Here is a 70,734-nt window from a genome sequence, read left to right as displayed (position 1 = left end):
CAGCAGATCTGATGCCCTCTTCTGTCCATGCCTCCACCCCAAGCACCAGACATGTTTATGTGTGTAAACACACACGCAGCCAAAACAACTATACACATAAAGTTATAATTAAAAAAACAAAAAAGAACTAGTATAAAGTCTCAGGCTGGTACATCCTTGAAAGGTCATTTCTACCATCGTGAGATGGAGACGCATCACCATCAACTCCTCTTGAGCACTGCCTTTACACATATGCCAGGCCATGGGGTTTTCTCAGTCAATTTTTTCAGTTGGCCCTGGTTCTGCCCTAGGTTCACCAGGAACTCTCCAAGCCCGTTCTACAGTTGTCAAGTGTCTCTGGGGTGTCAGAAGTCCTGTCCTGTACTCCCAGGGCCTGAGTTTGAGTGTGTCATCTCAATAGGTCTGTCTGAGAGGGCTCCTGGTTTATTGTTATAGCTGTTGTACTACGAGGAACACATTTAAGTTCTTAGGGGTGTTTGAAAGGAGCGAAGCAACTCAAATCATGGGTTACAAGCTGGAGGCTTGTGTTCTGCTTGAGATGGCTTTCCAGACTGCTTGTGCTGGCTCGTGTGTGTGTGTGTGTGTGTGTGTGTGTGTGTGTGTGTGTGTGTTCTGCTCGAGACAGTTCTCCAAGCAGCTCTCTTTCATTTCTACAAAGCCAAGTCATGGTATCAGCTTTCTGGTTCTAGGCATGGGTAGCAGTGTATGTGTGACATTGGCTGTGACAGCGCTGCAGTACACTGCCAAGTTATTCTCAGTCTGAGAAATGACTTTTTAAAAGTTCTTTTTAAATGCTATTATCTTTATTTTATGTGCATTGGTGTTTTGCCTGCATGTATGCCTATGTGAAAGTGTCAGATCTTGGAGTTAACAGTTGTGAGCTGCCATGTGGTTGCTGGGATTTGTACCCCAGTCCTCTGGAAGAGCAGTCAGTGTCCTTAATTGTTGAGCCATCTCTCCAGCCCCATGACTGTATTTCTTGATCCTCCTCCTAAGATTACTATGCTGTGCCTTTCTATACCCGACTAGCTGGCAAACACGCGCTCAAATGAGCCCTGAAGCTGACTTCATTCACTGTCATCGTGTTAGTTCAGTCTGTCACACTGCCTTGGTAAAGCTGCTTTTACCTTTTTGATCTGACATCAGACAGACAGACAGACAGAATGTTCCTTCTAGCTTTAGATTCCCAAGAAACTGACACCGCAGTTGATGTTGTACCTTCAGTCAAGACTTACAAAACATAAGTTACATGGAGACTGGAGAGGTGCTCAGTTGCAAAGAGCTCAGAACTCCAAATCCAGCCTCAACGCCCTCTTCTAGTCCCCGCAGACACCTGTGCACACACAGGGCATATCTCTGCAAAGTCTAGTTAGGAGAGCAGTCTACAACCCTAAAGTCCTTCAGTCCCGGGTTCCCACTACTCACACTTCCTGGTATACCTGTCTATCATAAGCACTCGAGGGAAGGAAGTGAGGTTCTTCTGAGATCCCAGTCTTAGTTTCTTCTGTGCTTAAGCGATCTTTTGACTGACCTATACGGTGACCTCAGCAGAAAACAGCCAATGTTACAGTTTTCTCTTTTCCTGTTTGAGACAGGGTCTCGCTATGTAGCTGTCACTGGTCTGAACTCTCTGTGTAGACCAGGGTGGCCTGGAACTCAAAAGAACCCCCTGCCTCTGCCTCCTGAATCCTGGGACTAAAGGCGTGAACGAATGGCCTGTGGTTTTCTATAAAGCGCGCCTTCACCCCCTTTTGTAAATCCTTTGGAACCACCTATCTTCCGGCTCCTTAAAGACCAGCAACAACACTAGACTCTGGCCTAGTTTACTAGTTGCTTATAAACTCTTAGTAATGGACACGAGCATCAAGACAGACCTCACCTTGACTGAGAACACAGAAGCCACCTTTGTTCCATGTCCTTCCTTCATTCCCAAGTCCTAACTGTACCTAATCCTAGTCTTGTGGTCATTTCTGCCCTGGGTCTCTCCACTGCAGTCTTTCAGCCTTTCACTGGGTCTCTCACTGTCTCTCAGTCCACCTAGCCCCGGGCTTCAAGCACCCAGTCTTTCTCTTCCCATAGCAGCTGAAGAGGGAATACAAAAAAAAGGTCAGATCGCCCCTCTTCTTCAAAACTGGCATTCAAAACCTAAAGCTGTCCACACTCCAGTCGACACAAGGGCCTTTGCATATGTACTGCACTCTCTGCTTAGAATGTTTTTTCCTCAGAACCTTACATTCCTCTTCCCAGGCTCACCCCTCAGGGCCTACACTAATTATACTCACCTAAAAGTGGTGAGGCACAGTTCCTGTTATTAGCATATGTTTAGCACAGTCATAAAGTGCCTCATTCCCAGCCACCCTCACTCCTTCCTAGAGTACCAATCTCATCTGCGACTGCACTCTGACACTGCACAGCAGATGCTTGAGAACCACAGGGGTATTGGCCAACCCTGTGTGGTGAGAAACCCCAACAATAGCACTTAGGAGGTGGGGCTGGGCCAGGCGAGGGTGGCACACACCTTTAATCCCATCACTCAGGAGGCAGAAGCAGGAAGATTTCTGAGTTCCAGGACAGACAGGGCTACAAAGGGAAACCTGTCTTGGCAAAAAAAAAAAAAAAAAATCAAACAAAAAAAGGTGGGGATGGGGAGAGGACGCCTGCCTATACGATAGGCCCAGATCCCAAAATGGGTGATATCTGAGTCTTGTTTTATATTAGAAGCTGGAAACTGGCAGGAGACACCATGATAGCTCAGTAAATAAAGGCACTTGCTACCAAGCCTGACAGCCTGAATTCAACATCTTGGCCCACATAGTAGGAGAGAAGGGACTCCTGGAAGTTGTCCTCTGACCTGTACCCATACACCACAGCGTGCAGACAACCACACTTACATACACACACACAAGTTTTTCAAATGGGGAATGCCTCGGTCTGAGGACTAGCGGGGTGGGGGTGGGGTTCACTAACAACTGCCATCTCCGGTGGCTGTTTTAGAGGATGCATTCCATATTCCATTTGACACGGAGGGAGACAGCATGACTGCCATCAGGGAGAGCAGCACAGAGGAGCGTGAAAGCACCCTGTCATGAAAGGGACTTAGCATCCAGAGAGAGAGAGGTGTCCTTCCTCGGCCCCCTGCGCTGTCCTGGGCTCCCCTCAGGAGCTGCTCCACCTCCAGCCTTTAGCAGACAGGAATCTAGACACACCCTTGTTCCTGACCACCTCTGCCAGCCATCCTCCTCCACAGGGCTCTGATGCCGAGATGCAGTGAACACTCACGAGCCATCCCATGCTTTCCCCTTCCCCACTCACTCGGAGACACAGACACGGAGACCAAACACAAGACAAGCAGGGCAGCCGGCAGCTGCTGTTCCCCGCAGGTCTGCGAGCAGCTCACCTGCAATCAATCCCTGCTCATTCGTGCTTACACCAAACTCTCCAGATTGGTTCAGGAAGCTTAAAGACAGATAATTAAAGAATTTCCTTCGGTGTGATATGAAGATCCATCTATGTTTAAATTTTTATCTGCATAAGGAAGCTTTGAAGGAAACCAGAAAGGCAGAAACTAACCCTCCTTAGCTGTTATGATTGGCTGATACCAGACACATCTCTCTAAAACCTTATGCAAACCCACCTGGGCTATCATGTGAGAGCCACAGTCAGGTCTCATCCTCTGCAGGCTATCCCCCAAATGCTGCCAGCAACCTGACTTTGCCGGTCACTAGGCAGGCCTCCCTTACACAGAGGCCCCCACGGTGGGTCAGTCCTCACAGTCCTCAGCTTTCTCTTTGTTTGTCTGGTTCTTGCCCCACAGATGTAATTCCACACAGATCGATGAACACTGTAGAACATGCCCAGTAGTACTCTACACTCGGTCCTCTTGCTCTTGTCACTCCTGGGCTGCCAAGCTATTCAGGAGCAGTAGATTAGCCCACAGAATGGAGTCTCAACGAATAAGTCAACACATCATCAATTGAGTTTCCCTACAGGGTTGTGAGAGACTAGTAAATGCTCAGGCATCAGATTAAGTAATGCAGATGAAAAAAACAACTTATAGGCAAAAATAAGCAGCCCTCTAAAGCCTAATTTAAAGCAGGACCTGCTCTAGAGTATTACCAAATAAGCCACACCTCGGCCCACCAGGCATTCTCAGGCTCCTTCATGGTGTAACTCTCCCCGGTTCAAACCATTAATTTCTGTTTGTTTCCCAACTGAGAATATACGGCTTATCAGAAAAATCTAACCTTACCAATTCATTGACTTAACTTATATGATGTCTTAAGGTTACTATTCTTGCAAGGAAACACCATGACCCAAAAGCAAGTTGGGGAAGAAAGGGTTTATTCAGCTTACACTTCTGAATTGCAGTACCTCATCAAAGGGAAGTCAGGACAGGAACTCACACAGGCAGGAACCTGGAGGCAGGAGCCGATGCAGAGGCCATGGAGGGGGTGCGGACTGGCTTGCTCAACCTGCTTTCTTATAAAACCCAGGTGCACCAGCCCAGGGATGGCCCTACTCACGATGGGTTGGGCCCTCCCCCATCAATCACTAATTAAGAAAATGCTTTAAAGCCCGATCTTCTGGAGGCATTTTCTCAATTAAGGTTCTCTCCTTTCAGATGACTCTAGTTTGTGTGCCAAGCTGACATAAGACCAGCCGGCACACAATGACTAACATTCAGAACTGTACAGACTTTCCAAAACCTCAAGGCTTCTACAGTGCAAGCTCAATGCTGACCCAGTTCTGCTTCCAGAGCTGACTGCAAGGACGCAGCCGGCCCCAGCACCTCTCCCCCACTTTTAACTGTGCCTCCCCTTTTGTCTTTGTTTCTAATTTTGCGTTTGTGGAGCTGAAGCTACAGCTCATTTAGTAGAGTGCTCGCCTTCCAAGTACGAGGCTCTGGGTTCAATCCTTAGCACCTGCCCTTTAAGTCTGCATTATCAAGTCTTGTGAGCAGTCTCTGGATAGAAGAAGACTGTCTCGGACCCACTTCAGGAATGCAACCGTGCCCACCCCGATGCTCCAATTCCCCTCGGAGATGGAATGGAAGACTTTATTTTTCTTTTTTACATTACAGTTCGAGGGTTTTAGGAAAGCTACCCTGTAACTCGCGATCACACTTAAAATCAACTCCAGAGAGTCCACACCCTCCGCAGCCTTCCGGGCGTCATCTTCAGACTCCCAGGGCAGGTTCGTCATTCGTAGGAGTCAGAGGGGACGCCTCTGCCTCAGTTTCCCCGTCTCAGCTGGGTCACCGAAAGGCTCTGAAAGACCCTTAACCGGGACCGTGCCTGCTCTCGACCCCATCCTTCTCCTCGCTGGGAGGCCCGCGTCCGTTACGGCGGCTCCGGCACGGGCTCCGCTCCCGCGCAGCCACCCTCCAGGCCGGGCCTCAAGCCGCGGCCTCGCCTGGCCTCGCGGCCGGGTCCCTCCGGGCCCTGAGGCGGCCGGAGTCCGCTGCCGCCCCGGCGCCTCCCCGCAGACCGGGTGTGCGCGGCGCCGCTCCTCAGCCTCCCGGCTCCCGCAGCCCGCCATGCCACTCGCCCTCACCTCACTCCCAGCCTCCAGCTGCAGCCACTCGCGGTCCATCCCCAGCCGCCGCAAGCACCAGCTCCGGCCGGCCGCGAGCTGCCCCGAGACCAAGGGGTCGGGCTCGCCCATAGCCCGCTCGGCACCGGGGCAGCGCTCAGTAACCAGCCAAACTCCAGCTTGGGCTCCGGCCGCCTCAGAGGCTCCTCTCGCGCACCATACCCAAACACCAGACAGAAGCAATCGCCCGGGAATCGGCGACGCAGCGAGCGCGGACCCGCCCCTCGGCTTGGAAGGCGGGCAGTACGCGTGCGCAGTGGGAAGCGGGCGGCGGGCGGGCGGGAAGTGCGCGAGTACGAGACAGAAAGAATGAACCTAACAGCCTCCGCGGACGGAGGCCAGCCCCGGCTGCCTCTAAAACCCAATAAAAAGTAAAACGTAAATTATAGGACTTGGGGGGTGGCTCAACGAGTTGATTCGGTCTATTCCTATTTAGCATATTTTTTTGCATGACCCCATTTTTGTTACTGGATTTTTAAAAATTATACCAGGCAAATCTGTAGAAATGGATCTCATCATCTGGGGCTCATACGGGGAGGTACAGAATGAATGGAAATGGGTTGAAGGGGCTGGGGAGAGGGTGAAACTCTCCCTTCTCTCTCTGCCCTGAAGTTTGGTGAAGTTTTTTTTTTTTTTTTTTGGATTTGGTTGTATCGAGACAGGGTTTCTCTGTGTAGCCATGGCTGTCCTGGAGCTCACTCTGTAGACCAGGCTGGCCTCGAACTCAGAAATCCACCTGCCTCTGCCTCCCAGAGTGCTGGGATTACAGGTGTGCGCCACCACCGCCCGGCAAAAATGTGTAGCCCAGGCTAGCCTCGAACTTATGATCCTCCTGCCTCTACCTCCTTCAGCAAATCCTACCAGCATGCACCACCACAACCAGCTGGTGAAGTTTTAAAGTTGATTCAAGGTATACAGACTGCAGAACCAGGCTGCATGACTTCAAATCCGTTGGAGGGTGGCTCAACGAGGATGACTTGCACCAAGCCGAGACAAGAGTTCGAAGCTCAGGCTTCATCTATATGGTGGCTGGGAAAACGGACCCTTCCAATTGGCCTCTGACCTCCACATGCGCACCCTAGCAGGTTTGAACGAATGAACACTTACATCTTTAAAAATTATTGTAAATAACATAAATACTCTCTTTCCTTGGGTTCATGAGTATAATAATGACTATTTCCCAATACCTTCTTTCCTCTCCACGCCACTACCCCAGATCCAGCAGCGATGAACTGGAAACTCTTATTTCTACCCCACTGCTTTTTTCTTTGGCAGAGTGTGGTAGAGGATGAGGAATTCAAGGGCATCCACCAGTATACAATGAGTTAGAGGCCAGCCTGGGATATGAGACCAGGTCTACAAAACAAAAATAGCTTTATAACTACATTCTGATGATGGCCATAACCATTTTATTTAAAACTATAGCCTACTTTGGGTTGGGGGTGGGACATTCTGAACATTGAATACACAGCCAAGGATGTACTCTGTAGCTAAAATATACCTCCACCCGATTATAGCCCACTTTTGGTTTTTGGTTTTGTTTTGTGTTTTGGTTTTTCAAGACTGGGTTTCTCTGTGTAGCCCTGGATGTCCTCGAACTTACTCTGTAGACCAGGCTGGCCTCGAATTCAGAAATCCACCTGCCTCTGCCTCCCAAGTGCTGGGATTAAAGGCATGTGCCACCACTGCCTGGCTATATAGCCCACTTTTGAGTGATTTATAAAACTCTGATCATTTTAAAGTTGATTCGGTCTATTCCTATTTAGCATTTTTCCCCCGCATGACCTCATTTGTTGCTGAATTTTTAAAAATTATACCAGGCATACCTGTAGAGAGGGATCACATTACCTGGGGCTCATATGGAGAGGTACAGAATGAATGGAAATGAGTTGAAGGGGCTGGGGGAGAGGGTGAAACTCTCCCTTCTCTCTCCACCCTGAAGTTTGGTTGTCTGTTATTGTTTAATGTGTGCGTATAGATGTTTTGCCTGCATGTATGTCTCTGAGCCAAGTTCGGACCTGCTGCCTGCAGAAGCCAGACAAGGTCACTGGATCCCTGGAACTGGAGTTCAAGGCTTGTGAGCCACCATGTGGGTGCTGGGAACCAAACCCACGTCCTCTCAAAGAGCAGCTTATCGATATGCCGTTTCTCATGCCTGTTGATGTTGGTTTTTTTGTTTGCTTGGTTGGTTTGCTTTTTTTTTTGTTTTGTTTTGTTTTTTGAGACAGGGTTTCTTTGTGTAGCCTTGGCTGTCCTGGAACTCACTCTGTAGACCAGGCTGGCCTAGAACTCAGAAATCCACCTGCCTCTGCCTCCCAAGTGCTGGGATTACAGGCATGCGCCACCATGCCCGGCTAGTTTGCTTATTTTTATGTCTGTGGAGGTATGGGGGTGGTTTGTGTGTGACCAGCTCCCTGGACTTGAGAGTAGACTGGAGACTACTGCAGCATAGTGAGGCATACAGACTGCAGAACCAGGCTGCAAGACTTCAGATCCCCACCCTACTATCTACTGTAGGAGCTGAGGAAGCTATTTGACTGCTTCAAGCCTGACTTCTAAACTTGAAAGATGAAAGCTGTACCTGGCATGTGCTACTTTTTGAGTTCTTCTTCCTTCCACATTTCTCTACCCTTTCATCTCCCTAACACTGGAGAGGAGAAGGGTCAGAAAGGAAGGGGGGCAATGCTATTTCTAGACACTTCCTGCTGATAAAGGGCATTGAATTCCTTGGGGCAAGTTTGATCTTTGTCATCAGGATAGATAATTTCTTCTTTCTTCCTTTCTCTCTTTCTTCTTTTCTTCCTTCTTCTTTGTACACATCTACTTAACAAACCAAGACCAACTATGCACCCTGCCTCTCAGGGCCCTAGCATTTATACACCCTCTGAAAAGTCCCCAGAATTCCAAATGTCACACAATCACAGAAACTCTCTGCCTCTGGCAAAATCACACCCCTGCCAGAGCACGAGGCAAATCCTAGTCAGCTGCTGTGGACGATCTGAAGCAGCCCCACATCCCGCACCTGGGACTAAAACAAAAACATATTCTTACCATATTTCTGTTTCCTATTTAAAGAAACCAAAACTCCAAAATTGTCACCACACAGAGCGATGCTAACCACAGCACTCACATATGGAGTTGTTTGGAGGATAAATTCTGGTCAGATATTGCTGGTCCTTGGTAAATACCTGATCGCTGTTGGCAACCATTGTAGGACACTGTAGTCTCAGCTTCTGCAGTAGGCACCCACTATCCCTGTGCTGTACCTTCACTTTTTATATTCTATATTATTATTACTTAATATTCTATATTATTATTATTATTAGTGCTGAAGATAAGCCCAGAGTTTTGTGCATTCTAGACAAGACTTAGCCAAGACCCAAGACGCCACCTGTGGCATTTCCACTCTCTGTCACCCAAGAGACATAAAAATAAGGTTTCTCTCTTTTTTTTTCGGGGGGGGGGGGTTTCTGAGACAGGGTTTCTCTGTGTAGCCCTGGCTGTTCTGGAACTCACTCTGTAGACCAGGCTGGCCTCGGACTCAGAAATCTGCCTGCCTCTGCCTCCCAAGTGCTGGGATTACAGGCGTGCACCACCACACCTGGCTGGTTTTTCTCTCTTTAAGCTGGTAATAATTATAAAGAGATTCCTTCAGCTTTAGACTTTTATCTGTAAGTCATGTCCAAGCAAGACATGTCTTTGAAAAACCTGAAGCAAACAGTTCCCTTTGTGAGTAGCTGTGGGTCACTGGGCTGCAGCTTCACCAATGATGTGAATCGGGTTTCCCTGTATGGGGTTCTGGGGAGTTTAGACAGAGGCTTTTTCATTTTGAAAGACTGAGCTGGACAAAAAAGGAATCTTGATGTGCGTGTGTCGAGTCCTACCGTCGCTCCTCTGCTCTCATGAGCCAGCTTTATAAGGGAAGCCTGCATTTACCTATCCTAGAGCTGGGGTGAGGGAGGGTGCAGGCCAAGTCCTGAGGTTTGTGGACACTGGAGGGTGACCTCAGGGTGAGGTCCTCCTACCTCCCCCAGGGTGAGCCAACCTATGTGCATCTGGTGGGAGCAGGGAGCTAGGACTGAGGGCTCGGCATTCTGGTTGGTCTATCTTTATCAGACTCCTTTACTCTACACGCCTCTGCACCCCACCCCCAAGTACAAGACTCAAGCTGAAATGTAAGGAACCTTTCAAAGGTTCCCTCCGGCCCCCAACAGTTACAGTCAACCCCCTGCTGACGGCTGCTAGTGCAGCTGTTCCTCTGCCTAAACTCTGCTAAGCTAGACACTCCTACTCCACCCAAACTGGAAGCGTGGAGTGGAAAATTTCTAACAGCCGAGCTTGCCCACAGGGTCACGTTTCCGATGAGATTGAAAATGAACAGGAGCCGGAACACGGAGAGGAACCCACTCACGATTACTGTTGAGAAAAAGACAAATGTAAGTGATGGAAAGTCAGACCCTAGATGGCACAAAGGAGTGACTGTCAGTTATGAGGGAGGGGGGAGGGAGGGTCAGGGGGAGGGGCTCGCCCTCAGCACACCACCAGTGCGCCTCTTACTCTGTGCTGACACCCTGCAAAGGCACTGACTAAACTAGTTGCTCTGTCTATACTCAATGTTCTTACTCTGAGGTGAGTATCACTGCTTCTCTGGCGAAGGGAGAAGCCTTTGGTTTCAAAAGGGAACTGTTTTATTTACTGACTGACTGACTGACAGACCAAGAGCAGAGTCAGGCTTGCCTTCAATTTCCATACGTAGCTGAGGATAGCCTTGAACCTGTGACCCTCCAACCTCCTGCTCTAAGTGCTAGGATCACAGGTGTGTGTGCACCACCATCTCTGGTTTATACAGTACTGGGGTTCAATAACTAGTGCTTCACACATGGTAGGTAGGCATTTTACTGACTGAGCCTTGGGAAGAAAATGTCTTAGAAAACCATAGGGGTACATGTATGTGTGTCTGTGTATGTGCGCGTGCACATACATTGGGATGTGGAATCTGCTTCAGACAACTGTGTACTAAATGCTGTTTTATGTAAACAAAGCTGTATAATATTTCTGATTCCTTGCATCACGCTCATTTTGTAAGTACTTATAATGAGCCATCGAGAATCTTCCATTCTGGAGGTATCTGTAATCAATAGTTAGGGTGGCTATTTTAGAACAAGCTCAGTTCGGTATATAACCACGCCGTTCCTTTTCTGGCTGGCATCCATCAGCTTCTCAAGGGTCAGCTTCAAGTTCAAATATTTATTGCACAGTAGGATTTTATTGGGGGGGCAGGGCAGTGGGAACCGAAGTCAGTGATGAGGGCCTTGTCTGCCCTCCCTCAGTGCGAGCTTGGGGCTGTTTATGCTGCAGGTGATAGTTACCAATGCCAACGTCAAATGTAGGCAGATCTATAGCTGGACTAGATCTCCCTGAGCTGACTATCTGGAGAAACCGTGTAAGGTGTTTATATTGTACATGAAAAACCTTAGGTTTGATCCTTGGTACTAATGGCAAAGGCAGAGATGAGGAAAGAAGGAGAAAATAGAGGAAAAGGGGAAAGGAAGGGAGGGAGGGAGGAAGGGAAAGAAGGAAGGAAGGAAGGAAGAAAAGAACGAGAGAGAGAGAGAGAGAGAGAGAGAGAGAGAGAGAGAGAGAGAGAGACAGACAGACAGAAAGGTATAGTTATGGCTGTCTTAAGGAAAGGGCCTGGAGGCTGGAGAAGGGCCTGGCCAACCCTGCTCAAGAGTGGAAGAAAGGAGAAAAGTGTAAAGAACAGAGGGCTTGGGGCTGGAGAGATGGCTCAGTGGTTAAGAGCACTGACTGCTCTTCCGAAGGTCCTGAGTTCAAATCCCAGCAACCACATGGTGGCTCACAGCCATCCGTAATGAGATCTGACACCCTCTTCTGGTGTGTCTAAAGACAGCTACAGTGTACTTATTTATAATAATAAATAAATCTTAAAAAACAAAAACAACAACAACAAAAAAAAAAAACCCAGAGGGCTCAGGGCAGAGAACCTGCAGACCTTGGCCGCCAGAAGAGTTCCAGAGCCTTCAGCCCTCAAGGCCAAGGGTTCCAGAGTCTGGGGCGTGAGTGTGACAGTGGCTTCTGCTATCCCAATACCTGAGGCCTACAAGGGACTGTAGTGTTAGAGGGTGTTCTCAGAGAGCTAAAAAGGGGTGCCAGGTCCCCTGGAGCTAAACTGCAAGCAGTCGTGAGCCACCACGTGGGTGCTGGGAACTGAATCCAGGCCTTCCGCAAGAACAGGAAATGCTCATAACCCCCGAGCCAGCTCTTTAGCCCAGCTTTTAACCAATTTTCTAGTCAGAGTCAAAGATATTCAGAAGATATTTAATTCTCTCCAAAAATGAAAACTTATGAGATTTTTGAATACATACTAGTTAAAAAAGTACTTATTTTAAATCCCTGGATTGCTCGTTTAAATTATATCAACCAGAGAAAATGCCCTTGGTGTATAATAAAAGTTAAAAACTCTAATTTTAATTTTGAGGTCAACTGAATCTTGAGGTCAAATTATCTTCAGGAGGTTCTGATAAAGTCTATTTGTAAACATTCTTTTTGCTGTTGTTTTTGGGTGTTTTTCTGTTTGGCGGTTTGGTTTGGTTTTCCAAGACAGAGACAGGGCTTCTCTGTGTAGCTATGGCCATCCTGGAACTCACTCCGTAGACCAGGCAGGTGGAACTCAGAGGTCTGAGGTGTGTGCCACCGCCCGCCCAGCACGAGCATTCCTACTGAACCCTAAGGCTTGGGTTTTTGTTTGCTTCCCCATCCTCCACACCCGTTAGCTAGGCATAGGCTGCCTCTAGAAGGCTAATCCTCCAGCCTCCCTGTAACTTGGTGTGGGTATTGTAGGCTCCAATCTGCCTCGTGCGCTAGAGGAGGTAATACTTACTGCACTACGGCTTTCTGGAAGCTTCCTTAAGACGCAACTGGCATGCTTCTTTCTCATTTTAGCCCGATCTGTTGCTTGAAAAAGAGAGCGTTAGCTACCATGCTTCTGTTTTGTGCACCACCTGTGTGCAGTGCCAGTGGAGACTGACTGGAAGAGAGAGACGGATCCCTTGCAGCTATGGGCGGGTATGAGCTGCACGGTGTGGGCCCAGCCATCCACCAAGACAAACAAGCACTCTCAACTGCTCAGGCAGCCCTCGGCCCTGATTACCTGCCGTCTAGGCTGAAGATGAAGGCGTACTTCTTCCTGTGGACTCCAAAACAGAGTGCCACAGGCCCTGAGCTACCAACTTGGGGGATGCCAAGGAGCAGATGTTTCTCATTCTGGTCCTGTCCACACAGAGACACATTTACTCTAAACGCACGGCTCCTCGTGACAGCAAGAAACACTCTTTTGTTTTTTGGATTTGGTTTTTTCGAGACAGAGTCTGTGTAGCCCTGGCTGTCCTGGAACTCACTCTGTAGACCAGGCTGGCCTTGAAATCAGAAATCCGCCTGCCTCTGCCTACCAGAGTGCTGGGATTAAAGGTGTGTGCCACCGGCAGCAAGAAACACTCTTATGCAGAGTCTAGGCGTGTCTGTTTATGCCTGCTGTTTCTATCCAGAGACTAACAGGTCTGACTCCGATTAGCTTCGCAAGACATGTGGGATATGGTAGATTCCAGTGGCGGGGCTGTAGGCTCACCAGGCTATCCCAAGCCTTTCCTCTAGGAAGAAGTCCAAGTTCACCCTCGTATCTCCTTTGGGTTTGAGAGTAATCAGAGTAGGAAGCAGGGCACTCACTCCGCAGTCTTCTGCCCAGCGCAGGGACTCAGCCTTCGCTCTCAGCCCCTCGAAATGCTGCTGTCCTATACGAGGCTAGATCCATTTCTTTCTGAAGATTTTATTTATGTGTACGCATCCGTGTGTGTGTGTGTGTGTGTGTGTGTGTGTGTATGTCTGATGTCTGTCTGTCTATGAATATACACCACATGAGTGCATTGCTTGCACAAGTCAGAAGAGGGCACCAGACCCCTGGGTGCTGGGAAGTACAGTAGGCACTCGAAACTCCTGAGCCGTTTCTCTAGCCCTTGACAACACCCCTCAATACTTACAAGTACCAGCAAACAAAACAAAACACCCCTGAACTCAGGAGAGGACGCTCGCGATGGAGGAGAAACACCATTTATTTACAGTCCATTCACTTTATCCACAATTTCCCTACAGACGTAAAACTAAAAAATAAAACCACCACTTGGGAACAAAGTCTCTGTCTTTACTCAAGTTTGTTGGAGGGAGGGTCACGAGTCCTCGCCTCTGTGAAGGAGGCTACTGCAGCACAGGAGGGGAGGGTGGGGGATTGTGAAGATTGCCTGAGAAACAGCCTGGCTGAGGGAGCTAACTCAAGGGGTGAGGTGTGGCCAGAGGTGGAGTGACACAAGACGTGAGCTCCAGGGTGTCACCCTGGGAACATTGCCTGGCACTCCAAGGGGGTGATGGCCGCTGGCTTCCATCCTCCCTTCTCCACTACCAACACAAAGCTCTAGTGTGGGTCCTCTGTCTCCTGAGCTGCAGGGCATGCCGGTGAAGAGCTCCTGGTCTTGGGGACACACAGGGACCCTTCTCTTGGCACTGACTTGTCAGCCAGCTCCCATCCTGACCACAGTGCTGACTTACACTGAGGAGACAAAGGCTGGGCTTGCAAAACCTGAGGGAGGCCTTCTGCTTGTCCAGTCCTTCCTGGGGCGAGGACGGGGATGAGGAGAGGGGTGAGGAGAGCGGAGCTCTGCATGGAGAAGGGATGGACAGAGCAGGGCTTCCACAGAGGCCATGGAGGGATGGGAAGAAAGGGGAGGGAGAAGGGGTGGAGGCACTGACTGTGGACCCTCTGCAGGCCACGCCCTCCAGCCACCTCCACCAGGCCCCTCCCTTAAGCAACCTCATCTGTGCTGATGGCCTAGCTCTCTTTCACATGTCAATGCACGCTATAAATATAAAATCATATCTGCTACAAAGAGGACATAGATTTGTACACCTTTACCCATATACATAATAACACAATTTATACATAATATCTTGGAGTGCTTCACCCTGGAAAAGGGTTCCAAGAGGTGGTTAAAACTGAACTAAACAACCCTCTTTCTCCCTCCCCTGCCCTGGTCCCTCTCAAGGGACTCTCAGATGCTTGGTCCCTGGGGTCCTTCCCAACCAGTTCTGATGGGGTTAGTCTGGACACAAATTCAGACATGTGACAAAATGCTGATGGGCTTGCATACACACACACACACACAGTTATACGTGTACACGCACACATACATACAAACTTATGTGCGCATACACACGCACACTTGAGCATACACACACTCGAGCACACATATGCATATACACACACACACACACACACACACACACACACACAAGCACACATGCATAGGCACACGCACACACGCAGACCCTACCCACAGGGGAACAGATAATCCTTGAGGAAAGGACGGACATACTTCTCAGCCCTTGAGTGCAGGCCTCTCCTCTGGGTGATGAACGTGGTGTCTCCTCCGCCTGAGAGGGAAGGGCTCACTCACTGTGTCACTGGCTCAGGTGGGACAGGAGGAGGGGAAATGAGGGGAAGGAATGGGGTAGGGAGTGTCCTGAAAACAAAGTATCTCAGACCAGTTACCGGATCAAACTGAGTCACAGAAGCATACAGCCTAATGTCCTATGCCTTGGGCATATTAGAAAATGTGTGTTTTCCTTGTTTAAAAAAAGAAAGTAAAAGAAAACATCACCAGCAGGGTCCTGGGCGGAGCTGGCGGGTGTATGTATGGACAATGGGGGCAGACCCGGGGTCTCCCCTTCTTTTGTCCAGTGTCTTCCAGGGAAAGACAACTCTCACCTCCCCTTGGCCCACTCCTTAGCCAGGCCCATCCACACGGCACAGAATACTGACAGTCATCCCAGACACACATCCAGAGACAAAGTGACGGATGCTGGGAAGTTAAGACCTGGGTGGCGGCGACGGTGGTGGTGGCTGTGGCGATGGCGGCAGGGGGACGAGCTTTGTACAGCAGGAGTGGTTCCTGGCCGGGGTCCACGGCTTGCACGGTGGCCACAGTGATGAAGTTGCCATCAGAGGTGGGGCAGTCCGGTCCCCAGGGGAGACAGCACCTATCGGCGGTAGTGGTTAGGGGCGTCTGCAAACATATACTTGAGTCTGTAGGCCTCTGCCAGCAGCAGCCCGATCTCCTCGTTGCCCCAGTGGATGGTGGGCAGGTTCTGCAGCAGCATGAGGAGGCCCTGCAAGGCGAGGAAGGGAAGGCCTCGTCTCTCTCTGCAGCCTGGGCCAGCGGGGCACCGCCTCTGGACCACGGGAGCCCCGCAGCCCAGCCTGCTGCCTCCCAGCAATCAGGCAGCCCCCATAGCAAGCTGTCTTTCCCCTCTATCTGCTTCTCAGCTGGACTCTGTTGTTTTGGTTTTTAGAGTTCATTCATTCATTCATTCATTCATTTTGGTTATTCAGAACTGGGATATTTGTCCTTTTTTCTTTTCTTTTTTTTTTTCTTTTTCATTTTTTTTTAATTATAAAAAGATTCATCCTAGGGTGAGGGAGGGCTTGGTTGGTAAAGTGCTCCTGTCAGGAGCAGAAGTCCCTGAGTTTGATCCCAGTATTGTGGGAGGTGGAGACAGGATTCCTGGGGCTTGCTGGCCAATCAGCTTCACCTAATTGGTGATCCCCACTTCTCAGTGGAAGAGCCTGCCTCAAGATTCAGGGTGACCTGCAGACATGCTCAGAAACCCTTGCTAGTCTCCCAGATCAGGGTTCAACTGCCAGTACCCCCCAGTACCCACATAACTCCAGTTCCTGGGGATCAACGCCCTCTTCTGGCCTCCAACGGGTTCCAGGCACACATGTGGTGCACAGGCGTACATGCAGGCAAAACACTTATCCACATAAAATAATAAATTTTTAAAAGAGTTAAGCCAAGTGTCGCAGTGTATGCCTTTAATCACGCCCCACGGCCAGGCAGTTCTCGGTGAGTTCTAAGCCAGCCTGTGCGCAGATCACACTCACATTCATCAGGGAGTGAAGAGGCCCAGTATCAGCAACTTTCTTTAGCTTTGCTTATTCTCGGTGTGATGTATGCTTGTGCGCAGTGTGCGGAGGTCGGAGGACACCCTGCAGGAGTAGTTCTCTCCGCCTTCCACGTGGACACCAGAGTCTGAGCTCAGGTCATAAGGCACCTTCACCCGCTGGGCCATCTCACCGGCCCTTTTCCACAGCCCCTCTTACTGGAAAATTCTACTATTTCTAAAATGATTCCATGTTTTTGTGTAACTTGTAAACAAAACCACCCAAGAGTAGCCCAGCTCCAGAGAAGAGCACTGCTTCTGGGGCCGCTTCTGACTTCTAAGCCCTAGCGTTAGTAGGAGCTTTCTAGAAGCTTCTGACTAAACTCTATCCCTAGTCAAGCGCTTCTTCCTTTTCCCTCTTCACACATGGGAAGATTAGCTGTGTGGAGCTGCCACCTGGTGGCAGAGACTGGAACTGCAGTTCTCTGCCTCTCCCAGCTCCCCATTCCACCACAGTTTAGCAAGGCAAAAAGTAGAAAATAGCCAGGCAGTGGTGGTGCATGCCTTTAATCCCAGCACTCAGGAGGCAGAGACAGGAGGATTTCTGAGTTCAAGGCCAGCCTGGTCTACAGAGTGAGTTCCAGGACAGCCAGGGGTACACAGAGAAACCCTGTCTCGAAAAACAAAAACAAAACAAAACAAAAAAAAGGAAAAGTCTTCAGATAAGGATGGAGAACGGAATGACCAGGGCCAAGGGGCAGAGGTGCTGGTCAAGTCAGGTGTGAAAAGCCAGATGACAGAAAGAGACACTGCCAGAACGGCACTGAAGATGTTCTACAAAGCGGTCCCTCAGGGAGTGTGTGCAGTCAGGTGAAAAATCACAGGATTCTGTAGGGCAAGCACTGGAGGAAAGCCTGCATTGCCTTTTAGAGTCGAGCACTAGGGGCCCAGGATACAGAACAGGGCCAGACTCGGGCACATGCTGGAACCCAACGATCTCCAAGGAAAAGGAACCGGGCCGAGAAGGCACTGCGTCAAAGGAACAAATGAGGGCCAGGAGAAAGCCACGAGACCGGAGGCCAAAGGAGGGAGACTGGCTGCTCTTACAGAGGATCCTGGCCTGGATCCCAGCACACACATGGTGGCTCACCGCCTGTAACTGCAGCTCCAGAGGATCTGACACCCTCCTCTGGACATCGCAGGCACTAACTAGGCACACACGTGGTACATACATACGTGTCGGCAAGACACATACATAAAAACAAACCAAACAAAAAGCTTAAAAATAACAAATCTTGCCGGGTGGTGGCACCTCGCACCTTTAATCCCAGTACTCAGGAGGCAGGATCTCTTGAGTTCGAGGCCAGCCTGGTCTACAGAGTGTGTTCCAGGACAGCCAGGGCTGCACAGAGAAACTCTGTCTCAAACAACAACATCATTTTAAAAAAAGGAATTAATGGCGAATGGACTTAAAACTGTATCTGTAACTAGGAGCAGACTCCTTCTGCAATGCCCCTGCGTTCTCTGTGGACATCAGGTGGACTCAGTTGTACCCCATACCTTCTAACCAGGAATGTATGTCCTAAGGAGGGCATCCACTGACAATGGCCCAGTGCGGTCTTTCAAAGCGCCATCCTTGCCTGTGACTTTCTAAGAGTCAAACAACCCAATGGTTCCTCCTACTGCATTCGGGGATCTCCTAGGGGATTTGGGTTCCCTTACTGGCTGCTTCTATTTACAGTCTGAGAGTTTCAGCCTTTCTTATGAGGATCCTCTGATCCCAGGGCTCCCTAACCTGTTGGCGCCTCACCGAATGTCTGCATAGGACCTGCACTTAAGCAACGGTCCACAACTGTACCCTTGAGTGAAGGATGGATTTATTAACCCAAACTCTACGGCTGAGGCCTAAGACACCTGTGGCCTTGAGCTATCGTACTTTAAGAACTCTGTCCAAGCCTGCCGGTGCACACCTACAGTTCTGCACTCTGGGAGTTTTGGGGGTGAGAGGGGGAAGGAGGAGAATTAAAAAGTTCAGGGTTGGGCTGAAGAGATGGCTCAGCGGTTAAGAGCACTGGCTGCTCTTCCAGAGGTCCTGAGTACAAATCCCAGCAACCACATGGTGGCTCACAACCATCTGTAATGGAACCTGATGCCCTCTTCTGGAGTGTCTGAAGACAGCTACAGTGTACTTACATATAATAAATAAATAAATAAATAAATAAATAAATCTTTAAAAAAAAGTTCAGGGTCTTCCTCGACTACACACAGATAGTTTGAGGCCGGACTGGGCAAGGAGAGACCAGACAGACAGACAAACAGATAACAAAGCTTCAACTCTCCTTCCTATAAGAGCTACACTGTCGAGTGGGCATCTACAAAGCTCTGAAATCCCATCGACTCCCTTGTTCAATTTCTTACATGCATTTAAAGGGCCTTCCATCCCCAGGCCTTGGGCCCCTTGCTCCTGCTTCTCCAAATCAGCTCTGAGCACCTGAGGCCTGGTGAGTCCAGAGTTGACAAGATGGTTTCCTGGAGCCCAGAGCCAATAGCCTCTGCCTGGTGCAGGACAGAGCTGCTCAGTGGGGGAGCTGTCAGCATGCCCACGGTCTGGCACAGTTAGTACACTTCTGGATTTCTGGATTTTGGAGATGTTCCCCCTGTGTCTCAGTAGCTGGCACATGTCCAGCTGCGCTGAGGTGACACATCACTGCCCACAGGAGGCTTGTCAGTATTCCAGGGGCACAGAATTCAGGGCTTCTGTTCAGGTTTGATATCAACTACCTTTGGGACATCTTCTCTCAAGTCCCACTCCACGGCCTGCCTTGATGGTGCACTCTGCCACAGGATCAGGACAGAAACCATGGGCTACAGTGAGTTACTCTCTTAGCTTTCCCAGCCTTGGCTCTGGAGAGCTGGAATCCATCTTAACACCGTGGGCTTGGTGCCTCAGGGGAGTCTGACTCCCGGATGGGCTGGGACCAAAAGTTGACGCCCCTTCCATTCCCAAAGAGCGAGCAGTGCGGTCAGGGCTGGGACACGACGTGTTGAAGAAGGAACAAACATTCACCTGTCGTAGATAAACCCAAAGGTCTCCCCCAGCTCCCGGACAGCACGACTGCCTATCCAGTGAGGCCTAACGCCCAGCGCTACAATAAACAGATTCTTTTTTAAAAAAGCAGTTCTGCTCTGTGTGATCCATGCTCCTGCCTCAGCCATGACAAGGCTTCTCTCCGACAGCCTTCCCTGAGCTACACTCTCAGCAGGAACTCAGTGCCTTCCCTCTGACTGCGTCCTGCTGCTGATGTCTGCGTGGCTGGCTGGGGCTATACTGACTGTTCCTCTGTTGGCAAAGTTCAGTCTGGGGCCAAGTTCGGGGCAGGGCCTGCTGTCAGGAGGCCTTACATCAGCAGGAAGTGGACATTTCAGTTCTCACGGACTCTTGCATAATCCCTCCCCCTAAGAGTCCTGCTTGCTTACCTGCTTCTTCTAGGACCTAGACACGTAGCCAGGAAACTTCCCACGCCTCCAGCTGCCAACACAGATACCCGGTACTCCAAGGGCTCAGACCTGGCAAGCCAGGCCACATCTGCTTTTGCATACGGAATCTTAACTGTTGAGCCATGTCCTCTGCCCCCTAAACCAAAGGCTTCTAAGTTCATGTGTCTAGTCCACCGTGTCTCCTAGAAGTTGGGCCACAGCATCTGCACACTTCTTGGCCTACTCATCTCCATTTGTACGCATAAAGTTCTTTCTCTTCTTTTGTAACAGAGCCTCATGTAGCCCAGGCTGGCCTCAAGCTTGCACCATAACGAAAGATATCCTTGAACCCCAACCTCTCCCTCTAGCTCCCCGAATGCTGGGATTAGTGTGTGCCACCACGCCTAGCTGACATTTCAAATTCAACATTCCCAACACCTAAGCCCTGATCTCTCTACTTCCCTGCCCCTCAGCCTCCATCCAGAAGTCATTCTGGTCCATCTCTCTGTCACAGTCCAAACCAGCCCATCAAAGAGCCTGAGCGCTGGATAAAGAAGACCCCAAACATGATCACATACACCTCTATTGTCACTACCCATGACCGCGCCCCTGGGAGAATTACAGCTGTGTCCTGGGTGGCTGCTGTGCCCACCCTCCCCACCTTCAGACGCTGCACAAAAGCAGAGTGGTCTTTAAGACCACACCCGAGACCTGCCAGGAAGAGTCAGGGCGCTTGCAGCAACTTCCTGCCCTCCATGCCATCTGACTTAGCTCCCTCTGCTCTTCTACTGGCCGCCTGCTCAGGCCTCACTTCACAGCCCCTCAAACAGCCAGGCGTGCGCTTAGAGCCCCTCTGCCAGGCAGCCCCCTGCCCCAGTGGCTACACGGCTGCCAGGCAGTCCCCTGCCCCAGTGGCCACACGGCTTGCTCCCCACCCTCCTCAGGCCTTTGCTTAAATGTCACCTTCCTGGTGAGCTTCTCCTGACTGCTTTGTTTGAAAGTGCAGCCTCCCCTCCAGCGCTAAGGACCCACACAGGCTGCTGGGCCTTGGGCAGTGTGTGCTTATCCCCAGCATCTCTGAAGCCCCCTGCGCCTTTGTCTACTGCCTGTCTTCCCTCAGCACGCGGGCTGTGAGAATGGCCCTCTGCCTGCCTCACTTCCCAGGATGCCCTGGGCCTCCATGGTGACTCACAGTGCATAGATGAGGGGTCTCTCAGCCTGTGCAGCCCTTCTGGCACAGAGGTCCTTCTCCTTGGGAAGACCCGAGGGCCCCAGGCGGGCATCCACAGCAGGACTTTCTGCCCACTCACCTGAAAGTCTTCCTCATCCAAAATCTCCTTCCTCCACTTGATCAGGAAGGCGGCGCAGACATAGAGATGGAAGTGTGAAAAGCCTTCTGGCTCAGACTGGGAAAGGAGACAAGAGTCAGGCAGGCCTCCAGGCCCCAGGGGAGCCTCTCCCTTCCAAGCCACAGCAGGACGTAGGGGGTGGGGGTGGGGTGGGGAGACCCAGCCTGAAACCTCTTGTGTGACAGAATATGGGCTCACAGCAAACACGGACAAAGGTAGGTGGTAGAGAGGCTTCACAGTGTGTTGGGCCCAGCACGGAGAGCTGGGGAGGAGAGCAGGGGTCCCTCCGTACCTGGTAGGTGTCCCACAGGCGGATGGTGCAGCGCAGGGGAAGCTCCCGCATCAGCAGATTGTTCATCCACCGGAAGGCAAACTGCAGGTACTCCACCTCGTACCTCCTGAAGTGACTGTGAACCTGCTCTGAAAGCAGCTCGAGGTCAGCGGCCACCAGCAGGCCTCAGGAACCAGGAGCAGGCCTCAGGAGCCAGAAGCAGGTTCTCTTTCTAACCAGACCCCCTCCCCCCCATGCTGTGGGCTGACCTTTGACCCCCAATGCTGCTCACAGGCTGACATCAGCATGCGGCACGCTGCCATCCCACCAAGCATCTCCCAGGTGCCCGCAGCCATCCTGGGGCTGCGCTGGCCATGAAGCAAGAGACATGAGATCAACTTGGCTGCTGAGCCTAAGTACTGCTCAGGGCAAGGCAGGATGGACTGGACCCTGAGGGCCACCTCGGCCAGCTCCCTTCAGTATCCCTGACAGATGGCCAGCAGAGGTGGCTTCTCTCTCACAGAAGGAGACTCACCAGGAGATTATTCTGCAAATTCAGTAGAAACTAGCTGCCACCTGCCACTTGGCTCCTGCCCTGGCGCCTGCGTAGTATCCTGAGCAAGTTAAACAGGCCTGGTCCCCTGTCCTGTAAGCTGGCTTCGAGACTAACGCTCGATGGGTGGGCTTTTTGTCCCTGCTGTTTTTAAGATGCATTTGTGTGTCTGCATGTGGGCGTGTGTACCTGAGTACAGTCAGAGGCCTCAGAGCCCCAGGAGTTACAGACAGCTGTGCGCCACTGCATGTGGTGCCCAGAACTGAGCGTGGGTCCTCTGGAAGAGCGGCGAGCGCCTGGGACCCACGAGCCACCTCGCCAGCCCCGCCCGCCGATGGGAAGGTTTTAAATCTTCTCATTTATGAAATGGGGAAACCGGAGGCCCCCAAGATGACTCAACAAATAAAGGCATCCGCCACCAAGCCTGACCCCTGACCCCTGGGACCCACCTGACGGAAGGAGGTAACAGACTCCTGGACCTTGTCCTGACCCCTACCCCACCCCTTTCCATGAGGTGGCATGTGTGTACCCCTCCCCACTAAGCGCTGGGTTTTTGTTTTGTTTTTTCAGTTTTAATGAGGCTAGTGGCTCCCATTTCAGAGGACTCTGGGGAGGAAAATGAGGTGAGTCTGTACACTAGAGCTGGCTGCTCAGTCCAGGGCTCCAAGGGGAGCAGTGACAAATGTCGCTTAGGGGGCTGGAATTTAAGGCCTGGGGGCTTGTGAACAGCTTGTGGGGTTGTTGTTGTTGTTGTTGCTGCTGCAGTCTTTGTAATAAGAAAGTGCATAAGATACTTTCTCACATTTATTTAGTGTGTGTGTGTGTGTATGTGTTTGGGGTGTGTGTATGTGTATGTGTATGTTTGGTGTGTGTCTGGTGTGGGGGGAATATGTGTGTGTATGTGTCTGACGTGGGGGGAATTTATGTGTGTGTGGGGGAGGAATGTGTGTGTGTGTGTGTGTGTGTGTGTCTGTCTGGTGTGGAGGGAATGTGTGTGTATGTGTGTGTTTGGTGTGTGTCTGGTGTGGGGGGGAATGTGTGTGTGTGTGTGTCTGATGTGGGGGGAATTTGTGTGGGGGGGTGGGAGGAGTGTGTGTGTGTGTGTGTGTGTGTGTCTGGTGTGGAGGGAATGTGTGTCTGGTGTGGGGGGAATTTTTGGGGGTGGGAGGAGTGTGTGTGTCTGGTGTGGAGGGAATGTGTGTGTGTGGCTGGTGTGGGGGGAGTGTGTGAGGTGTGTGCATGTGCGTGTGGACTTGTGGAGGTCAGAGGATAGCTTGCGGTGGTCCAATCGGGTTGTCAGGCTTGGCAGCGAGTGTCCTTAGCCCCGTGAGTCGGCTCCACGGACCAGTGTACACATCTTAAAAACCCCACAGTTTTTAATTTCAGGCCTTTATTTACCTAGGCCAGAAAAAAAAAGGAGATAGACAGCAGAAGAAATCACTACTGTGCCATCTGGATTCTAACTGATGACCACCCCCGGGGGCCAGTTAGTTCTCCAAAGAGGACAGCACACACCCTATGCAAGGTCAGGGGAAAGATGGCCCAGTATGGAGACCAGCGGATGGGCAGAGGCACCGGTGAGGCCCAGGGGGAGAGAGCGCCATTTACCACGCCCAGAACTATTGTGAGGGGCGCAGAGGGTGTCACCAAGGTCCCAGGCCGTGGGGGACACAGAGGGTGGACAGCAAGGTTCCAGGCCGTGGGGGGCGCAGAGGGTGGCACCAAGGTCCCAGGCCGTGGAAGGATGAGGAGCAAGACAGAGCAAGGCTGCTGCTATGGCTGGGAGAACCGGAAGGAGCGGAGAGCTAATGTTGCGGTGGGGAAGCAGGCATGGCAGGAAGTCCTGCAGCAGAGGGGGCCTGAGATTCTCCAGCCTAAGCAGGTCCCACTAGGGGGCCAGCCAGACTTGGGGAGCCTGTGTCAAGCCTGGGGTCCTTATGTTACCATGTGACGGGCAAGGCCAACCCACAGACTGCATGAAAAGGGCAGCGGGAAGCCGCTGGTGCCCTGGAACAGAAGAAGGGCACAACAGATGCTGCTGGAAAAACTCTCACAGGTTTGAAAGAGAAGCAAGCAAGAGAACGCAAGTCCTTCTGAGAGGAAGGCCTCAGAGGAAATGGCTGGACCAGGGCTGCGGACTGGGAAGGGGAGGGAAGGGATGGGCCAGAGCTGTGGGGGGAACTGAGACCTCGGTGACAGGATAAAGTGGAGAGCTCAGAGCCTTCCTGCTGAGCTGTGAAGCCACCTGTGCTGCCAAGGCAGAGGGTCACTACAAGGACAGGCTGGGAGAGGAGGTTGGGAGGGGACCCGGGGAGGACCAAGTGTCACAGCTCAGGTGGGGACCACACTGGGCTACTGCTGGGGACATCCTGTCCCCTCAACCTACCATCGATCCTGCTGACGAGCTCTTCCAGTGCCTTGACCTTCTTCTGAATCCCTGGTTGTGCGAACGTGTAATTATCCTGTGAAGGGCACAGAGCTTGGGGTGAGCAGTGTCCAAACCAGCCGCCTTCCACACCCAGATAGAGCTCACAGAGACACGGGCTGCTCTGTCAATATTGCTGGTGTGTGTGTGTGTGTGTGTGTTACACAGGCCAGGGAGATGTCAGGTATGATTCTTCACAAACATCTATCTTGCTTCTTGAGACAGGGTCTCACTGAGGCTGGAGCTCAAGGTTAGGCTAGGCGCCTCCCTCTCCAGTGCCATCTCCGCCATCCCGGAAGCATATTTAAAAATACACCGGGGCTAGAGAGATGGCTCAGTGGTCAAGAGTGTCTCTTCCAGAGGACCCACGGCAGCTCCTAGTAACTACCTGATACTCAGACCCCAGTGATCCAACACCCCCAGCCTCTGTGAACACCTGCACGCACTCATGTGCACACACCACACCCAGGATTGAAAAAACACAAACGGGTGAAAAGATGGCTCGGTGGTTAAGAGCACTGGCTACTCTTCTAAAAGGATCCAGGTTCAGTTCCTAGCATCCACATGGCAGCTCACAACTGTTTGTAACTCCATTTCCAGGGAATTCAGTACCTTCACATAGACTGATGTGTGTGTGTGTGTGTGTGTGTGTGTGTGCGCGCGCGTTGTTTGTGTATGCAAATACCAATGCACATAAAATAAAAATAAGTAAAATACTTAAAAAAATATATATATACATATATATGTATAAAAAAATAAACATGTTTTAAAAGTCCACCAATGCTAGCAGCTGGTAACAGTGTTTGGAAGCAAAGGGGATCCTAAAACTGTAGCATGTGGTGAAAGGCTGGAGGAGCCCCGGCTTGGGCGTGGCCCACAGGATCCCCACAGCAGGGAGGATCCTGACACAGTGCTGACACAGTGCAGCACAGTGATTTTCTCAGACCCAGAGGGATGCTAGACCACTGTCTAGTGAAGCTAATAGCAGAGGCAGAGGTGAACTGGCAGGGTGGGGGTGGGGGTGGGACACAGAAGAGCCTGGGGAAGTAGGTGCGGAAGTGGCAGTGGGAGCGGGAGCCCCGGAGCGGCTAGCGCGCTCACCTGGATCCCGTCCAGCAGTTTGCTCATGCACCAAAAGCTGTCCGCTTCAATGCTTCGCAGCATGTCCTGAGACAAGGTGGTCACATCAAAGTTCTCCACGTCCTCTTCTGCAAAACAAAAGGCGAAGCAAATCCAGAGGCCTCATCTAAAAACAGAGAGGGGAGCAGAGCTGTCTGCCACCACAGGGTTCTTCAGAGCAGAGAGAAGCAGGGGCCCTGATGTGGGGAACAAACCTCAGAATTCCCAGGGATCCCATAACAGTGACTGGGCCATTTCTCACGCCAAGCCAGCAAACCCCACTCCCCCTGGCATTCATCATTATATATATTTTTTTAAGTGACCACTCAGGGCTGCTGCTCAATAAGCTAGACCCAGCTCAACCCAGGAATGGTCTACAGAAGCTCTTTGATTATAGACACTCCGTGAGCTGTCTATCATATTCATAGGATGACTGGGTCAGACAGAGCCTCCTGCTCAGCCTAAGGGTGGACGGACTCCCTGAGTGCTGGCATCAGACATGTATGAATGAGGTGCGCCAAGCGTGTGGGTGCCTCCGGGCCTTCCTTCCCACTGGAGGATACCCGCACACACATGCACACGGTTCTGTTGACAAATGCCCTTGAGAGACACCCTTATCTTTCTATCACCATCTTAGAGACTCTGCAAGATCACGCATATGTCCACAGCACACGGAAGGATAACAGGAGTTAGATAAAGTGTCCATTAAGCTTGAGCACGGAGCCTTTTTCGGAGAGGAACACTAACTTAAAAGTGCGTGGGTGTCTGTGTGTGTCTGGTGGGACCTGCAGAGCCAGAAGAGGGCGTCAGATCCCCTGGTGGAGTTTAGGTGGTTGTGGGTACTGGGAACTAAACTCAGGTCCTCTGGAAGAGCAGGAAGCTGTCTTAACCACTGAGCCATCTCTCCAGCCCAACTGTCTCCTAACTCCTCATGGAAGTTCCTGGCAGTAGCAGGGACGAGGGGCTGTCTGCTCCAAGGCCTGAGCACATGAGACAAGAAACTCGAAGGAGAAGGCCATGGGCGCCCCTCTGCGATGCTTCTGTACCTACTCCTTCTGCCCAGAGAGGGGCCCAGTAAGATAGGCTCTAATGGGGCAGCCGCACGCCTATGCGAGGTCCTGCAGCTCTGCACACAAGCCAGCTTCTCTCCTTAGACCTATGGGCACTGTTTAGGAGACAAAAATGTTCACTACATGCAGTTCCTTGCTTGTGTGAGGCAAGAGGGGCACAGTCGGCTGACAACATACACTCAGAACCCCAACATCTAACAGTTCCTGGATTCCTGTTCTGCTTGAAGAATGGTATTTTTTCAATCATATTTTATTTTGGCGTGCGCATGGATGTGTGTGTGTGTGTGTGTGTATGTGTGTAAGTCAGTGGAAAACTTGTGGAACCCTCCCTCCTCGGACTTGGTGGCAGGCACCTTACCCACTGGGCCGTCTCACCTGCCCGAGCACTGATTTTGTTGTAGCATATACGAACACCAAGGGCTATTTAGAGACAGACAAGAGACAGAGAGACAGAGGCTGAGAGAGACCGTGGAGTACTGGGTCAGAGAAGCTAGGCTGTGAAGGAGAGACAGCCAGAGTTAGCATATATAACATAATACCTCGCGCACAGTAGGCATGCAAATTATTTTAGGTGAGGCTTATCAGGAATGATAAGCTTTTATTAACGATGCAGAAAGCTTGCCAAAGCTTTGACAGAAAAGAGCGAGGAGTAGCAGTATTCCCAGCACTCTCAACTGCAGCCATGCTTACACGGATGGGGGCATGAACACAGCACATCGCTGCTCTCGCTGTGTCTTTAATAAGGGGAGAATGAAGGATTTGTTTTTCTTTAAGTTTTGCTGTACTTTTAAAGATTGCCACAAGAAGCATCATTTTTTACAGCATTCCCCAAACGTGCACAGTTTCTGAGGGGGAGCCCCACGGACTGCGGCTGCTTGTTATCACCAAAAATGAATAAAGACTTTGTAAAACAATAGCAACCTTGCGGAAATGAAGAAGTCTGGTACCACATAAAAATCCAATTGGGAGATCACATATAAAAACAACAACAAAAACAACAAAAATCAACTTCCAAGAAATAGGATTTCTCTAACTTAAGATTTATGCAGTGGTTTGGGGGTGGCCATATGCATTATTTAAATTAAGTCGGGCCCTGAGACTCCATTCAGAGGCCTCCTTTTGTGTCGGTTACACTTCTAGGCTCTTCCCAGGTTACAGTACAGACCTCCAGCTCAGCCCTGCCCAGGTGGCCGCCACTACTCTTGGTCCTCCAGGGACAAGTGCACAGTTTGCCTACAAAGCTTCCAGTGGCAAATTCTGTCCTGTCGAACAATACTGTCCTATGTCCTAGGCTTGGTGACAGCTCTTCTCTACCGCTCTACTAACCCACCCTTGGCAACAGCTCCCTCAGTGTGAGACTGAGCCTGGGTTATTTGGATGAGACCACACCCAATCTCATGCATTTCCCAAAGAGAAACACAGAGCTCCATAATTTTTTAACCTTTATTTTATTAAAAAACATGTGGTGGGTTTTTTTTTTTTGGTTTTTTTTGTTTGTTTGTTTTTTGTTTGTTTGTTTTTTTGGATTTTGGGTTTTTTGAGACAGGGTTTCTCTGTGTAGCCCTGGCTGTGCTGGAAAACTCACTCTGTACACCAGGCTGGCCTCGAACTCAGAAATCCGCCTGCTTCTGCCTCCCAGAGTGCTGGGATCACAGGCGTGCGTGGGCCAACACGGCCTGGCAAAAAACATTTTTTAATGTATCTTTTTATTTAGATTTTATTTTATATACATGAGTGTTTTGCTTGTGTGCATACAGGTGCACCATGTGTGTGCCTAGTGCCCACAGGAGCCAAAAACAAAAACAAAAACAAAACAAAAACAAACAAAAAGAGGCATAGAATCCTTTAGAACTTGAGTTATAGAGGGCTGTGAGTCATTGTGTGGGTGTTGGGAATTGAACCCAGGTCTTCTGCAAGAGCAACAATGCAAAGCACAAATGCTCCCAGTGGCGGAGCCGCCTCCTAGCCTTATTTACCCTCTGGGCACTTTGCCTGCATGTATATCTCTGCACCACATGGATTCCCTGGGACTGTAGTTATAGACAGCTGTAACTGCCGTGTGTGGGCTGAGAACTGACTCAGGGTCCTCTGAGCGGGCAGCCAGTCAGTGCACCACTGTGCCATCTGCGCATGTGTCACGAAGGGCAGAGAAGGACCTCCTCTGATGTGGGTCCTGAGTGTCAATGCTCTCGGGAGGCTGGACCTGCTCAGTGAGAGCTTCTGCCTGCTCAGTCATCTTGCCAGGCCAATACTTCTTTAAAGTTTAATGACTTTCGTTATTTTTATTATTGGTCTGTAATAGCGTTTTGCTACTCAGTCAAGGTTGCTCTCGAAGCTACAATCTTCCTGCCTCTGCCTCCCAAGGGCTGGGATTATAGGTGTTTGCTGCTGTGTCCAGCCTTCTAATAAATCTCGGGGGTCTTTTTCACCCTGGGCACTGCGCATTCCAGAGCACTGTAAGTAGGACTGGCAGCTCACTGAGCAGACGACCAAGACAGAGTATTCCTGAAGACAGTGGGGCAGAGCTGTCCTTCCAGACCCTACAGCCTGAGCTGCCTTGGTCAGGCAGAGCAGCGCCTGCCAAAGGGTCCACCCTGGAGCCAGGCTGCAGAGCTCAGTCCTGGCTGTGCCTCTCACTGGCCTGTCCCTCTGGATGATCACCACCCCTGCCCCTCAGTTCATCTGTTAGCAGGCACTACACCAGGGCGGCGTGAAGGGACACTGTAAGTAAGGGTAACTAAATATAAGAAGTCCTAGCAACCATCCTGTCGTAGAACACGCACCATGTAGCTACGGGCTGGGGTTCTTACTACATTATCACGTAAGGAACAAATACGCCTCTGTCTTGTTTGGGCCATAACATTTGCTCTCTGTTATTTGAAACCAGGTTGATTCTGCAGGGATAAACCTACCATGCCAAAGTATATACCTTAAAAGTCAAATTTCAAAGGGTTATTTTTTCCATTTTATTTTAGTGTGTGTGTGTGTGTGTGTGTGTGTGTGCATGTGTTTCTCATAGTGTTCACGTAGAGGTCAGAGGACAACTCGTGGGAGTTGTTTTCCCCCTCTATCATGTGGGTCTTGGAAATTGAACTCACGTCATAAGGCTTGGTGGCAAGCTCCTTCACCTAAGGAGCCTTCTCTCCGGCCCTGACTTCCAGTTTTCTGCCCCTACCTTTTGGTTATAAGTAAGAAAAAAAAAATCACATTTAACTATGAGGAGTCAGGAGTTGGCAAGACGTTACACTCAGCAACCATATCATCCCCACACCTTCGACTGTACCAGGATCAAAGACTCCGGATAAAGGGAGTCTTTATCTTTATAGGAAACCCTACTTGGGGGCTATGATCAGCCGTGTACCCTTGGCACTCACGGGTGGCAGGCTAGCTCACTGCACTTCCTGGGGCCGGGGCGTTCCCTTCTCTGCCTGCTGAGAAGATAGAGTTCACACACTCCACAGCTGAGCAGAGCACATGGGCAGAAGCAGCGGGGAGGAAGCGCGGGCTCGGAAGGGCCTCATGTGGCATAAACAATCTGTTCAGAGGGATCATTAACTGTCCACTTGAGGAAACTTCGCACATAATTGAAGCCCAACATGAAAGCATGCCAGCCCCGTGGTCCCAGGCGAGAGCCTCATCTTCAGTTGTCATGACGAGTGTGTGGCAGCCAGGACTGACTGCAGGGAGCGAGTTTAAGGGTTTTTTATGGCTGTTTTAAGAGGCAATGCATCCAAAAGGGAGAAACCAAAAAGCTCTTTATGAAAACAAAATTGCCCACTCTGGGCTTGAGGAGAACATGGCTATTGATTAGCTGATAAAGCGCACTGGGCGCTGCTGGCTCCCGTCAACAGCTGATTTTGCTCAGAACTCAAGAGTCCTGGGCCACAGGGCAATCAGTGCCACAGGAGACTGGCCAACAGTCTAGAAGCTCTGAGGAGAACTAGCTTTGCTCATGGCCCCAGGCAGTCCCCAGGGCCCTGGGAGCTCCCACGGCCGTCCTAGCTTCTGTGATCTGACAGGACTTGAAGCTATGAGCCATCAGCTCTTCAGTGACAGAAGGCCTCAGGGCTTCCCAGAGCCTCTCATGGTCATTCCCCTCCCCTCCTGCCTGCAACTAGACTCGGGAGAATCCACTGCATAGGCCGAGCATGGTGGCACACTCCTTTAATCAAAGGCGGGTGACTCTCCATGAGTTTGAGGCCAGCCTCGTGGTCCACACTGCAAGTTCCAGAACAGCCAAGGCTATAGAGTAAGACCCTGTTTCAAGGGGGAAGGAAGGAAGGAAGGAAGGAAGGAAGGAAGGAAGGAAGGGAGGGAGGGAGGGAGGGAGGGAGGGAGGGAGGGAGGGAGGGAGGGAGGGAGGGAGGGAAGGAAGGACAGAAGAGCCCCTTCCTAGTACCTTCGGAGCCCAGGGGCACCCTGGGACTGGAGAGACAGGCGCAGGAGGCAGAGCCCCTGCAGAGCAAGCCTGAGTGCTTGAGTTTGGACCCCAGTGGACACATGAAAGTCAGACCCTCAACAGTGGGCATCTCTAATCCCAGCACTGGCTATGGAGACTGGCATTTCTGAGGCCCGCTGGCTGGCCGGCTTAGCTGAATTGAGCTTTAGGTCCAGTAACAGACTCTGTCTCAAAAACAAAACTACCCCAACCAACCTCCTCTCCCAAAAATCAGAAGCCACTGAAGTCAGCCAATGCCAATGTCTGTCCTCTATGCATGTATGCACTAATACCCGTACACATGTACATATACTACACTTGTATAGTGTATACATATGTATATATAGTATACACACATACATACTCTACGCACATGTGCATATAGTATACACTCATGTACATATACTACACACATGTACATATACTACACACATGTACATATACTATATACACATGTACATATAGTATATACACATGTTCATATAGTAGACACAAACTAGGGAAAAAAATAAATGACTATATATTTAAAGAACTAAATAAGAAAATGGTTTTGTTTCAAGACAGAGTCTCACTATGTTGTCTAAGTTGGCTTTGACTTCCTAAACTCAAATAATCCTCCTGCCTCAAGCCTCTAGGGAATGAAGACTACAGGTCTACACTGCTGGCTTGCCCGTGCCCAGTTACAGGTGGTTGGAGGGCTATATAAACACTTCTGGAGTCAGTCACCTGACATTCTCATGCCAGGACTTGGTGACGACAGACAAGATCATGAGGACACAAACCTTCAGCACGTGCATAAGAGGTGGAGGGACCAGATAGCTACAGCCAGAAGCCAGAGCCTGACAGGAAGACTGGCTCTCTGAAAGGTAGGCAGAGAAAGCTGATCTCGGGCTCTCCAGGACACTTCCTGCTGGCCACAGAGGTCCTTTCACACTGGGCCTGTCGGAGTGCTGACTCTTGGCTCAGAAAGACACAGAAGGTCTGGCTATGCAGGGTGGGATAGCTCAGACATCCAGGAATAACAATAGCCTGGTTGCAATTAAATGTAGAAACCTACACCTGGGCTGGAGAGATGCTCAGCGGTGGAGAGCACCAGCTGCTCTTGCAGAGGACCTAGGATTGGTCCCCAGCACCCACATGAAGAGCTCACAACTGCCTGCAACCCCAGCTCCAGGAGACCAAATGCCATTTTCTGGCCTCCATGGGGACTTACATGCACATGCGCGCGCGCGCGCGCGCGCGCGCACACACACACACACACACACACACACACACACACCAATGCTGGGGTACTGGAGAGATGACTCAGTGGCAAAGGGTGTATGCTATTCTCGCAGAGGTCATGAGTTTGGTTCACAGTATCTACGCCAGGCAGCTCACAACTGTCTGTAACGCCAGCTCTATGGGATCCACCCCTCTCGGATCCACAGGTAACTACACTCATATGCACACACAAACACTAGGAAACATACACACATACATACATAATTACAAATAAAGTTAAATCTTAAAAAAAAAAGCCAACAGTTCTCCAGGTTCTCTCTACTGTCCTGAGGTTCTATTGCTACTATTTAGCAAAGATCACTATTCGTTCAGCGTTTGGCACTGGACAGAGGACCCTTGATCATGGGATTTAGGGTAGCATAACCTTCTAAGGCTTTTTCTTTTTCCCTTCCCCCTTTCCTTCCTTCCTTCCTTCCTTCCTTCCTTCCTTCCTTTCCTTCCTTTCTTTCTTTTGGTTTGGTTTTTCAAGGTTTCTCTGTGTGGCCCTGGCTGTCCTGAAACTGATTTGTAGCCTAGGCTGGCCTCACAGTCCCATCTGCAAGCACCACCCCTGCCCAGCCCTTCTGAGGCTTTCTAACGGTTGCCACAGAGACGGGCAGCTTACTGTTTGGAGAGAAGGCTAGGTTTCATACACCCTGACTGGACAAGCCCCACCTTGTGTCAGGAAACCCGGCAGTGGGCTCTCTGGGGAGCACTCACAGAAATGATGCCACTGAGCTCCAGCTGTCTTTACATACAGGGGGCGTTGGGAGGACCTCACAAGCTCCCTGCCTGCCTGTCACACCTGAGGCGGCCGCTTCCAGGAGGCAGCTTAAAGGACAAGCTCGGCCCCAAGGGGGCACCTGTCAGAAGCCCAAGCCCAGGCGGATGAGTCCAGCATGGAGCAGGGCCCTGAGGCCCTGTGAGTCTCTGCCTTGCTTCCACAGTGTTTGGACAGAACACACCTGGGCACTCCATCAGCTGCCCGCCACCTTCCAGTCTCGGCAGCCACGGCGTCTGGGACCAGCCAGCACCATCTCTTTGGTCTCTTTGGAGTTAGCTCCATGTTGCTGGTCAGCCGTGATCTCCCCGATTCCTCAGAATTATTCCACGGGCAGTGAACCCCCTGGCCTGCCTGCGCCTATGCCTGCAGCTCTCCTGCACACCCCTCTCTAAGCTATCTTGGCAGGGATGATGTGGCTCAGGAGGGTTGGGCCACTCGGCTTCCGAATAGCTGAGAAGCCCGACAGGGCCAAGCATCTTGAGTGGCAAGAATGGAGGCTGCGCATTCTTCCAGGATAGGGAGAAGCATCTCGGGAAGAGTGGGTAAGACCCAGGAGACCATGGAAGCTGTCTTAACATTGGAGAAGAACCCAGGCCCTCTCAGATCTTCACTCGCTGCGCTCTGCCCAAACTGACCATCATCTCTCCTTAGAAACCACTTCCTAGATGGGGTGAAGCTCATCGAAATGGGCAAGCACCTAACCAGCATCTAACCGGGAAAGGGCAGCGAGCGCTCGCCGGAGCCCCAGCCATCTCTGGGGAGTACCTCCTCTAACAACCCCCCTCTGAAGCATTCGAGCTCATCTCCTGGCCTTCCGAGATGTCCCCTGCTTTGCTCTGCACCAGCCGGCCTCAGGACCTCTCAAGGCAGCCTTGGACCACCCTGGAGCCCCATCCAAGACTTAGACCAAGTAAAAATGAAGCTTTGTTTGCTTGTTTGTTTTTCAAGATAGGGGTCCTCTGTGTGTAGCCCTGGCTATCTTGGACTTGCCTGTAAATTCCAGACTGGCCTGGAACTTACAGAGATTTGCTTGCTTCTGCCTCCTGTTGGGACTAAAGGCATGTGCCACCACTGCCCACAAAAATTAAAGCTTTTAAAAGAAACAAACAAAAAATAACTCAGTGTAGATGCAGCCCTTGTAGGGGAGAGAGGGGACAGAGTGGGGCCCTGAAGGGAGCATAAGGGTTTTTTGGGGGGGGTGGGCTGGAGACGCTCTGAGTTCTCCTGTAGTGCTAGGTATGTGGGGCCCAGGTGACAGGGGGATGCATCCACATGTGTAAAAGAACTCAAAGTTCACATTTAAACAAGCAAAGAAAAGGGCCAGCGAGATGCCCGGCCTACAGAGGCGCTTGGTGTGTGTGTAGGCCTGGGAGCTGAGATGATCCCCAGACACTTGAAACGGGTTAGGAACACCTCCAGTTGGTGTCTGTCTGTCTGTCTGTCTGTCTCTCTCTCTCACACACACACACACTAAAAACAATGAAATGAAAGAAGAGCATAAACAGGAAACGCAGGGCGGGCGTCTTGAGGCAGCACAGAGCCTGCCATTGCTGTGGAAGGCCTTCCAGTTCCATCTCTTCTCACACCAACCAGCCAGGGTGGGGCAGGACACACAGACAGAGTCAGAGGGGAAACAGAGGAGGCGCTTCCTCAGAATTGGCCATATGAGGGGGAGCATCAGCCACACTGGTGGGGGTGGGAAGCAGCGTCCATGGCACTGAGGATGTGGGGCCAGCACGACTCCTCTTCCTCAGGACTCTGCTCGGAATCTCCCCACTGCTCTACTCAGAACCCACCTCCCGCTCAACAGTGTGTGTGTGCCTTTAGCTTCAGCGTTTGGAAGGCACGGGAGAGTGGACCTTTGAGTTCTGGGCCAGCCTGGTCTACATAGTGAGCTCTAGGATGGCCAAAGGACACAGTGAGACCCTGATTCAAAAAAAGATTTAAAAAACAAATAATAGCAAAGGCAGTGAGACAGCAGACCAGCAGGTAAGGCGCTGGATGGTCCTGACCGATGGTCAAGCCCGAGGACCTGAGTTCAATCCCTGGCATACAGAGGGAGACAACCGACTCTCAGGAGCCGTCCTCTGCTTTCTACATATGCACGGGCCTGCCATCCACAGAGCCCGGCCAGCACAGCCGGCCACACCAGCCTCTTTCTCATTTGCTCTGAGCGCAGAGCTTGCTGTACTTTGGAAGGCAAAGCTCAGGCCGGAGCTCAGGGCAGCACTGCTCAGAAGTGGCAGCTAACAGTGGTCAGGGAGTGCGTGCTTCTCCACAGAAAGATCTAGCGTCCTGTCTGGATGCCTCCACAGACCACAGCATCCTTTCTGCCTGGGCACCTCGAAACACTGTAGCAAGGCAGACCCTGCTTTCACCAGCTCTTCACCACTGTCTTCCCGGAGACAATGGTGTCGGGCAGTCTGGACTCAGGAGCCATGGGAACAAAGTAACTTTACTTATGAAGCACCAGGCCATCTGGCCTCTGAATGTACCCAGCCGTGAGCATTCTGTCATCACAACGAAAACAGACTATGCCAACACTTCACGAAAACGAATACGTACTTTCCCACCCCTTCCAATTTCAGCATCTGTTCCTCCCAACCACGTACATAAATACATATGTTGTTTTCACCCTAGGCCACTTTTATTAGCATCTAAGAGGAAAACAGGAGTGGCAGACCAAAGTCCCGGGAGCTTCCCTGAGAAAGGCTATGAAGAGGAGAGAGCTGTTCTGTTCGCGGCGGAGTCTGACAAGCAGCCACATGGCAAAGGGGTGCGCTGGGGTGGGGGTGGGGGGGTGGGGAATGGGGGGGCGCTTCAGAGAAGGACTGCGGAAGCCCACCCACCATGCTTTCAGGCACTATGAGGAGGGCTGTTCTGAAGGTGTAAAGTCGGCACAGCCAACTGCACTGACACACAGCTATCCTATCCTATCCTATCCTATCCTATCCCCACATCTGTGGTTAACAACAATGGAGAAGCTGGGGTGTCCAGGAAGGGGAGGGGCACTTCCTCCTTACCCACTCCCAGTCAGGAGAGCTCCCTCATCTACTCCCAGGCAGATACCACAGGAGCCCTGGGTCCCGAGTTCTGGGCTACAGACAGGCCTTGCTCACCTTGGGCTCCCTGTGAATGTACTGAAGCCACAGCTTTCCCGTGGTTCAGGCACGGTAGCGTGCTCCCTTTGCGGCTGGCTGCCCACGGGACAAAGGCTGTGAGGCTAGTCAGTTGCTTCCAGCTTCTGTCTGAGGATATCTTGTTCTGTCTTGTTGGTGTCGGGTATGAGTTTTAAATGTCTGAGCATGGAAGGCAGGGTGTTTTGCCTGTTTTTTCAAGCCTCCCTCCCCAGTCCCTCAGTTTACATCTCTTGACTTCAGAGATGACCTGACACTGGGCATGACATCACTGCTCCCCAGTGGCCACGCCCAGCACGGCCCCATCAGCTTCCAAGCATCCTGTGCCCAAATCATGGGACAGGGGTCTCATTCTTCTATGTATGTGTGACGCACTACAAGGGCCTGGGAGGAGGGGGAACCTTCAGACAGCCTCTGGCCTCAGCGTGGGAGTCCCTGGAGGACCGAGAGGGAAGCAGCGGCAAGGGATCTGCTGTCGCCAGGGAAAGTAGCTCTGCTAAGGGACAGCTAAGTTCCAGGAGGATGGCGTGGGCGGTCTGCCTGGGGCTCAGAGAGGGCTTCTACGAGAAAGGCTCCCCGGGAAGGATTGCTCGGGATGGGAGATAGGGCCTCATGAGGCTTTGGGCTTAAAACTCATTCCAGGAGCCCTGAGATAGCCCCTCAGGAAGGGTACCTGCCTCCAAGCATGACGACCAGAAGTTGATTTGATTCTTGGAATCCACGTGGTGCAAAGAGATAATTGACTTCTGCAAACTGTCCTCTGCCCCATACACACACAGACAGAGACACACACACACACACTCACGTACAAACACACAGATGCATGCACACACACAGACACGGACACACACACACACACTCATGTACAAACACACAAATACATGCACACACACAGACACGGACACACACAGACACGGACGGACACACACACACACTCATGTACAAACACACAGATGCATGTAAGTGCACACACAAATATACTCAATACAAGCATGCATACATACATACACACACTCAGGTGTGCACACATATGCACAAATATTAAATTTTTATCTTATTTTAATTATTAAATTATTAATTATTTTAATAAGATATCATTTCATTTTTATTTTTAATAAATTTAATAATAGATAGTAATGACATTAATTTTATTTTAATGATGTATAATTTAAGTAAATTATTAAATTTTAGTATTTCATTTAAAATATTAAAAATTGCAACAGCTGAGGTTAGGGAGTGAGGCAAGGAGCGGAACTCGCAGAGCCTCGCCCATCAAGCTGGAGAATCTAGAGCAGGCAGGCAGCTGATAGACGCTACAGAAAGGGTCTCTGGGCAGGAACCACATGGCCCAAACCTCGAGTGAGTAGCGGGGTGAGGTAGACAGTGAGAGAAACGCCAGCCCGGCTCTCCAGGCTCACCTACATCAGTCTCCCAGTCTCCGGGAATGGCGGGAAGGATGAGATCTGGGAGACAGTCACAGGGCTGCTGATGGGGCTCAGGGACAGAGGGTCTGTCCATGGCCCTGAACTCACCAGAGCCTTTCGACTGTAATCGCCTGGACACAGGAGAGTGACAAAGAGGGAGGATCTGAGGGCTCAGCACTGCTGAGCCCAGGCACTGTGGCTGGTCCCGTTACAACACGCCTAAGGAAGGTTCTGACGAGAGACCGCCAATCACACACAGCCTCGGGAACAGCTTTAAACAGAAGGAGTGTGCACAGGGCTGGGATACAATGTGAGGATCAGAGTTCGGATCCCCAGAACCCATGAAAATACTGGGTGGTCGCAGCCACTCACCTGTATCCCAGCCTCCGATGGTGGAGACAGAGTCCTAGAGACCTGGCTAAGGAGACCAGCCGCATTAGTGAGCCCAGGTCTGAAGAGACTCTACCCTGTTCAGTGAGGTGCAATAGCAAGAATGATCCTCAGCATTAGCCTAGGACTCCACATGCAAGTGCACACCCACACACATGACAGGCAAACACACGCACACACACACACACACACACACACACACGCACGCACGCACGCACGCACGCACGCACGCACACATGCACGGAAGAGAAAAAGACAAAAAAGACACATGCCTTTCTGCCTTCCCTCCTCCTGCAGTCGAGTGCAGATACAAGGAAACAGATCTGCCTGGTCCTGAGAAGGAAACCACATGCTAAAGACCCACACAAGAGAGACAGGTCTGAGAGCAGCAGCTTTAGAGCCATGGACTACACATCTGTGGGAGACGCGGCTCCTCTGTCTGTCTTAGAGCGCTGTCACGTGGAGAGACGCGAAGCCTGATCATGTCTGCATATCCAGGGAGAGATGGTCTTACGGGACCGGCAGGAGTCAAGAGGTCTGAGAGGGACTCCTGCAAGCCGTAGTTAACACGCCTGCCTCTAAGTAAAATGCCCCATGGAATTCCCCTGCCCTGCTTCAAGTGGAGGAAAAGAACTAAAGTTACTGTGTAACAGTTTATTTTGCTGAAAAAAAGCTGCTTCTAAAGACAGGCCATGTTGGGCTAGCAAGATGACTCAGTAGGTAGAGAGCTCTTGCTGCTGACCCTGACAACATAAGTTCGATCCCAGGATGGTAGAAGGAGAGAACTGACCTCCATAAGCTATCCTCTCACCTCCACACACTTGTGGTATGCACACACAGACTTACAAAATAAATAATTCAAAGGAATTTTAAATAATAGGATGTGTCTCAAACCTGCTATTCCACAGGACTTTCTCGACACACATCCACGGAGCTGATGCATCCTTACTCCGTTCAGGATTAGTCTGGCAGTACTGTGCAGGACCCAAAGCTCCTGGCAAGAGTCTCGGGCGCACACAGCCTCAGGGGCGGCCCTCCAGGACTATGCGCTGGGCCTGGCTCACCCGGCACAGCTTCAAAGAACCCCGTTTCACAGAAGCAGCTGGCTTCCTCAGTAGAGGCACAGCTTAGAGCACGGCTAGCTGTGGACAGTTTCTCTACCAACTCCAAAAGGATCCAGTGCTGAGTTTGCTGTTTTCAACTCTTGCACAGCAAACGTGACAGAGCACAAAGCAAGCTTGGGTGCTAATTGGCTAAGTTATGAAAGTTGGAGAGGGCCAATGACATGGCTCAGTAGCAAAAGCGACTGTCACCAAGTTTGGTGATCTGAGTTCTAGCCCTGAGGCACACAGAGTAGTAGATGAAAACCAAGTCCCACTCCTCTCTCTCTCTCTCTCTCTCTCTCTCTCTCTCTCTCACACACACACACACACACACACACACACACACAAGTCTTTTTTAAAAAGAGGTACAGAGAAAGATAAAGAATGTGTGAAGTTTATATATGGTGTTAAAATAATCTGCCTGTTAACTGGAATAAAAATTTTAAATCTCAATTCCTGACATCCAAGAAAATGGATTATTAATAAATCTGTGTATGTGTGAGTGTGTGTGAGTGTGTGTGTGTGTGTGTGCATGTGTGTTCTTCCAGAGGGCCCAGCACCCACACTGTTCCAGGAGCTCTAACACCCTGCTCTGGGCTCCACAGGTCCCAGGTACACACATGTTGCATTGATAGATATGTAGGCAAGACAAAGACCTATATACTGAAGATAAAGACATTTTTGAAAAAAGAGAGGTAGATATTTAAAGCAGAAGATAAACAACTGGGTGGCCAGATGGCTCAGTGGCCAGGAACACTCACTGCTCTTACAGAGGACCAGGGCCAACACCCCACCGGGCACCTGAGGAGCACCAGTAGCTCTGGCACCTCGGGGCCTGTGGCCCTCTTCCTGGCCTTTGAGGGCATCTGTATTCACATGGTACACACAGACAAGCTGGCACATGCACATACATATAGTCGGTTTTAAAATGTTTTAAAGAAAAATAATTAAGGGCCAGAGAGCTGCTGCACTGCCCTCTGACACGGAGGACTCTGCAGCCAGAGCATTAGACAGCCAAGGACAAGGCGCTAAGTGCAGCCATTACCAAGTCGCATGAAGACCAAAGGTATTCGGCTCAGAAGACCTGCCCTTGAGTTTGGAGAACTCATTAAGTCACCCACCCTCGGATTTTGTAACCTGTGAAGTGGGTTAAGACATCTGCCTTACAGAGCTACTGCCCCCCACCCCCAGCCACACAAAACTGGTAAAGAGCTTTAATTCGGGTGCAGCCAGGTTTCTGGGTTCCTTCCAATGTTCTTTTCTGTCTGTTTGGGAGTTTTTACTTGTCTGTGTGTTTGATCTTTTGAGACAGGTTTTCATTATGCAGTCCAGGCTAGAACTAACAATCCTGCTTTGTATTGTAAATATGTGCCAACTGGTGCCTCTTCACATTGGATTCCTACATAAGCTTCTATGCACATGACAATAGGAACTGCACTGGCCACAGGTAGGTCTTCCAGTGACCCTCTAAAAACAGCAACTGAGGAAACCCACAAGGAAAACCAAACTCCTCGACTCCTTCAAGACTCTGCTTGCCTGGGCTGCAGGCAGAGGCTGGACCATGGGGAAGCCCCAGCCACTCTCAAAGGTCACTCTCAACAATGACAAGAGCCTAGCAGGGTCAGAACAGAAGAGTGGGGACAGGCCAGGGTCCCAAAGCGCCTTTTGGCCCAGTCCACCCACTATCCTCTGTATAGCCCACACCTACTCCTGAGATCCTGTATGGATGTGGGTATGAACCTCAGATGCCAGCGTCACACATGGGACAGGAAAGGGACAGTATGTTCAACATAGTACTGGAGCTTCTTACCCACATATTCCGAGAGGAAGACGACAAAGAATGGAGTGACCAGGTCATTAATTCCCTGGACATACCCACTGGCAGGGTGTCGGATGGCCCAGATAAAGAGAATTCGTTCAAAGATCTAGGAAGATGAGAAGGAAAGGGGTATGTGTGTTAATTTGGGGTACACTTCTTCCTCCACTCTACCACCTTACCACTTACCTTGGGATTAGTGGAAAGTTTTAGGAAAATTCAAAACTGCTGTGGGTCAAAGAGACATACAGAGAGCTCGGAACACGGGAGACCCCTGCTCAACAGTCTTCCCCTCTATTGTTTTAGTATCTAATGACCATGACATCACACAGGAAACAGATAAGTAACAGGGATTATGAACGTAGCTGCTTCTGTTTCTCTGGGAGTGATGCCAGCTCTGGTGTCTTTTTCTAAATCGTCCTTGGTTACTACAGGACTTAGAAAGGAAGCACCACTCACCACCACTCTCCCCCACTGAGAAGGGAAGAGGTCAAGATTCCGTTCTGGGGTTTGGAGAAATGGCTCAGTAGCCGAGATCCCAGCACCCACACTGTGGCCCACAACTGTCAGTAACTCCAGGGAGTCCCACGCCCTCTTCTGACTGCCAAGGGCAGCAGAAAGTCACATGGTACACATGAATGCATTCAGGCAAAATACTCATACACTTAAAATAAAAGCTACAAAAAAAAAAAAATCAAGATTTTAATTGGTTCAGCCTGAGTAGGACTGGTGACAATCTATTCTTGTAGGAAGTCCCTTTGTGCGTCAGGATGCAGACGCACATCTGCTGGGGAAAGTCTGGTGAGAGAGAGCAGCAGCTAGACACAGTGCAGCCTGCCAGCCTGTCCTTGGCTACACACACACACACACACACACACACACACACACACACACACAAAACAAATGCAATATACAAAAGTAAAAGGACACTGGCCTGAGTGCTTCCGCAGTCGGGGATTATGACGGAGAGCCCAAGCAGCCCAGGCCCCTGGGACAGAACCTTTGAGGGTTCTGTGTATCAATTAAAAGAAGTCCGAGGCCTTACATGGTCCCTTAACAGAGTCCTGCCCCTTTCCATTTGGCAGCTGCCCGCTCTGCTGTCACTGGGCCTTCTGGGTTCTCCCTTCGACTTCTCTCGACCCAAGGGCATGCTCACTAGCTCTGTCCCGGTGGCCATGACCCCCAGGCCTGGAGCTTCTGGAGAATGGCGTCTCCATGACACACACAGGAGGGACAGCAGAGATGATGGTGACAACAGACAGATAAGCCAAGGTATCAGATGGCTTCCACAGCACACCAGAAATGTTAGACAGATTTTGGAGATGGCTCTCTAGGGGAGGGACAGTGGAAGACACACGGAAGGAAGGAAGGCTGTCTGTCAGCTCCTCTCAGAGAGTCTGGCAGGGAGAGCGGGCAGCACGCTGAAGTGAGCTGGCCTCGCTGCTTCCAACAGAGCTGTCCTCTGTGGTTGGAGGAGGTGGGGTTGCTTGCTTTACTAAAGGCTCTAAGGGGAGTCCTCTTCTGCTAAAAGATCTCTTTCTGGGCCGAACAGATGGCTCAGCGGTTAAGAGCACTGACTGCTCTTCCGAAGGTCCTGAGTTCAAATCCCAGCAACCACATGGAGGCTCACAACCATCCATAATGAGATCTGATGCCCTCTTCTAGGGTGTCTGAAGACAGATACAGTGTACTTACATATAACAATAAATAAATCTTGGGGCCTGAGCGAGCGGGGCTGGAGTGAGCAGAAGTTCTGAGTTCAATTCCCAGCAACCACATGATGGCCCACAACCATCTGAACAGCTATGGTGTACTCATATACATACAATAAATAAAATCTTAAAAAAAAATCTCTTTCTTTCTCAAAAGTGTAGCCTAAGGCTAGACCTGCTGTATTCTGGGGGGAAAAAAAATCACAAGAATTCCCAGTTTTCTCAAATCTCTTTTACTTGGTGTGAAACACTTGCCTAGCGTGCACAAGGCCCTGAGGTTGATTGTAGCGACATAAAAAACAAACAACTGTCTCCAGACTGGCCTTTCGGAAGGACTCACGAGGCACCCGCTACTCCGGGGTCTCAGCCCTGGGGGACTGCCTTTTACAAGGCCAGCTGCACGGAGCAGGGAGCAGGGAGCCAGGAGCCTCTTCCACAGCGACGAGTGAAGCAGACACACACGTGCCGGGCTCGAAAGGCGGCAGACATTGGCAAAATGAAGACAAGCAGCCAGGCTGCCAGGGAGAACACAGGCTCCGCTCTATGGGAAGAGTCTGTGATAACCGCCCTGTGGGGACACCGGGATAAACCTGAAGGGTTTCCCACGCCCGCCTCCTCCACTACAGGTAACACTCCAGCCTGTGTCTGTCAGGTCTGCAAGCCATTCAGTGGTGGTGGTGCTGGTGTGTTAGACCTCTGCAAGCCCTGCAGTACTGGGCTTGGTAGGTTAGTCCTCTGCGTCCATTTGCTTAAGACAACGGCCAAGAGAATAAAGTGTGTGTTCCCATCTCTGTGTCCAGGCTCCGCTAATCTAATCGGAGCCGCCTGATGAGAGCGGGTGCAGGAGGAAGGCGAGGGTCTGAGCAAGGTAAGGTGGAGGGGGGAGAAGGCGGGGCTGGGTGGGAGGAAGGGAAGGAATGCGCTCTCAACTTTCCATGGGGGTGGGATGACAGTGTCACCAACACAATCTTCCCGTTGGCTTTTAAAGTTCTGGTAGATCCCAGCAGGAGACCTCTAATCATAACTGGATCTATGAATATTATCCAAAGCCACAGAATGTCTTCTTCTTCCCATTGTCCCTCTCTAGTGTAGAGAGGACTGAAAGACAGTTTCACAAGCCCTGACATGCCACACAGGAGGCTGCTCATCTCACGAGTGTCCCTCGTTTGAGTCACGTTAACCGTGCTACTGGAGCCTCCTCGGGCATCACTAGCCCGACGTCCTACAACGTCACCAGCGTCACTCCTGGATTCAGTTCCAAGAGAACTGAAGGCAGGGTCTACAGTGGATTTACACAACCACACTCTCCACAGCGTAGTCCCCATAGCCGGGAGGGACAAGCAACCCGCTCAGCCACAGTTTTCATTTGGAGGGATATCAGCAATGACGATGGAGGATTTACAAAGTCAAGGACAGGGGGAGGCGGGAGGCGTGGCTCAGTGGGTAACGGTGCCTGTTTGACAAGACTGATGACAGGACCCATGGTGGAAGGGGAAAGCCTCACCCTACTGGAGGTCCTCTGACCACACACACACCGTGGCACACCCTCCACAAATAAATAAATCAATGGAATAAAAACATCTTAATGGGGCTGGAGAGATGGCTCAGCAGTTAAGAGCAGTGTCTGCTCTCCCAGAGGTCCTGAGTTCAATTCCCAGGAACCACACAGTGGCTCACAACCATCTGTAATGAGGTCTGATGCCCTCTTCTGGTGTGTCTGAAGAGAGCCACAGTGTACTCACATAAAAAAAAAAAATCTTAAAAAAAAAAAATTAATGAAGGGACTCCTGACACTGAATTAAGCCAGACACAAAAATGGCAAATACTGTATAAGCCTACTTATCTGAGGTATTTAGAGTGGTTACAGCCACAGGCAAAATAGAGAGAGGAGGTGGCAGGGAAGGGGGTTGTTATTTATGGGCACTAAATTTAAGTGTAGGAAAAGGAAAAGTTTCTGGAAACAGGCCAAGGTTGGTGTTCACAGCACATTCAAATGCATATAAGGCACTGAGCCAGGAACTATCAACTACCCACTGTTCATAAAACCAGAAAGAGCAGGGCAAACTCATGCTACAGGCATTTTATCACAGTTAGAAGTCACCACCCCAGCTTTGACAAGCAGAAGAAGCCCAGGAACAGGAAGTTTAAGATAGGATTCTTTCTGCCTCAAGCCTCAGGCAGAGCACTTCTTGGTACCCAGGCTGTTATGAAGAACAGAGGAGAAAGCGTGAGGAAATGCCCTGTCCCAAAGTGCCACCTGCAGACATGGGGCACCCAACAGGTGCCACTGGGCCCAGGCAGGAGAAGGACCGGATACTGGGGAGCCCACTTACCTCCTGCACGAGCGGCTGCTGGAACAAGGGAATGAGGGGGTTCGTCCTTGGAATGTCAATGTGAATCTGAAAAAGAGGCCACAGCCCAGACGTAACTCCAGAGTGCCTAAGCACACTCAAAGAAACTTGTAGAGCCCAGCTTAGCTGTAAAAGGCCAGACAGGCAGAATATGGACAAAGCCCAGCTACAGCTGCCCAGGAAGAGTATGTACCCACGTTAGCTCAGAGAGGAAACACCCCCCAAATAAGCCACTTAATCAATCGGACAGGAATCTCCCCTGAGGTAGCTCTCCTCCTCCTGGGAGGCTGCCAGCCGACATTTCTGCAGGCAGTGGTGCTGAATGGGCCCTGTAGCTACCATAGGCACACACTGATGCTCCAGTCGTTGGGAGGGAACTGACCATTTCCAAACTTTCTGCTTTCTGCCTTTACTGTAGGCAGAATCCTCACAGGTTGGCCTATGGCCACAGAGCATTGTTACCAGGGAACATGTTAGTTAGAAGTGTGAGCCTCACCTCAAGACCGGCACCTATTGGTAATTCAAGGTGTGGGTGGGGGCAGGGGTGTATGTATATATGTGTATATGCATACATATATGTACAGTGTGTATAGCATGTATGTGCATATACATGTATGCATGAAGTGTGTGCAGTGCGTACATGTATGTACACTTGTGCATCTGTGGTGATTTATACACACATGAAACATGAGAAACAATACCACTGACCACTGCTAAAACCCACACCTATCTAAGGATACTGCTAGCACCTGTAACCCCAGCAACCAGGTAACTGAGACAAGTTCAGAATCAGCCTGAACTACATAATGAGTTCCAGTCTGAATTTAAAACCCTGGGGGCGGTGGGGGGGGGGGGGGATAAAATAAATCAGGAGCTGGCTCAGCAGCTAAGAGTATAGGCTATTCTTCCTGAAGACCTGGGTTTGGTTTTCAGACTCAAAGCACAACTCACAAGAGTCTCTTCCTCCATTTCCAAGGATCCAATACCCCTCAGGTGCCTGAACTCACACATAGACACATGCATGTGCGCACACACCCACACATACACACACACACTCATGCGCACAACGCACGCGCGTGCGCATGTGCGCGCGCGAGCACACACACACACACACACACACGCATACACACATACATCCACAGTAAGTTCTATTTTTTCAAATGCAAAGTCAAAGCTGCTGAATGAAGAGGGAGGGGAGAAGGGAGGGGAGGCACAAACCACACAGGATGTCGCGCTGCACCAAAGGGCTCCAGGAGCACAGCTCCACAGAGGTCATACCTGCCTGTAGGTGTCCTGGTGGTGCTCTTCGTTCCGAGAGTCATAATACTGCTCAATGAAACCAAAGTACTCCTCCCGCTTCCGCTGCAGGGTCAACTTCCGCCGCTCGGTGTTTGCCGGGAGATAGCCCTAGAGTCAGAAGACAGTGCCCATTAGAGGGTGCATCCTCACTTCAGCCTGAGCAGGAGCTTGGGAACCATCAGGGCACAGAATCAGGATTTCCCCACCACTTGAGGGTCGCCCTCTTCCAGACAGAGGGCCCGGGAGGGCAGGTGAGGTAAGCCAGCTTTCCTGGCCTGCTGACTGCTGTGGTCCCACACCTGCACTGTGGAGCACCCTGTGGAGCACCCTGTGGAGCACCCTGTGGAGCACCCAGGGCTGATACCACCAAGCAGGAACTAGATGTCAGCAGGAGGGAGTCACAGCTTCCAAGGGAATTTCCAGGATCTGGGACCTCCTGGGACACTTCCTGGTACGGATTACACATTCTCTTCCAGGTACCACCGGGAACATCAGCTCAGCAGGCTGAATGGAGCCTGTGACCTAGCAGTCAAAAGGCCTGCATGCCGCTCTCCTTCCTGAGTATGCTGTTCCCTCTCTGCTTGCCGAAAGTATTCTGAGCAGCATATGAACTTATGAGGAGCAGCCAAGGCACTGACTACTGGCTGTGAGACCAGAGGTAGGGGACAGTGACAAAGTGCCCCTCCTCTCAAAGGCGTGTTTACTAGCATGCTCCTCAGTGGGTGGCTGGAGAGCTGGCGTGGGAGCATGGGGAGGGGGTTGTTGTTTGATCTGGGGCACAGGCACACACACAGCACCTGTCCCGGGGCTGGTAAACAGGCCTCTGAAAATCCTCACTAGATAAATGAGCAGAGCTCAGAGGCTCAGACACAAGGCTCCCAGAGCAGGAGCCGTACGATCTGAGTGTGGGAAAGCGAGAGCAGCCTGCTTCAGAGGCCCACAGCCTGACTCTTCTCAGTGGGAAACAGATTTCTTTCAACACACTGTCAGGAGTGACAGTGCTTGCTCAAAGCCAGCGCTAGGATCCCCCTGTCCTGCTAGATCCCTCCCCACAGCTAAGAGAGTGACACTGTGACCACAGGAGCCAGTTCCTGGCCTTCTCCACACATGACTGTGGGAATACACGTACCTACAAGCGTGGGAATAAACTCTCAAGGACGTGTCTTTTTGGACACAGCCCGGCAGCTGTGCCAGGCAGCGGGACTAGAGGAGTCTATGGCATCAGACCAGCCTCGGCAAGCAGACGGCTGTCTGGGGCCCACACTTCTCTTCATGGTGGTCGGAACTCACCGACAGCAGTCTCCAGGTCACTGGTCGGACTTCCCTGGGAACGCCTGGCCAGCTCCACTTCCTCAGTTCATCTACACACAGAAGACAACCGCACTGAATCAGGGCCTAAAACCAACCTTGGCCAGGTGCCTCCTACCACCAAGTACTAAGTGCCACCACCACTAATCATTAAGCTGAGCCAGCAAAGGCTCCTTCCCACAGCCCCAGCAGCAGAGTGCCAAGGGCACCCACTGTGGATGTATGTGAGGAATCTCGGGTTGTCCCGGTCTAGTGCCTCAAGAGGAGCACGTCATAGGTTTTTCATGTTAGAGTCCGAGACTCTGAGTACTGTGCTTTTCAGTTCCTGAGGAACAGAGGCGCTCCCTCCAGCAGCGAAGCACTCAGGCCGCCCCTGTCTCTCTGCATTCCCTAGAAGTCAGTGAAGCATACACAAGTTTGACAGGACAGTTGGTCTTAGACATTAATCTCGTGTGTCCTGCATAGCTTGCAAACGTCATTGCATCCTGGCAACTGCCGTTGTATTGTTTCCAATAAGCATATAAGAAGGCTGATCACTTGCAATAAACTTGTTACAGCTCAGTCTCGCTGTGTTCCCTCCAACAGGACCTGGTTGAGATTCATTCCTTGGAGGCCCTATCAGGCCCAGTAAGTAAACCTGGTGTGTCGAGGTGTGCACTTCTGAGAACTCCTGGAGGCCTTAGAGACAGAGTTGGAGCAGGCGCCCCACAGTCTGCAGGCCCTATTTACCCTGGTCTCTAAACCCAACAACAGACTTCTGCCTAAATACTGTGCACCACTGCACTGGCACCAGAGCTGACAGAGTAAAAGGAGGACAGTAGACGTGTCGGACCTCTGAGAAGCAGTCACCACAGTGCGGCCTTGCGCCAGGGCCCTGTGAACACACTCACCTAAGTCGGTGTTGTGGCTGGAAAGCAGCTGGCGGAACTTTTCCAGGCGGGTTTTCTCCCGGACTGTCATCGGAGGAGCCCCAGAAGCATTCTGGTCTGAGATCCGGGCGACAAGGGGGATGATGGGCCGGAGAGGGAGAGACTGCTGTTTGTGAAGTGGGTTCCTCAGGCACGTGTCACCTGAAGGGATTTGACAAAGGGAAAGAACTGTACAGGAAGGTCACAGGCAGATGCCCCAAGGTCTGCTCAGGCTGTGCAGTACGGTGCCTTCTCCAGGGCGGGGCAGCAACACTGAGAGAATGAGGCCCCGCAGGGCTCTGCTCCCACACACGAGACTGCACATGCACCACAGAGGATGTATGGCTGTGGCCAGCTGACCCCAGATGTTGCCGTGACTTCTAAGAATGTACAGGGTGACGCCAAGGACGATGAAACTCTTTCTCTCCTACTCTGGATCTTAAGGTACCTTAACCTGGTGAGTGTGGTAGTCACACAGCCTAAAGCAGAGTGTATGAGAGGCTGAGCCGTGACCCTGCACACTCTGGCTAAGCACACCGGCTGCCGTCTGAGCCAGGCACAACCCTAGCCTGCCCTCGGCCCATGGGAGCCCCTCAAGGCTGTAGGAAGCTCTGGCTTCAGGCAACCCCGTGCTGACTAGCTGGCCCCTCTGCCCTCCACATTCCTCACCCAAATGAAGCAGCTTTGAATTCTGCCACTGCCACCAAAGCCGTGGGAGCAACGGGAGCAAAGGGGCTCTGTCCCCTGCAGACGGTCTAAACCAGCTGGCCCTTGAAGAGGAAGCCGGGCAGCCACGTGCATGAGCTCTCCCATGATCCCTTACGGCGCCTACTAAGAATTTTTTTGTTTGGTTTGATTTTGCCGAGACAGGGTTTCTCTGTGTAGTCCTGGCTGTCCTGGAACTCACTCTGTAGACCAGGCTGGCCTCGAACTCAGAAATCCGCCTGCCTCTGCCTGCCAAGTGCTGGGATTAAAGGCGTGCGCCACCACTGCCCGGCCTACTAAGAATTTTTAACTACTGAGCAGAACACACTCAGCCTGGGAGGCTGAGGATCTGGGGCAGTGGAGGCGAGGCCTCCGGGCTGTCTGACTCTGGCACCCTTCAGAATGAAGTGCCACAAAGAGAACTGTTTCAGAGACTGCCCTCCTAGGGCCGGGTCACCTTCCTCAATACCTGGACCTTAAAGTGAAAACACTGAACACTAACTAGGAAGGAGTCAGCACTGCAGATCTCATCGACAGCTGCCATAAGGCACCTGGCTGGGACACCTGCGGTGGCAACTGCAACCGAGGAAATGCAGAACACACATGGTAAAGCTTAGGCAGACGGGCATCTCCAGCATCGGCTGTTTGTGGGCAGATGTGCACGGAGGGAACCTCCACAGGGGGACATGCGGGGGTGGGGTGGGGTGCAGCCACACAGGGCAGCCTGCAGGGATCACAGCAGGGGCCTTCCTAACACTGAGAAACTCATCCACCTGGCCAATCAAGGCTGGACGCCTGTCTCAGACTGGCACTGCTGCTTCAAGCTGGGCCCTGTCTCAGCAAGGGCACACAATAGGATTTTGGTGAAGACTCTACCGCTAAACTGCATGGCCTTGTACGAGGCCTGAGGCTGTGAAAGAAACTCAGGGAACCTGAGGCAGGACACTCTGAGGCTTTGACGTCCTCTGTCCTTTATGCCCATGACCTGTGAGCCTTATAACTGTAGCTAGGATGAGGGCACTTCCCTGCCCAGGTTGGAGTAGCCTGCTTAGCTACATAAAGCCTTATAAAGCAACACTCCTGGGTCTTTAAAGTTGAACACAGAAAGTGCGCAGACATCTAAAACCACCATCGCCCGCAGCAGTAACTGAGGCCAGCTTCCCAAACTAGAAAAACAAGACAAAACAAAACCTGCCGGGCAGGCCGACATCAGCAGCTACGGCCTGGTCCCTCAGCACACTCTGTTTACGTCTCAGAAACAGGAAAAAGGCACCCTTGGGGGCGGCCATTCCCAGGACTGAGGAGGTGGACCATTTGTGAATTCATTCACTGGCACCTTTAAACACAACTAGTATTTGTAAATGCCCAGGACTAGAGCATGTGAGATGTGTGGATGCCACTGCAGGGAAAGGGACCAGGGGACAGTGGCAGCGAAGAACCGGCGGGAAGGGAGGGACAGCCAGCGTGCTGGCATCAGACCTCTGGCTTGAGGGGTTTTGTTTTTTGTTTTTTAATCGTGCCATAGGAGATCTGAGCAGGATCTCTGGCCGCACTCGCTGAGAGGTTGAGCAGGATCTCTGGCTGAGAGGGCACGGAGGGGAGGATGGACTCACTGGAGTTTCGGGATAGTTGGGCGTCACTGCTGGACTTTATGACCTTGTAGTTGGCAGGGACGTCTGATGTTGTCGACTGCGACCGTTCCGGCTTTACCCTCAGCTTGCTGTGGTTTTCCAGGACTTGGGCTGCAGTTGCCAAAGCCACTTTCGAGTTCAGAGTTTGGAAAGGAGGTGAGGAAAAGTCCTCCTCCTCGTCATCGCCAATGTCCCACGCGTCACTGGTATTCCGGGCAAACTCGTGGAAACTGGAGGCCTTCTTGTTCTTCAGAGGAACAGAGTTGACTTTCGACCGTTCTTTGATGAAGCTTTAAGAAAGGAGAGCATTGCTGAGCAGGTGTGACACACCTGACCACCTTCATAGCACCTGTCGAACGATATCATCACTAACAACCCCCAACATGCCTGGCATCTTCAGGGCAAACCACCCCGCCTCTGCCCGGAAGGAGTTCCCAGACAGGTGAGCAGAGAGCTCTCAGCCCCCACATGCTCTCTTGAACTCATGAAGCCACCTGACCTGTTTGAGCTAGGAGAGGGAGCCACACCACGCCGGTAGCTGCCCGTGATCCATCCTGCTCGCCGTGACCTGCACAGTTCCAGGTTCAGGGATTCCCTCTGCCTCAGTCACTGAGCGACTAGGCGGACCACAGCCTGCCTTCCACCCTTGCCCCACGCCATGCTGGATGCGCATAAGCAAGAACTAAGCCTTAACCGCGAGGTGTCAAGGTTGACTTGCTAGGCCAGTGTAAGCTGGAGTAGCCGTCAGAGTGGGATGGGAGCTGCTGTTGTGGGGCCGGGAAACGTCAACTGTCCACACACGGGGCATTGAGTCTCAAAATGAAAAGCCGCCTCTTTTTTACTCTCCTGGCCTAGAGAAAAAAAAAATGTCTGAGCTCAGAGCTTCTCTCCCCAGCCATTTTTCCTCCCTCTTAAAATACAATTAACTCCAGAATTCACAGAGAGAAGCAGCCACTGGAGAGTTACAGTATACGACACATGGGGACTGGACCACAAAGGGGTAAAAAAAAAAATCCCCTTCACTTCCCCCCTTGGCAGCAGGCAGGGCTACACTAGACAGCAGAGCAGGCTGTGCCTAAAAAGTCCCCATTTCTAAGGTTTTCTACCAGGGCACCCAACACCTCTGACCTCCTCAGGCACCTGCACTCATGAGCAGACACTACCATATACAACAGACAGACAGACAGACAGACAGAAACACACACACATTTTAAAATAAACAATACAACTTTGGGGCTGGAGAGATGGCTGGGTGGTCCGAGCGCTGGCTGCCCTTGCAGAGGACCCCGGTTCAGTTCCCAGCACCCACACAGTGGCTCACGAGCAGCTGTGACTCCAGTTCAGAGGCTCGGTTGCCCTCTTCTGGCCTCCCCAACCACCAAGCACAAAAAATATGGTGCACATTTACTCATGGAGGTAAACACTCATACACATAGAAAAATAAATCTTCAGAAAATGAATCAAAAAAAAAAAAAAAAGAAAAAGAAAGTCCAGGAGGCAGTAAAAATTCTCAAAAATAAAAAATAAAAATACAGTAAGTGACACATTTGCCACTGAGTGAAGGGCACTGTGGGAAGGAGTGGCCGTAGGTTCTATTGCTCGGAACAGGAAAGAGCTGCCACGTGTAATCTGACAACACGTCATGGCAACAGCTGCTCCTTACAGAACTGCTTTGGTTGACATGAGATGTGTGTATCTTTAGGACGACATGGAGAATTATATTAGGAAAACGTCTGGCAATGGTTAACTGAGGTAGGGCAAGTGGGGAATTTAGAGACAGGCAAGCAAACCCAGCCCCCCTGGCTTCTGTGCGCTGTGCTGTAACTCGGAGGTGGGACCTACCACACAGCCTCAGTTTGGAAAACAATCCATTAGAAGCCGATAGTGCCAGCAAGTGGCTGACGGGCTGCCCAGCAATAACACTGGTTTTATTTGAGCTATAAAAATGATTGTAGGCAATACTGCCACTAATAGTAATAATTTTGCAAATTGGAGTCAGTATCCACGGACAGGATGACTTAGTGTCCTCGTGCAGTTTAGATAATTAAAGGCCAGGTGTGGAGGCTTCTGCAGCGATGGAGATTAAGCACATGGTAATTAATGATGGTCTAGAGCGAGCAGAGAAAGCAATCAAAGCTCCAAACAAAGGTGGTAAAACAAGGGCAATAAATGTTTTACAGCAACAACCCGGGATTGTAAAACAGTCTGCTGCTGCACTCACGGTGCCCCACGTTCGAGACTATTAATACCAAGCCAGCACAGGCGTGAGACAGGTAAGCCATTAATCAGAGCTGATGCATTCGTATGTGTGAAGCTGTCTGACGTGACTCTGTGGAGGGACCAGGGAAAGTGTCCTGGGTTTTACATTTTAATGTAAACAAAGCTATTCGGAAGTCTGCTGCTCGGTCTGGGACATGGTCATATTCCTGAAGATCTGCGCTCAATACAGAACAGGGGGGACTCAGTGGCCGATAGGCACAGTAAGGGGAAGAAGGATCTGAACGGAAGTGTACCCACTGCCCGGAGAATGTGTGGACAGTGAATTTACCTGTTGACTATGAGACTATTGGGCAATTATAAAACTAGCCAGAGGGCTCGCCCAGCAGCTGGCTCTGGGTGATGGGATGTTTCTCTGTAGTGACACTCGATTGCAATGCTTAACTGGAGAAGACTGCTGTGCAGGCCGCTGGGCGGACTCCCTTAGTCTATGGTAAATGCAGTCATTCACCACAGCCCCAGGGACTTCGCTGCACGTCACATTCAAAGGGAAGCAGGAGGCAGATAGACAGCTGCTAAAAGTGCCTCCTTTAAAATTCATTTATTTCATTCATACTGTCTGTCTGTCTGTCTGTCTCATTAAAAAAGACACGTGGCTGGAGAGATGGCTTGACTAAGAGTAACCCCCGCTCTTGCAGACAACCTCAGTTCACCCATGGCTGGCAGTTCACCACATCAAAGGTCCAGGGGATCCAACGCCCTCTTCCTGCCTGTGTGGGTACTCACACACACCTGTGAGTGTTTACACATGTATATACATGCACAACCATGTGCACACACACAATTAAAAATAAGATAAAAATCTTTTTAAAAGTTTCCATGACGCTGGGCAGTGGCAGTGCATGCCCATAACCTCGGCCCTCGGAAGGCTGAGACAGGAAGAATCAGCCTGCACAACCAGCGTGGGCTACACAAGACTCTTGTCTCAAGAACAGTTCCTTCATGGACTCAGAGGTTAAGAACACTTGCTAGGCCTGTGAGGGTAGTGGACACCTCTAATCCCAATACTTGGGAAGCTGAGGCAGGTGAATCTCTGTGAGTTCCAGGCCAGACTGGTCTACTGAGCTAGTTTCAGGACAGTCAGGGCTGCCAAAAGAAACCATCTCAAAACAAACAAACAAACAAACCAAAACCCACATGCTTTTGTAGAGGAACTGAGTTTTAGTTCCCAGCACCCACATGGTGGCTCACAACTACAGGGACTCCAGTTCCAGGGCATCCAGTGTCCTTGTGTGCACCTATATGATGCATACAGTGCATATACAGGTACTCAGGCAAGTGCACATACATACAAAATCAATTTTTAAAAACCTGACCCTTCGGACAGGCATAGTGATATGTGCCTTTAAAATTCCAGCACACGGGAGGCAGAGGGGGGGAGGTCTCTGTGAGCTTGAAGCCAGCCTGGTCTACACAGTGAGAAGATTCACCCAGGGCAGAGAAGCAGCTAGAAGGGCCAGGGAGGAGACAGTCACCCTGCACTAGAGGAGGTGGGTGGGTGATGGGAGGAGATGCGACGTGCAAAGAGGTCTTCTTGACTTACTTTTTCGTGAGCTGAGGATCCAGAGGAGGGTGCTGGGCTCCATACACGGGCTGAATGCTGAAAGCAGGAGACACGGGTCAGTGAGGAAGCCAAATGTACGAGCCTAATGTGACAGGGAGCTACGGGACTTGGAGCCGGCCACTGTTCCAGGGATGGCGCCCGATCATTCCAAAGGCAGTAGCCCACCCTTCAAGAGAGCCCTGGAGGACGGGTGTTTTCCCTGGGGCAGTTCCAGTGACTCAGCACTCCTGACCAGCCTTCAGCCTTGTCTTTGTGGACAGCAACGTGAAGCCAGCGAGATGCCTCGGACGGTAGAGGTGCTTGCTGTTCACGTGCGACAACCATTCCAGCTCGGTGAGTGGAAGGTCGCAGTCCAGCTAGCCAGGGACAGGCATCATGGCAGGAGAGAGACCCCGCCTCAGGAAGGTGGGAGGGAGAAGCACCTCCTGAGAGCACCCTGTCTCCAGCTGAAGAAGCTGACACAAGCAAGGTCTAGTAAGATCTGCTTAAATCTATGCTAAAATCCTCCCTTCTTATGAAATCAATTCTGCTATCAAAAAAATAAATAAAAATAAAACAAAAACAAAACCATGTGGCCATCTCCAGGAGGAATGAGAGATGTATAGAACCTAAGGCCCAGTATAGTCACTCCCAAATACCTATCTTTAAAAATAAAACTGTTGGTCAGGTATGACAGTGCAAACCTTTAATCCTAGCACTCGGGAGGCAGAGGCAGATGGGTCTCTGTGAGTTTGAGGACGGCCTGGTCTTCTTTCCTGGACATAGGTGTTTGCCTGCATCTAAGTCTATGCACCACTTATGTGTCTGGCGCCCAGGACAGCCAGAAAATGGTCACTGGATCCTCTGGAGTTTCATTCACAGACAGTTGTGAACTGTCCTGTAGGTGCTGGAAACTGCTGAAACATCATCTCTCTTGCCCCTTCTCCCCCAAATACCTACCTTAAGAAAAATACATGTGTATCAGGACTAAAACTATTCAAATCATGACGGTTCTTACGAATCTCAAAGCAGAAGCCTCTCAATGTCCCTCTCTGAGAACTAGTGAAACAAACTGTAAGGTTTCACAGCAGAGACCCTAGAGAATGGGCCTGTGAGTAACAATATGAATCCTGTCTAAGTAACAGAGAGAACATTGTATCTTTCTGTCTAGTGTCCCAGTATTTGGGAGCCAGAGGCAGGTAGATCTTTATGAATTTGAGCCCAGCCTGTTCTTCCATAGTGAGTTCAAGGCCAGACTAGGCCACATACTGAGAGCCTGTCTAAAAACAAGAAAAGGATAGCAGAAAGGACGTGGCTCTCTGTGATGGGGAAGGGGTGGGAACAAACAAGGCACAGAGGCTTCTGGGAAATGAACGTGGACGTTCAATTTTACTCCCATCAAGCCATTGCACATTCTGTGGTGTATGTAATATGTCACAATCAAATCCATCTGAGGCTGTCAAAAGGATTCAGTGGGTAAAGGCACTTGCAACAAGTCTGAAGACCCTACAAGATGAAAGGACATAGCCAACTCCTCTAACTTGTCCTCTAATATCTACATATGTATCATGACATGCACAGACCCACATATATACAATAAATAATTATAATCAAAAAAGAGTTACAATCACTAGAATAATAAAATTTCCAAATTATCAGATTACATACAATGGAGGCACAGTTTAGTCCATATTGCAAAATTTTTTACTATTTATTTATTTGTTAGTTATTTTTGTTTTTTGAGACAGGGTTTCTCTGTGTAGCCCTGGCTGTCCTCAGACTCAGAGATCCACCTGCCTCTGCCTTCTGAGTGCTCGGATTAAAGGTGTGCGCCACCACAGCCTAGGGAAAGATTATTTAAAAAAAAAAAAAAGAAAGAAAACAGAGACCAAATTATTCCAATAAATATAAATGACCTGAACTAAAAAGAAGAAAAAAGATTTCTACTAGCCAGGAGCTAGTTAAGTAAATTACATGCATCCTAAAGGAAAGAGACTGTTCTGTCCCCACGGACATGAAATAAATGCCAACTAAACTGCATAGGTGTTGTATTAGCCAGTGTGCGCTAGAGCAACAGAACTTAGAGAGTTAATCTACATATATTCCCTAAGAAAGGGATTTATTAGAATGCCCCATAAACTGTGGTCCAGCTAGTCCACAATAGCTGTCTACCAATGGCAGGTCCAAGAATCCAGTAGTTTTTTCGGTCTGAGAGACCAGACGTCTCAGCTGGTCTTCAGTGTGCACCAGGATCACAGAGAAGCAGGCTCTTCTCCATGCCAGTGCAGGAACGGACTTGCCAGAGAGAGCAGGAGCAGGCAGGCAGAGAGAGCAAGCTTCCGTGTCCTTTATATACACTGCCGGCAGAAAGTACGGCCCAGAGGAGAGGTGGGTCTCCCACCTCACAGATCTAGATTGGAAAGACAGACGTCTTCCTTAATTCTCAGCAGAGGAATCTCAAGAGGCTGAGAAACACTTGAAAGGTTCAGCATCCTTGGCCATCAGGGAAACGTAAATCAAAACTACTTTGAGATTCTGCCTGTCATAAGGACTAAGATCAATAACATGAGTGACAGCAGATGCTGGCCAGGGTGTGGAGCAAGGGAAACACTCCTCCATGGCTGGTGGGACTGCAGACTTGCAGAGCCACTGTGGAAATCAACAGGCCAGTCCCTCAGAAAACTGAACAGATCTACCTCAAGACCCAGCGATACCACTCTTGGACATGTACCCAGAAGACGCTCCATCTTACCACAGGACACTTGTTGAACTACGTTCACAGCAGCTTTATTCATAATGGTCAAAAACTGAAAATAACCCAGATGCCCATCAACCGAAAGATAGATTTTAAAAAGTGGAATATTTATATAATGGACTATTATGCAACTGTTAGGAAAAAAATGGCATCAAGAAATGAAGGTAAGGGCTGGAGAGATGGCTCAGCAGTTAAGAGCACTGACTGCTCTTCCAGAGGTCCTGAGTTCAAATCCCAGCAGCCACATGGTGGCTCACAATCATCTGTAATGGGATCCTATGGCCTCCTCTGGTGTGTTTGAGGGCAATTACAGTGTACTCACATATATTAAAAAAAAATAAGTAATTCTTTAGAAAAAAAAGGAAGGGAGGGAGGGAGGAAGGGAGGAAGGGAGGGAGGGAAGGAGGGAGAGAGAGAGAGAGAGAGAGAGAGAGAGAGAGAGAGAGAGAGAAAGAAAGAAAGAAAGAAAGAAAGAAAGAAAGAAAAGAAGGAAGGAAGGAAGGAAGGAAGGAAGGAAGGAAGGAAGGAAGGAAGGAAGGAAGGAAGGAAGAAAGAAAGGAAGGAAGAAAGGAGGAAAGGAAGAAAGGCAGGTAAAAGAGATGAAACTAAAAAAAAAAAAAAATCATCCTGGGTGAGGCACCCCTGACCCAGAAAGACAACTATGTCTGTACTCACTTATCAGTGGATATTAGCTGTTAAGGATAATCACACTATAGTCCCCTGAGCCAGAGGCTAAGAAACAAGGACAGGTCCAAGGAGAACTACAATAGATGTTATGGTGGATTGGGGCGAGAATAGGAAGGATCAGGTGGGGGAGGGAGAGATGGAGGGTGAGGACACAGGGAGAGACGCCTGGGACAGAGGGGCATTTAGGGGTGACATAGAAACTTCCAGGAACCTATGAGGATGAACCTAGTGAGGACTCCTAGTAATGGGGTGACGGATCCTGAACTGGTTGGTCATTGTCAGTTCCCTGGCGAGGCTCCCCAGTGGTAAGGCTGGGACCCCAACCCAGCCATAAAACCTTCAACCTGTCCTGCCAGCAAGATGTGCTAGGGCAGCGGTGGCTCAGAGCTTGTGAGAGTAGCCAACATGAGGCCAGAGCCACCAGAGGGAGCCTGTACAGGGCACTGCCTGGATGGCCGAGAGACCCAAGGTGGAACCACACATGATGGACACCCCCAAAAAAGTCATTGAAATATTCTGCTATCATCATAAATCAGTGCCTGGGCCACTGGAGAGGCTCCCTCCAGCAACTGAGGGGAGCAGATGCTAACACTCATGCCCAAACATTAGCTGGAGCTCAGGGAACCCTTCGGAAGAAGGGAAGGAAGGATTGTGGGAGCGGAAGGATTGTGAGAGGGAAGGATTGTGGGAGCAGAAGGATTGTGGGATCTAGAGGGATCAAGGACACCACAGCCCACAGAGTCAACTAAGCAGGGCTCACAGGGGCCCACAGAGACTGAGGTGACAATCACAGAACCTACATGGCTCTCTGCTAGGTCATCTGCATACACGCTGTGATTGTTAGCTTGGGATGTTTGTGGGAGAGGGGTGTCCCCGACTCATTTTGTCTGCTCTTGAGACCCTTTTTCTCCTATTGGGTTAACCTCATCCAGCCTTGATGTGAGGGTCTGTGCCCAGTCCTGTTGTGTCTTGTTACTGCACTTGTGTTCGGTTAACATCACTGGGAGGCCTGGTCTTCTCTGAAGGGAAATGCAGGAGCAGTGGATCTTGGGAGACCGGGTGGGGGGTGGGGGGAGTGGAAAGAGTGGAGGGAGGAGAGGCTACAGTAGGGATGTTTTGTATGGGAGAAGAATACGTTTTTAAAAAAGAAGTGGTTCTTCCATTTTCAAAAGATTAAGACAAAAATCAGCCAGGTGATGGTGGTACACACCTTTAACCCCAGCACACAGGAGGCAGGAGGCAGAGGCAGGTGGATTGTTTTGGTTCAAGACCAGCTTGGTCTAGAGAGTGAGTTCCAGGCCAGCCAGGGTTACACAGAGAAATTCAATATGGAAAAAAAAGAAGGAGGGAGGGAGGGAGGAAGGGAGGGAGGAAGGGAAGCAGGTATCTCACAGGTGTACCAGCCATTTGGGTTTTAGTTGACTCCAGACGTAGCATCGTAGATGCAGAACTTTAAGCATGGCTCCGTATATTTTGCAAAAGAACTAAAATTGAAAGGTTTTTACTTTTGCATCTTATATTTGGGGGGGGGCACCACGAACAGAGCTTTGGTGGAGAGGCTGCAGAGTGGGACCAGCCTCTAAGGAGCACTTGCTCCCCTGCAAACGAGTCCCTCTCTGATCAGCAGCACCTTCATATGATACAAACCACACAATCTGAAAGGGCTGGGAAGCTTAGCACAGCTCCTGGTGGTGGGGAGCGGCTGGTGGAGTGAATACACACACACACACACACACACACACACACACACACACGAGAGAGAGAGAGAGAACACAGCACACATGGTCAAGAGAACCAGCCTTGCTTCCTCCCACCTATGTTTACAGTTTAATCCTCACCCAATGTTTAGAAAACAGAATGGGTTGTTGGTGGTGGTGGTGGTGGTGGTAGTGGGGTGTGTGTGTGTGTGCGCGCACGCGCGCACACATGTGAACACATATGCACCAAATGCACGAATGCCCTCAGAGGTCAGAAGAGGGCATCAGATCTCATTACTGATGGTAGTGAGCCACCATGTGGTTGCTGGGAATTGAACTCAGGACCTCTGGAAGAGCAGTTGGCGCTCTTAACCACTGAACCATCTCTCCAGGCCCCAATCTCACCCACCATTTTTGATTCTTTTTTTTTAATGATTTATTTATCATATGTAAGTACACTGTAGCTGTCTTCAGACACAACAGAAGAGGGCATCTGATCTCATTAAAGAGGGTTGTGAGCCACCATGGGGTTGCTGGGATTTGAACTCAGGACCTCCGGAAGAGCAGTAGGTGCTCTTAACTGCTGAGCCATATCTCCAACCCCCATTTTTGATTCTTATGACAGAGGAAATCCTTAAGATGGTTCCCCAAAAGAATCTAAGCCAGTCAATCATTTCCACAGGCTGTCATTTTTATTTTTTAGAGTAACGTATAAGATTTTAGATATCATTATGACATTTTCAAACAAAGCATCGACACTTATTCTTCTGGAGCTCAGAGGGAATCTCCTCCCGTGCAGTCTGAGTTCTGGACACCCTGGACCTTTTCTGCTCTAAGAAGGTTGACTCCCTAACCTCTCTGGAAGATTACTGACTTGTTCCACAGACCGCTAGAAGCGATAACCCCAAAAGGCTATGAGATGTGTTCCTATCGTTTCCTACAGGAAAAATCCAAGAGGTATCGGAGTACAGGGAGAGTCTGGCTCACGGAGAGAGGGAGAAGGAACTGACACCAAGACAAAAGTTAAAATACAACATGGCGACCCAGGGGCCACGGCCTGCATTGGAACATTTTCAGAACCTCCCAGGTTCAATCTTTGGACTCTCAGGTCTAAAGCCCTCTCTTACATGCTACAAGGCAGAAGGATCCCACCAGGCCAGTTAGGTTAGCTGACTAGTAAGAAAGTAAGATCTTCAAATCTTCTCTGAGAAAAGGCCTACGGAATCATAAAGACCTAAGGGCCAGAGGCCATCAACCACCAAGGAGGAGGCCTTTCCGCTCCCGGGAGACTACTTTTCAAAGGCTCTGGCTGCCATGCTGGCACAGCCAGAAAGGCTCTGATAAATGACTGGCCGCGGCCGCAGAGGCATCAGAGCCTAAATCGAATTTGTTAGCGTGTTCTTGAACTAGACTATGATGTATCTGAACCAGGGACACTTAGTATAATAAATCAGAGCCTCAGTGAAGACAGGTGGGAAGTTATAAAAGAAACCAAGACTATCACAGGGGCCTGACCACAGAGCAGGAGAGCAAAGGCGCCATCTACTGACCGGTTCACCTAGCAGGGGCCTGGAGTGGCTCAGTGGTCAGGGGCGCTGGCTGCTCTTCCAGAAGAGAAGGGTTCGAATCCAAGCACCCACATGGGAGCTCAAACTCCACTTCTAGAAGACCCGGCAATCTTTTCTGTCCCAGACATACACACAAAATAATTCAAAAAACTTTAAATAATTCACCTATGAGCCTGGGCCAACCAGTGTGTGAGACCCGCACACTTGGTGCTGGGACGAGCTGGTCACCACGCCACCTTAGAATAGACATTTGCCCCATGAGTGGCTGGAATGGGGTGGGATGGGATGTGCGATTCTAGAACTTAGCAGACCGAGGCTAGCCTCAGCTACATAGAGCACACCAAGCCAGCCTAGACTACACTATGAGGCTCTTCCCTAACTGGAGTGTGTAAGCATTCACTGCCACTTTCAAAGAAAGGAACGTGCAAGGAAAAGATAGTGCACACCCACGGGGATGGGCCTGCTCTCACACCTCCGCAGTTTACAGAGACCCTGATGTCTGTCCTTCCCCAGCGGCTGGCTGCGCCCTGAGCTCCAGGGACCCTTCTGTCCAACGCTAGGCTTCACTAGTTTCTTTTCTTCTCTTTGTTACTCTTGTGCACTGTTCCTAAATGTGACAACATCCCATATGGGTGGAGGTCAGAGGACAACTTTCAGGAGTCACTCCTTCCACCGTGGGTTCTGGGGAGGGAATCCAGGTGGCCGGGTCTGTGGAAGCCAGTCTCTTACCTGCCGAGCACACTCACCAGCCTAATCAATGTCTGTGTTCTCTACTCCTCCTCCTCCTCCTCCTCTTCCCCCTCCTCTTTTCCTCTCCCTCCTCCACCTCCTCCTCTTCCTCCTCCTCTTCTTCCTCTTTCTCCTCCTCCCCCCTCGCTCTCTTCTCGGTCTTGTGACGCTGGGGAGATCTAGGGCTTTGGCTGCAGGGGTAAGCGCACCGTCCCTGAGCTCCGGGCCCAGCCCAGCAGGCTCCCTCCACAGCTGGCTGTTTTCACTGGGCCCCAAGTTTCCGACCAGCTCCACGTCTGCTTTATCTGATCATATATCTGATCACAAACATGACATATGCTTAGTGGAAAAACCGGAAAGCCGGCAGGCCAGCCGTGTGTTCTCTTCAGCGGGGGGAGCGCAGCTGAGCAGACTTTCATCTTCTAAAAGGTGCCCTCGTGGCAGGCCGGCACTCACCAGCCCGAGTGGGTGACGTCAGAACTCCACCTGCTTTCGACCCCTCTCTGGTACACCTGAAAGCTGCAACCTGACGTGCTGCTACCCACAGCACACCACACACGCTCTGAGGAGACAGCCTGCAACCAAGGGGCTCGCCTCGGCCACATTGGAGAAGACAAACCATCTGAATGTGTTGCCAGAGGTTTCTTACCCGGTAGCAACACTGGGACAGCCGTGGTGGGAAAGGCCCGGCAGACACGGAGGCTGAGCAAACAGCGGAATAGAACGGCCCGTGTTAAATGCCAAGAACGTTGGCAACGGGACTCGGCTCACACTGGTGCTCTGTGGTGGAGCCTTCTAGCCCCCGAGGCTGGCCTTTTCTGCAGTAATTCAGTGCCTTCTATAGTCACTGACTTTATCAGCAAAAAAACATTTCCAAGGCAAACACTGGCCGCTGCACTGGTCTACTATCAGATTCCTAAAAGCTATGGAAGGCCACCACATGGCAGGGAGACCTTAGTTAAAAGGTGACCATGTGCCTCAGGGACCGCCATTCTCCAACTCCGCTCCGGCCTCCACCGCACAAATTCTAAGACTAGACGGTGGGGCCAGCACCTCAGCTTCCTTCAATACTAACAACCTCAACTTGACTAATCATGACTCCCTTGAGTTTTATTTTGTTTTGTTTGATACTTATGTAGCACAGGGTCACCTCCAATTCCACATGTAGCTGAGGCTATGCCTGAACTTCCGACTGTCCAACCTTACCCTCCCAGTGTTGTGATTACAAGCACACACCACCAACGTTCCACTTGGCCTTAGGCGGCACTAGGAACTGAACCCAAGGACTCTGCCGACTGAGTCCCAGCCCCAGCCACATCCCCAGCCCTCCTCGACTTTAAAAGCAAGCATTCGGGGGCTGGAGAGATGGCTCTGCTCATAAGAGCACAAGTTGTTCTTCCAGAGGACCAGGACTGCAATCCCAGCACCCAGAGGCTCACAACTGTCTGTAACTCCAGATCCAAAGAATTCAATGACCTCATCTGGCCTCTAAGACACTGCATGCACGGGCCGCACAGATGTTTGTACGGGCAAAACCCCCATACACAGAAAATAAAAAGAAATAACATCTCAGGAAAAATTGCTAACAAGCTTTTTGCTTAAAAACAAGAGAAGGCCTAGCAGCGGGTCCAGAAACAAGGGTGGGGGGAAGTGAGCAGCTGGCACTGTCATGGTCTCTCCTGTGCCCTTCACGACACGTGCCCACACTACGTGGACTGCAGAAGCGCCGAGAGGCAGGGCACTGGGGCGAGGAGTCCCCACTTCAGCACTGTGGCCCGGGAAAGTCGCCTTCCTATCTGCCCTCACTTTTCTTATCCACAGGGGTCGTAGGCCAGAGTTCTAGTGTTAGGCAGTTTTGCCACCCTCGGCTGCTCACCCGGCAGCAATTTGCTACTTCGAAAGATCAGCTCACAAGAGCCCACCTTCTATGTGGCCCTCGCGTCTGCTCCTGAGAGCCGAGCATGCCTGCTGAGTTGGAAAGGTGACGCTCACTAACAAGCGGTCCAGACCTCGAGGCCCACTCAGTCCAAGCCTCTTGCTCCAAATGTAAGGAAATCAAGTATGGCGGAGCTCAGCATTCTGCCGAAGAACTTGGCTTATTTTTTTTATTACTCTGTGTGTGTGTGTGTGTGTGTGTGTACTGCACGTCCATCTATCATACACATGGAAGTCACTTCTCTCCTTCCACCATGCAGGTCCTGGGGACTGAACTCGGGTCTTCGGGCTTGGTGGCAGGTGCCTCTGCCCACTAGCCTCTTACTTGGCTGCTTCTCTACAGATCAGTCCTTGGGCGTGACCCCCCTCCCTCCGCCCCAGAGCCAATAATCTGCAAAGTCTCAAGGATCTGAACTCACCTGCCCCCCCCCCCCAGCCCTCACTGCCTGGCTCACTGTGAATACAGGGACCACCTAGCTTGCCTCCCTCCCACACCAGTCCTCGAAGAACTGAGGATGGGGGTGGGGGTAGGTGGGAGGGGGTAGTGCTGCAAGGTCTGGCTGTGTATGACAAAGCTGAGAAAGGTATTTGTCCCACTGTCTAGCCACCTTCCTGACACTAAGTGGATAAAAGCGGTGGGGGTGTGAATGTCCTGGAGCCACTGAAGACACAGGACCAAGTCACCCGCTTTCTCAGGTTGGCTAAAATGGGTTTTCCTGGTGTTGGAACTGACTTGACCTCAAGGTCTCAGACAACTGCTCTACCACTGAGCTACACCCCCTGACCCTCTTTTTAGTTTTTGTGTGCTTGTTTGTTTGTTTGTTTGTTTGGAGATAGGTCACCTAGTTAGTGTCAGACCTGGGATCTTTTTTTAAAGATTTATTTATTTAATTTATTTATTGTATTTATAAGTACACTGTAGCTGTTTTCAGACACACACCAGAAGAGCGCATTAGATCCTATACAGATGGTTGTGAGCCACCATGTGGTTACTGGGAACTGAACTCAGGACCTCTGGAAGAGCAGTCAGTGCTCTTAACCACTGAGCCATCTCTCCAGACGTGGGATTTTAACCCCGACAATTAGGTTCCTGAGCCTGCATTATGTACAGAGGTCCATTTTGTAACAATGATATGAGCTGTCCTATCTGCCTACACATCAGTACAGTGACCTAGGCTGGGTGTGCTGGCAGAGCCCTTTAATCCCAGCGTCCAGAGGCAGAGGCAGATGGATCTCGGTGATATTATAGTTGTTTTATGTTTTTTTGTTTTGTTTTGCAAGTCAGGGTTTCTCTGTATAGCTCTGGCTGTCCTGGAACTCACACAGATGGCTCTGTGCATTTTGTTTGTTTGTTTGTTTTTGTTTTTAAAGACAGGGTTTCTCTGTGTAGCCCTGGCTGTCCTAAAACTCAATCTGTAGACAAGGCTGGCATCCAACTCACAGAAATCTGTTTGCCTCTGCCTCTGCCCTTCTGCCCCTGCCTCTGCCTCTGCCTCTGCCTCCTGAGGGCTGGGATTAAAGGTGTGCTCCACCTTTTTGGCTCTCAGTGAATTTAAGACCATCCTGGTCTACACAGGGAATCCCAGGCCAACCAGAGCATATCATAAGACGCTGTCTAAAAATAAATATTTTTCAGAAATGTCTTGAAATCAGAGGCAGGAGAGATGGCTCAGTGGTCAGAGCACTGGCTGTTCTCGCAGAGGACCTGAGTTCAGTTCTCAGCAGCCGCATGGTGGCTCTCGGTCACCTGCAACTTCAGTTCCAAGGGACCTACTGTCCTCTTCTGACTTCTACAGGCCCTGACACACACAATCCACTTACATACATGCAGGCAAACAAAAATTTGGTGGAGAGGGAATGGCAATTCCACAGTTAAGAGCACCTATCCCTCCAGACGAGTACCCAAAAGTTTGGTTCCCAGAACCTACATGACAGCTCACACCATTCATAATTCCTGTTCCAGGGAGTCATAATCACTTTTATGCCCTCTGCCACCAACACGGGGTGTTCAAGCGCTATACATACATGCAGGCAAGTCACTTGAACACTTAAAAATATGCTGGTCTGGTGGGGCACACCTTTGTTCCCAGCCCTTAGGAGGCAGAAGCAGGTGGATCTCTCTGAGTCTGAGACCAGCCTGGTCTACACAGTGAGTTCTAGGCAAGCTAAGGGAACTTAGTGAAACCCCATCCCAAAAAGTAAACTGAAGGGCAGTGTTGATGCATGCCTTTAATCCCAGTACTCTGGAGGCATAGGAAAGCGGATGACCTCTGTGAGTTCAAGGCCAGCCTTGGTCTATGTAGTTGAGTTCCTGGACAGCTAGGGCTATATAGTGAGACTTTGTCTCAAAACAAACAAACAAAATTTAAAGAATGCTTTGGGTTTTTTTTTTTCTTTTAAAGATTTATTTATTCATGTATTTTTATGTAGATGAGTGCTCTCTCTGCATGTACACCTGCATGCCAGAAGAGGGCATCAGATCCATTATAGAAGGTTGTGAACTGCCGACTGCCGGGACTTGAACTCAGGACCTCTGGAAGAGCAGCCAGTGCTCATAACAGCTAAGTTGTCTCTCCACCATTTTGGTTTTTTGGTTTGGGGGTTTTGGTGTTTTTGTTTGTTTGTTTGTTTACTTAGGCTATTCTAACAAAATTTCTATGTTCCATCGTGATCAAAGAATCTGAAAGCAATCGGATACAACTTGGACTTTTTCTCACCTTTCAAACTGCAAAGAAGAGAAAAATAGCTTTCTTTTTCTACACCTCTGAGAACCTGGGCACAGGCTCATTCACCGGCAAATTCACAAGAAAACTTTCCCGGACTCAACTTTCAGACGTAAAAGTTCTGTTCTGAAACCAAAACACCTTCTATGGAAACAAACAGCAGCTTTTCCCCACAGCCCTGAGCTCGGGGGCTCTCTGCCAAGAATGTACAGGGGACAATACTTCCCTCACCAGGCAAGGTAGGCATCATGGTTTACGGATCATGGCAACATTTTTACGCCTCAATAAAAAAAAGAGACAGATAACCAGTCCTGGGGAGCTGAGACACGGCCTGGTAATGTTTGCTTGCTCTAATAACAAGAGGACAATTAATAATGACCATTTATGGAGCAAGTACAGTGCTGAATAAACACTGTCCTGGGTTCTTTACAAACAGGGCATTTCTGTTAGCCTTCAGATAATTATTCCCCACTTTACAGGGAACTGAAGCTTAGATAGATTGTGAATCCTACAGGTACAATAATCAGAATGACAATGATGACGCCGTCGACAAGGGTAATAATAATGATAAGTTATGAGGACCTGGACTCCGGAATTCTTGCCTCCGTGGCTCTGTGTTTCAAAATGAAGAAGGAAGCCAGAGAGTTGAGGAAACTGAAGATTCTTCCTATCTAGCAAAAGTAATGCTTTTGGGCCATCAAGAGGGCTCAGCAGATAATGGTGCTTGCCACTAAGCCTGATGACCTGAGTTCAAACCCTGAGATTCACAGGGTGGAAGCAGAGAACTGACTCCCCGTAAACTGTCCTCTGCCCTCTACATGAGCACCATCTCTCTCTCTCTCTCTCTCTCTCTCACACACACACACACACACACACACAATTAAATAAATAAATAAATATAATTATTTAAAGTAGTACTTTTAAAAAGTTGACTTCTGTGTTGGATAGACGGCTCAGCCGTTAAGAGCACTGACTGCTCTTCTGAAAGTCCTGAGTTCAAATCCCATCAACCACGTGGTGGCTCACAACCATCCATAATGAGATCTGACGCCCTCTTCTGGTGCAACTGAAGACAGCTACAGTGTACTTACATATAATAAATAAATAAATCTTTAATAAAAAGTTGACTTCCTATAGGCCAGTAGAAGAAATAAAGAAAACAAAAGGCCATTAATGCGCCACATCTGGCAGTCCAAAGGCACAAAGACCATCCATCTCCCATTGTCCTCACCCCTGCTTCCTGATGTAACCGTTTTTTCCCACTGATCGTTATCTTAGGATATCAAACTGTAATGATCCCTCCACAGCACACTCGCTGAGAAGAACAGTGAGATCAGCTGGAGAGCTCACTCAAGCAGGAAGGAAAAAAATCAGTGACAGGAAGCGGAGCTTATCTAAAAACACAGTGTGGCTGCTCAGCGTGTGAACACCGGAACCCCGCAGCCCTTCAATCCAGAGCTACCTTTGCCTTCCCTGGTACGATATTAATACGCGTTGCTAAAACCTGGTCCCTCAACTTTCTTTCTGGTCCCTCAACTTTCTCCACGTGTCTAATGACAGCTCAGAAAAGTTACACAGCCGAGACTGACTCTCCTTCCTCTTTTGCTTGAAGGGGGTGGGGCTGAGGCTGTGCCCAGTGGCAGAGTGTCTTCAAGTGTGAAGAGAGATGGTGAGGAGAGAGGGAGAAGGAGAGGGAAGGAGAGGGGAAGAGAAGGAGGAGACAGAGAAAGGGAGAGAGGGGGAGAGGAAGAGAGGGAGAGAAAGGAGGAAGGTAAGAGGGCGAGAGGTCACAGGTCAAAGGGGTACACCTGAACAAAAAGACAACAGGCAAATCACTAAGGAATGGCTATGAGGCAAATTCTAACACCGAGCAGCCTATGGCTGGCAGAAAGCTTAAACACATAGGGCTTTCACATTTCAGGACGCCACCCAAAACAAACGGAACCAGTAAACCAAAGGCAGACTGACTGAGAGACAATTGTTCAACACACACCAAGAAGAGAAAGGAACACTAAGAAGAAAATAAGTTGCTTGGGAGGCCTGCTCTCCCACAAAATTGAAGAATAAAAGAATCTAGTGCCTTTGCACTAAAAGATCATCACTTCTCGGGGATTGCACAAGTAATTAGGAAATGCCGAAAGGAGTAGCAATCCCCATCCTGCGGCCACCCCGCGATAATTTCTAACGAGAAAGAGCCAACTCAAGACAAAGTAAGGTCAGGCTTGAGGATTCCCCCTCTCCTTCCAGGCTCACACCCCTGCAGGCCTGCCCCAGGCTCTCCCATCAGAAGCCCTGAGGAGTCCAAAGGGAAGACAGGAAGGTGATGATGGGCTGGGAACCGAGGCCATGGGGCCACCCACCCTCATGCAAGCAGCCACCCGTGCTGTTGGAGACCCCGGAGGAGTTCTGTACAAAGTCGGAAGCGGTCTGCAGGTGGCCCTCCAAGGCCAGACTGGCAATGGCAACTCGCCCAACTCCGCTGCCCCTCACACCGGGTCCTCCGACACCTCCCAGCTGAGGCTCCCCGCCCCCAGACCCCAGTCTGCACCCCACACCCAAGCTGGCCAGGCACCTCTGATTGACAGCTGCTCCAGCCTGGGCTACCCCGACCCCAGCCCTCTGGCCTGGGGGCGCCCCAAGACGGAGGGATTCAAGGAGCAGGATCTGGAAGGCTTTGGGTCCAATCCCCACTCCCCTTAGCGTCCTGGGCTCACCTCCCCGGCAGCTTGGCGCTCCTCTTCCAGAACTGCTTGCTGTTCTCGGCGGCCATCTCTCCGGCCCGGGGGAAGGCCTGGTCGGTGGGTCACGGGGGCGCCCCGCGACAGGCCCCCGGGACCCCGCAATCTGAGGGCCAGCCCAGGCCGCTTCCCCGCCGCCGGTCACCCGCTCCCAGCTCCTGGGGGCGCCATCTTGGATGTGGGCACTCCCCCCCGCCCAGCGCCGTTGCCATTGGTGGACTGGGCAGGCCGGTGGGCGGATGGACCAATGAGGATCCGGGATCCTGCGGGCCGCTGAAGCCCCGCGGCAACGTCAGGGGCTGGGCACACAGGTGGGTCTGGGAGGCGGGGCTTAGATGGGCAGGAAGGCGGGGCTTAGATGGGCAGGAAGGCGGGGCTGAAAGTTCCTACAACCCGGAGGCAGAGAACCAGGTAAAAAAAAAAAAAAAGAAAGAAAAAGAAAAGAAAAGAGAAGGAGATGGGACTGTTGCCTTTGATGGACTGAGGTTTTGGGATTTTCTTGGAGGGGAGGAGGAAGGAGAAACCATAACACCATTTATATACATTAGTCTTTAACCTACAAGTAAGGCCTCATGTAATAATGTAGACCATACATTATGAACGTCCCCTACTTCAATGGCGCCCAGAATGGTTACCCCCGCCTTGTTCTCTTGTGATCCCAGTTTCTCAGAGGATAGTTCCGGCCATACCCCAGTGCGGGTTAACTGTTGTATGAGTAGCAGTTGATTTATCAGAATCTCCCTTTCTTCCGCTAACTGAACCCTGTGATGTAATCCCTCCTTCGGGTCTAACTCTTTCTAGTTGTGAGGATCCAGATACTGAGAAGTCATGCTTAGGAAATACTGTTTTATACTCCAAGTACCATTTTCTCTAAGGACGTTGGACATCTCCATGGCAACAATCAGGAAGATGAAGGATGTACCCCGATATCCTCAACTCCTTTATTAACC

At 50.6% G+C, this 70,734-nt stretch overlaps 2 protein-coding genes across 5 annotated transcripts in view; both read right to left on the bottom strand.

Annotated features, from left to right (window-relative positions):
* Rnf8 (ring finger protein 8) overlaps positions 1–5,803 on the bottom strand; it is a 24,588-nt gene extending 18,785 nt beyond the window's left edge. For 2 of the 3 annotated variants that reach the window (XM_052163370.1, XM_052163369.1), the window contains exon 1: positions 5,554–5,803. In XM_052163370.1, the coding sequence (XP_052019330.1) occupies positions 5,554–5,664 (111 nt within the window). In that variant the 5' untranslated portion in view covers positions 5,665–5,803. The remainder of the gene's footprint in view (positions 1–5,553) is intronic. The other variant, XM_052163371.1, reaches the window with a different exon arrangement.
* Positions 5,804–13,700: 7,897 nt separating this feature from the next.
* Tbc1d22b (TBC1 domain family member 22B) lies at positions 13,701–69,981 on the bottom strand. Of its 2 annotated transcripts, XM_052163587.1 has the most exons (13): positions 69,761–69,980; positions 54,953–55,009; positions 51,115–51,422; positions 48,779–48,958; positions 47,871–47,941; positions 46,560–46,688; positions 45,264–45,329; positions 41,213–41,327; positions 25,776–25,882; positions 24,636–24,711; positions 21,718–21,845; positions 21,387–21,482; positions 13,701–15,825 (listed from the first exon to the last, which is right to left on the bottom strand). In XM_052163587.1, exons 1-13 carry the CDS (start codon positions 69,814–69,816, stop codon positions 15,697–15,699), a joined length of 1,518 nt encoding a protein of 505 aa, XP_052019547.1. In that variant the 5' UTR covers positions 69,817–69,980; the 3' UTR covers positions 13,701–15,696. The 2 variants fall into 2 exon arrangements, with proteins under 2 accessions (XP_052019547.1, XP_052019548.1); XM_052163588.1 differs by lacking the exon at positions 13,701–15,825 and having other exon boundaries at positions 21,718–21,840; positions 69,761–69,981.
* Between the last annotated feature and the right edge of the window lie 753 nt (positions 69,982–70,734).

The sequence above is a fragment of the Apodemus sylvaticus genome, chromosome 19, assembly GCF_947179515.1.
Source record: "Apodemus sylvaticus chromosome 19, mApoSyl1.1, whole genome shotgun sequence".
Taxonomy (NCBI): Eukaryota; Metazoa; Chordata; class Mammalia; order Rodentia; family Muridae; genus Apodemus; species Apodemus sylvaticus.
Note: the sequence above shows the minus strand (reverse complement) of the source record. Positions and strands in the feature narration are given on the sequence as shown.

What these genes read in the sequence shown, in the direction of transcription:
- Tbc1d22b (XM_052163587.1), bottom strand. Translation starts at nt 69,816, where the DNA reads ATGGCCGCCGAGAACAGCAAGCAGTTCTGGAAGAGGAGCGCCAAGCTG. An exon ending in GATCCTCAGCTCACGAAAAA is followed by an intron (nt 51,423 to 54,952) that starts GTAAGTCAAGAA and finishes CCTTTCTTAAAG; the next exon opens with CTTCATCAAAGAACGGTCGA. An exon ending in GCCTGTGGGACACCTACCAG is followed by an intron (nt 21,483 to 21,717) that starts GTACGGAGGGAC and finishes CTCCTTTCCCAG; the next exon opens with TCTGAGCCAGAAGGCTTTTC.